General features: G+C 39.8%; 1 protein-coding gene across 1 annotated transcript; it reads right to left on the reverse strand.

The window, feature by feature from the left end:
• Positions 1–19936: 19936 nt before the first annotated feature.
• PLK2 (polo like kinase 2) lies at positions 19937–25842 on the reverse strand. The gene is made up of 14 exons (XM_038125359.1): positions 25535–25842; positions 25004–25111; positions 24732–24848; positions 24409–24538; positions 24037–24124; positions 23679–23774; positions 23256–23454; positions 23019–23166; positions 22507–22604; positions 21755–21878; positions 21252–21492; positions 21024–21153; positions 20826–20936; positions 19937–20705 (listed from the first exon to the last, which is right to left on the reverse strand). Exons 1-14 carry the CDS (start codon positions 25745–25747, stop codon positions 20514–20516), a joined length of 1995 nt encoding a protein of 664 aa, XP_037981287.1. The 5' UTR covers positions 25748–25842; the 3' UTR covers positions 19937–20513.
• Between the last annotated feature and the right edge of the window lie 46247 nt (positions 25843–72089).

Consider the following 72089-nt stretch of genomic DNA (forward strand, 5'->3'; position numbering starts at 1 on the left):
CACATCCAATCTTTTTTTAAACACATCCAGGGATGGTGACTCCACCACCTCTCCAGGCAGACTATTCCAGTACTTTATCAACCTCTCCATAAAACACTTATTCCTAACATCCAACCTTTACTTCTCTTGGTGCAGCCCAAGACTGTGTCCTCTGGTTCTGTCAGTTGCTGCCTGGTGAAAGAGACCAACTCCCAGCTGACTACAACCACCTTTCAGGAACTTGTAGAGAGCAATAAGGTCACCCCTGAATCTCCTTTTCTCCAGGCGAAACAACCCCAGCTCCCCCAGTCATTCCTCACAGGACTTGTGTTCCAAGCTCCTCACCAGCTTTGTTGCTGTCCTCTTGATGCTTTCAAGCAACATATGCTTTCAGGCAGCATAACCCATACTAAATTAAACATCCTGACTAAACAAAAAAATACCCCACAAACAAACAAAACAAAAACCCAAATAAAAAAAAACCCAAAAGCCCCAACTTGTATCAAAAGTTTTTTGGGTTAAATCTTTTGTATGGGTTCTTTTTAAACACAGAATTTTACATCCTGAGCATCACACATGAATGATTTTCCCCTAAAAAACGTCAGGTTCTAAAGACAACTGTTCTGCTGTGGATTATCTCTCTGTAGTAAAACCTTCAGGGAAATAATTTTTTTCTTTCCTTGTGTTTCTAAATTTAATTAGAGTTTCAGTAAAATGCTAGGCAAATCTCACTTGCACAGATATGTGCACTCAAGCCACCATTAAAGAAGCTATTTCTAAAGCAACTACTCTGTTAATTTTTGTACACCTTGGGTCATTCCCAGCACTGAGACTTGAAGTTAACTGGCTGAAATTCGCCAGCTGAAATTAGCCCACTTCTGAAGTCTCTCAGTGCTCCAAATGTAATGATCACATCCCAGTTGACTAATTCCGTTGACATGTTCAGAAATTGTTTGGTACAGAGATAACTGGCTTGGGTTAAAGGGGTGCCCAAATCTAATTATTTAACAGTAGGAACAATGGAATTTCAGTGTCTAGGACTGCTGTCTATCACTTTTTAATTTAACCGTATAGAGAAGTCCAACAATCTACTAGTGAGAACACAATCCTCTGGATAGGTGTATTTACCCTGACTATCAGGGCTGAGCAGTCTGAACTGAGCTCTGTGGTGCAGCCACAGAACTGCTAACCATTTGCTTCCTAAAAGCACTCTAAGTTTCTGTTGTGTAGATAAGATATGCTCTTGTCTTGTTGCAAACACTGTACACTATCAAACAGGAAACGATAAAGACACTGTGGCATGGGTTGCCCCATGACATCCTGCAATCTGTACCCACCTTCTCTTAAAGGTAAAGGGCTAAGTGTTATGCTGTTTTATCTGACAAGAAAGACATTGGAAGTCCTTCTGCAGTAGATTATGTTAAGTACCCTTGATTCCAGACAAGATCAGGCTCTCTGCAGAGGTTTAGTCACTTATGTATTTTGCGATCATACAAAAGTGGCACAGTACAGAGCAGTTCCTGCGGGGATCGCCAAACACTTCAAATAGCTGTACTTTGTTACACAGTGGTGCATAGTTAGCATTGTGGGCACCTAGATGAACTACCTAAGTGGCCTTTTTGCCAGACTGCCGTACAACAAAGTTTGTATAAATAAGTAATCATCCCTGAGCTCTCTTTGGCCTAAATGTTAGTAATAAGCATGGGTTATTAGGTTATGCAGACTGTGCCCTGTCATAAACCATGGCCAACACCAGACCCTGGAATGAAGAGGTCTGAGAAACTCTGTTACAGACAATGAGGGAATAACTTCTCCAATAGGAAACTTCATTGCACTCTCAGGCAATTATCACTTGACTCATAGTCTAAAGAACAATCTTTATATCTACCTTAAAAAACATACCATTGGGGATTATTACATTTGTAGAAGAGCCAAGTGGCTTTTGAATTTTCTCCAAGTCTTGGCCTCAGTACATCTTTTTGGCAAATAGTTTCCCAGGCTGAATATCTTTTCCCTTTCTAATTTATGCTGCAATTTCAGTATCACTGAATTCTCTCCCCCATGGCAAGTTCCTTGATTAGGAAATAGGACCACACAGTTTACTTTCACTCAGCTATTCCTATCTCTACCATCTCCTCAGTATTGTTTTCTTGCCTAAAAATTGATGACATTTTCCAAACTCTAAAAGGAAGTTATTTTAATAATACATACTTGTTAGGATATGTCACATACTCCCTGTAGCTCTACATCAAGAAGATTTGAAATTAAGCACCATCTGTGTGGATGTCTCTAGATTTGTAATAATTTAGAAAGAATTTGAGATTTTAAGACGGGGGCTTGGGGTTTTCTTTTTTATATAAAATGAGCAATCTTGCATTGGGGTTCAAAGAGATCTGGTTTTTGGTCTTATTTTCATTGTCTGCTCAACAATAATTGAAAAATAACAATAATTAACACCTAAAATAAATAAAAGCAAAATTATCAAAGATTAGTCATAATAGAATGTTGTCTCTGTCCACATGAATATACAACACAATGTTTATTTTTGAGTGTTAATCTAAAAGGGAAAATAAATAGAATCCTTTTTAAAAAAATTACAATTATACATTCTGCCTACGGAAAAAAAAACCAACAAAACAGGATTAGCCTTGCTCTGTTGTTTTCTTCTCTGCGGGCCTGGTGACAGCAAGAACCAAGTCTGCCATCTCTGCTTGGATAGAAACTTGGAAGGATTTGCTGACACATAGAAGTAACCTCAAACAGGTCCTCCACAAGAGGTGTTTTTGTACTGTTCTATTCTTACAAGCACCACTTTGAATGGCTATTTTGGAACAATTTCTCCAGGTAGAGAAGTTTTTAAATGTCATTTTATTTCCTTTTATCTTTCAGCCTTAAGAGTATACAAGCATAAGAATCCATGAGATGCAATCACAAATATCTACTGTTCAGACAGCACATTACTAGGGAATTTAGCATGATAGGCTAAAATTTATCTTCTGGATCTAAATCTAGTTGCTGAGAAGTTCAGCTTTAGATCCTTTTCATAGCACAGCATAGTTTCTCTTCAGTAGACCAGCTTTTAAAATAAGGCATTTATGAGGATCAGAATCTTGTCTTCAGTGAACGTTGTTTATAAAGAGTTGGAAATATGCACATGATTCCTCAGCAGAGAGAAATGACAAAGGAGAGGAGGCCCCCAGCAGATAGTAAGAACCTCTTGGACAATCCTATTTAGGCCTTGTGGCTGTAGGCTGATTTAACCTATCCTGCTATAAATGTCCAAAGCATCAGATGTCACACTGAAAACACTATGCCTCAAATAACAAAGAAGGATATATTTGAGGGAAAAAAACCCCCATGTATCTAGGACAAAGTGGGAGAGAGGACGACATGGCAAAGATAAATGCACTGTCCTAATGCTGCTGCTGGAGGGGAATAAACATCTCTTTAAATTCAGGCAAAAAAAAAAGAGACTTGTGTCTCTTTCAGTTCATATCAGCATAAAATGAACAGAGCCATATAGAGAACTCAAAGATTTAGTGTATAGTGGTTTCTAATCTACCGTCAGGAAAAAATTCACGTTCAACATGCTGACAGCTCATATTACTAGTAGTCTCTTCAGCCTTTTTTTTTTTTTTTTTTTTTTTTTTTTTTTTTTTTTTTGGGACATGTATTTGAAACTTTTTGAAAATAGGAAAACTTTCTGTCATGTTTCATTCATGTTTTTGCAGGCAGAAAGTACAGAAAAGTTCAAACCACCAGTAAAAATTTCACTGTGATAAAAATACATCAAACTGGAAGGAACTAGACATTTTCACAGAGTTGTAGTTTTCTATATTTAAAAGAGTTTGGGTGCTTTTCATTGTTTAAGTGCAGATGAAGTGCTGATTTGAAATCTAAAATTGTGGAAAGTTTGGTATAGAGATTGAGAATGTTTGGAGATTATACGACCCATGACAACATTATGGTTGTTTTAAAATGGGTATTTACATTAATGGCCACTGGTTTTACATTGCTTTACCTATTTCTCTCTGCAATGCTTTGGCATGCAGAATATGCATGGACCTGAGGTTACATTGAATCAACATGCCATATATGTGTAGGGATTGGTAAGATTTCATTCCAGATTATTATATATTTCAGAAAAGTTCTACAGATCTCAGAGGACTACAAAAGTCACAGCTTCCACCCTCTGCATTAAGTGTTAGATCAGGAAAAGCATGAGGCCAGTGTCATTTTCTGTACAAACTTCACACACACTCTCTCCTACAGAAAGGGTAGCAGCAGTATTACTGCTTACTAGGTGCCAAAAGCACAGACCTCAAACAGACTTATCTCTGAAATATACCAAGCACTCAATGGGATCTTGCAGACTTGCTGGGCTCTGTGCTACTGATAGCCATAACAGGCAGTTTACACTACTCTGTTTACAGTTACAAGAAAGGCCATAACACACAATATTAGTTTTATGGACTAATTGTTAAACTGTTAAGATGACCACCATCAACATTTGCTGTAGGCTACTAGGCAACATCGTCATCAAAATTCATGTGGAAAACACATGCAGTGCTATAGATCACTTAGCACGGCCTCCAAAATTTCTGTGAGGCACAGGAAGCACTGATGAAAACAGCATTTGACTTTATATGTGAAGGGTAAGGTAAGAAGAACTGCACAGCTGTGGAAGATATTTTGCTGTACCAAGTAGTATTGAAGGAGCTTTGACCTCATCAGCTAAAGTGTGTATCTGCATGTAGATAACTGAAAAAAAAAATGACAATGTTTACAACTTCTCTTTCTCTATAAATGAATACTTTTTTGCTTGCCTTCAACCAGGCTTTCCCATCTTTGTCAATATTTCATTTTTTAGCAAAATGGGTAAGTCTTTATCAAGAGGCAGCAGACTGCCAAGAGTGCAATACATAAACAGAAGCATCTCTGGCCTATAGAAATCGCTACAAATTAGTGATAGTTTCAAAATTCTTCATGTATTGGCTTTTAATCCTGGCAAGAGGAGAAAATGGGTCATCCTTTTCACACTGTTCTTCAGAGAGTAAAATCTGGTCAAATAAGAGGAGTTTGATAGTTTCAGTTGACAATTTCTACCCTTTTCCCAAACTGTCAAATCAATCAGCTGAAAAATACAGTGCTAAGGGTAGAAGAGAATAATGTTATCAGGGGAAAAAATATAGCAATATATTTTCAGACAGGTCAATAAAACAAGGGAAAAAGTCACTGAATATTGTTGAATAGAAGTTAAAGAAAATATGTTCATTTCCATTTGGTTCTTGAAATCTATACCAGAGGCACCATGTGTTTTATGAGTAAATTGCATATGAATTGAAGTGTTTCTTACAAAAGGAATTTTTCAAAGACAATTGTTAAACATCATTTTAAAAAATGCAACACAAAACATTAAATAAACTATTTAACTGCCCAACTCTTATCTAGAACAGCTATTTCAACTTGAGGCATATGACACAAAGAAATTTCTTACCTCAATTTGTGTCATTGCTTTAGTAACAAAAAGAAGAAATCTGAAGAATAGACTAGGGACTGCTAATCTTGAGGAACTGGAAAAGCAGCCAGGTGAAAAAATCTGCCAGCCTTGGTCACAGACACAGCACTTTATTTTTCCTGCCCCTTTAGAACATTCTGAAATTATCTGAAATTAAAAGCCTAAATTATTCCAAAATTTTAAAATAGAGAGATTGACTTTTTGCTGTTGCTGGTTTTCCTGCATTCTCTGAAGTAATCAGAAGTCAGCTTAATCAGCGACATTAAAGAAAGTAGCTCCTGAGCTGCTCTTTGTGGTCTCATGCCACAGCATCCAGCGGACTGGAAATGGCAGCATAGAACTGAAGCATAACAGCTCCCAGCCCAAGATTATAGCCTAGATGACAACTCTACCTGCAAGATGCTTCCTTTGCTACCAACTCATAGATGAGTTGGATTAGAGTGGCCTCAGATGTCCAATGGCTTCTATACAGTAACTTTACTGGGTTTTTTCATATATTGTTCTGTGTTGTAAAGGAACTGACATCCCAGTGTAGCTAGACAAGAACTGTGACTAGTGCACTAGAAAGATCAAGGATCTGCTGGATGCCAGGCCTGACTTCAGTCTAAATATGCAGTGTCCAGACTGTTGTTAAATAAAAGAATGCATGCACTCTGCATTAGATATTCATATTGTGCTAGCCCAGAACACAGCAATAAGATGTTTAATTACTTTTGGGGAGAACAAAAAGAATCTGTTAGCATATTTATCATTACACTTTAAATAAGATTGAATACTCATTAAACATGCATGGAGAAATGTGAATGAAATTAAATTCTCACAGGCAATTCTCAAATACAGGCCTTCACCACTTCAACCAAAGCCTTTTGCCACAGTCTTCTGTTGAGATTAAATGTACATGTAAATTGATAGTTTTCCCCTGCCTCTGCAAAATAGCAATTATATTTGCAGAGCAGTTAGTATTTACTTCTCCTTCTGCTCCTGCTGCCACCTTTTTCATCCCTACAAATCAGATTACATAAATAGGCTACCTTCTTTTTCCAGTCCAGCTCTCTACAGTCTTTGCTAATAGTTTACTTTCAATACCAGTTACTTAAAGCACAAGATATTTAATAAAATCATTAATTTTTCCATTTTGTGATTTTTAATCCATTCAGATTAGGATAGGTTGACTCAAGGGCTCATGTTCCTTCTGTGTACTCATCTATAAAGTTCTGTGTTAATAGGAACAAAAAAAAATATTTTAAATATTGCAATTAGAAGTTAAATCTTTTCTAGCATCATGTATCAACAAAATAAAACCAGTTGCTGTTTTATTTGTAAAATCTATGTTGCTAGAATTTATGTATATAGCTTCATTGGTAGATGGGATACTTACAACACAAATACAGATCAGTTCAGTTTAGTTTTCTTTTGTTTTGAGTTGTCAGGGCAGTCTGCACAACAAATGCAACAGGCAGTTTCAACCCCCAGCTTATGCAAAAACAAGAAGTTTCCTTGCTAAATATTCCTTACTGTGCTAAATTCCCATTGAAACTCTACAGTTTATACCTACTAGGAGTAGCATACCCTTTGAATCTGCTGTGTTCATCACTGGGAGTTTGGCTAGAGAAAAATTACTAAAATCTTAGATTTTTTTCACAATTTTAGCTAACTTCATCAAGAATGTTGAAGAAGCAATCCTAGCCCTGAAACAATCACAGTGTCAGGTATGACAGATAGAAATTATGTTCCTTTTGCTCAGTTTGCACCACTTAAGTCAGAATATTGGTCATTTTGTCTCTATAAATTTTAACAAATATAATGTCTATAAATTACAGGAAATTACAAACAGCCTTGCATTTCATAACATGCAATATTCATTTAGTTCACAACTCTTTCTACAGAAAGGTGCATGGGAAGACAGTGGTAAATGGGACAGAGAAGGTGGAAAAGTACTGTATTGGTGTTGCTGTTGTAAAGAATTACTTTACTGTGACACATCTCATTTTTCATGTTGATGTCAGTTTGGCACAGGAAAACTGTCAAATGTGGAAATCTGACCTAAAAAGCAAAGACAAAATATTAAGTCGTTTACCTTTACTTAATGAATAGCTGTATTTTAGTATTAAAAAAAAATCCAATGTTTAAGGAACAAGATTATAAATATATTCCCAGCATTACTATTGGAGAATGTTAATTTGTACATCAGGGTAATTCCAAAAGGCCCAGACTGCTAAAAATCAGAAGCATGTACTGGACAGAACATGAAAATCATCTGTATCTTCACAGACAATATGATGTTACAGTAGATTTGACCTCAGAAATATTGTTTTATTAGTACAATGGTTTTTAGAAAACTCACACCAATTTTTATTAAAATTCTTTGAAATTCCTCATTCTATTATTTCTAAGTATCAAGAAAAATAAATATCAGCTTGCTTGCCATAGCAGGAAGCTGAAAAGTCAGTAGCAAGAAGGTAAATTAATTAATATTCTGATAATATAGTGAATGTTTATTTCAAGATTGAGCCACTAAAATGTACAAATTAGACACAATTTTTAAAATTGCTTCAAATAGTCAGATGAGCAAAAAAGGTCCAAAGCAGTCTGAGGTGAAAACTTTGAAATAGATTGAAGCATTTAAATACTGAACAGTGTTCAACCCTTAGTTGTTTACCACAAGAGCAGCCCACAGTTCCATGGTAAGCAAGAGGACAAGGCACTCCTAAAAACCTGTTCTAATCAGGCATAGAAGCTTTTCAAAGTCACCAACATGAAATATTGAGGACAAGTGTTAAACTTCCTACTCCTAAAGGACTTGGACAAATTTCCCCAATCTGCAAAGAAGTGTTTCTGGTTTCTTGAACATAAAGAGATCTGAAACTTCACTTCAAGGTAGCTGCCTACAGCAGCCTTTCTCCCAAAACTCTGCCAGTAGCTTCCCTCTCTCTGCCAGTAATGCAGCAACCAAGAAAAGCTGGATTGTTGGCTATCAATTCAACAGCAGATACATATCAAAGTTACATCTACTACAAGTTTCTCTACTGGCTTCAGATGCTGACTTTGTATCTACTGAGGGAGGATGACTTTCCTTCTTCTTCTAAGAAAAATTTTGTTCTTCTCTTGCAGAAGGGACTGTCAAGTACTAGTATGGATTGGATAAGTAGAAGCACTTCACAATAATATGTAGCTCAGTGTAGCAAGGTCCACTAGAATGGACTGTGTATAATTCTCCACACCTAATAACTCTGGAGCTGTCCATAACTAGAGAAGTTTGGCAGGGCATGACGGAGAATAGAGAAGACTATTTCCTGTCTGTAAAGGGGTAACATGCTTGTTATATTATCTGACTAGCAGAAAGAGAAAGAAACCATGCTGGCCAGCTTCCAGGAATGTCTATGCTGGTCTCATGGATGCTTTCACAATTCAGCATGGAATAATGCTGTGCATAGCATTTAAATACCAAAATTAGCAGAGAAAGATTTTTTAACTCATGGTCTAAATCTGCACTGATCCAATTCTACATTAAGTACTAGCAAACCAGAGAAGTGAATAAGACTGTGTAGTAGGCAAACAAACCAATTGACTTCTGAGGAACCCCATCAAGAAGATGAATAAGAAGACAAAGGATGTGCATTGAGATCAGGGAGGTAAGAAACAGTTGAAATGACATCAGATAAAGAAACACGGAAGAAGTAGGTTGACAGCCATGCTTCTTAGGGCATTCTACAGAGTAACAGGACATCCTGTATTTAATGACCAGGTCTTTCTTAGAATAATAATGACAATTAAAAGACCCCAAAAAACAGATTAAAGGAAAAACACAAAAAAGCCCTCACGCAAAAAACCTCCCAAAACCACAGAGGGATTTCTCATATGTCACAGTAACTGCCTATTTTTCCCCAATGTTTAGTACTGACATTTACCTAATTGATACTGAGAGATAGAGAGTTAACTATATTTTCTGTACAATTAATCAGAGTCAGATTACAGTAATGTATGTTTGTTCTTAGTGGGCTCACACTTGAACACATGCAAATGCTTTGCAGCCCTGGCATAAAAAGACAATTATTTTTTTAATTTTAAACCAGATTTTTTCAAATTGTCTGAATAATATAACATTGCTTCAGCAGAAAATAAGAAGGAAGTGGAGCCAAGTTCAAATAGACTAACTTCCACGAAACTTGTGTTTTGGTATCAGAAAGACCAAAATATCCCAGGGGGCTTTGAAGAGAGAGTCAGAAGACCTATCACAGGAACCAGCACAGAAAGGAAAGAAGATTTATCAGGAATTTGCACCTGAGTGTGAATTTGTATTATCAGACAAAACTTCACACTGGGAATTTAGACAACTATTGTCTTCATGAGTTGAGAAGCCCTCTACATCACTTTTTCATTATGAGGAAAAACAAAAGGAAGGAGAGCCCAAAATTAGGAGGATTAGTAAAAACTAGGAGCATTCATGAAACAGGTCAAGTACAAGCAGCTATCATCACTCTCCATAGCTCAAAAAAGGCAAGTCTCATGTGCCTCACAGGAGATGGCAAGTTTTATGGTAACTCTCTCAAATTTTCAAAAGCCAGCCTTTGAATCTTTGCTCCAGAACTCACCCACAGCGTATTCAAGCTATGCTATTGGCATGGAAGTGGGAAAGCACATTCTTTGAAGTGTGCTCCCAGGTGATATGCATGAAAGAAAATTCACACTTCAGAGAATATATTTAGAGCTTTCCATTTGTTGCAAATTTAAACACTGCATGAAAACACTGTATATCTGGAACAGAAGATTTCAGAGTTAGTGGCAGAGCCAGTAATTTTACATAGACAGGCACTCTAGGCATGATCACCACTGCCCATTCCAAGCAGCCCACGTACAAGTCAGATTCATCCAGAAGCCATATAGCTATGCCATAACCAAGTGGTCTTTGTCAGGGTGCACTTCGGATGACAGCTACAAGGGCCAGATACACTTGCTTTTGGCAGACTTGGAGCAAAAGGAATGTGAGCTCAGGCCCATCTGCTTCTGCCCATGAAGACATTTTCTTACATGTGATGTCTCTGGACTTGATCATGCTTTTCATTTAGGTTAAGGGTTCACTGATTTTATTGGTGTCAGAGCAGGACATATAACCACTTTGCTGTGTCTTGTTACCCAGGTGTCTGGGTGTGTTACCCTATGTTCCTTTCTTTGATAATGCCATCAGCCTCTGTAGCTTGGTCCAACAACAATCTCTGTTTCTTTCCATATCATGCGCTCTGCACAGAATGCCTGTCCTGAGTCATTCTGCAAGTTCATAAGTTCATTGTCCTTAATTCTCTTAAGTCCATTCCCAATAAATACTTCTTTCACAATACACTAATAATACTAGCAAATAGGACATACACACTAATTGGAATAAAACAACAAACAAACAAGCCCTCTTAACTGCATTATACCAAGCACCATCCCCTGGCAAGTGACCACATAATCTTATTGTTGCTGCTCCTGTCATTCCTCACCTCCCTACTACCCAACAATTATTCTGTGTCTATAATTAGTTCACACTGCTGCAACAAGAGATACCAACTCACCACTTTGGGCCCGTCGGAACACTTCCTGAAATCAGCAATGTTTTGCAGGGGACAGCAGCCACTGGTGGCAAATGTTTGGAAACCTCCTCAAGAGAAGGATTTTATGACCTTTTTCTTCAGAAAGACACTTATCTACTCCCAGAAATCATCATCACTAGTTGCATTCCTGCTGTCTCAGGCCCTTACTTAATGATATCTCTGACAACAAATACACCTTTGCTTTCTCAGCACAGTTCTCCTGGTATCAGTGGAACTGTTAAAGGTAACCCAGATGAGAATGATTTACTCATAATAAGCAACTAATGTAATAAGGTGTGTCTATTTCATTTATATTAAGTAATAATTTCACATCCCTTTATTGCTGAGAAGCATTCATCATAGACAGAGATTCCTTCTTAAAATGAAACCAGTTAGTCAAATTCAGCCAAAATGATAAAATTTCTTTACATTTCTACATTTCTTTTTGGCTTCATTCAGAAAATAAGTAAATTCTGTAATGCAATTTTCTGTGCAGTACCTTTTGGTACTGTTTGGAATATTATAAAGTTTCTTCTAAATTTAACTTATACTCATGTTAAGGATTTAATCACCCCAAGAAAATATAGGTAGAGTTATTTTACTTGTTCTGTGAGCCTGCTATAATCTTACTTTGTAAGCATTCTCGAATGCATGTGATTTAAAGGACTTAAGAGTTTTATGATTACTTTACATATGTTCACTAGTAGAAAACTTTGGATTCTCTCTAGTGTATTCAGAAAGCCTTTTATAAGCCTTATTGAAATTACAAATATGAAAATGGTCTTTTTAAGGATATAGAAGACAGAATTAATTTTAAAAAATTATCTCAAGACCTTTTAAGTGTTAGACAATGCCCTGATTACATTGTCCTCTGTTTTCTATTTTAAAAGAGTCCAAATTAGCTAAAAACATTTAAAAACCTTTACCATTGAATATAACTAGAATTGCAAAGTCCAGGCTTCAACCATAGGAAAACACAGAATAACAGGATTGGAGAGGACCCTGCATTGGAAAGGACCTACAAGGAACATTGAGTACAAGTCCTGGCCCTGCACAGCACCATCCCTGAAAGTCACACCATGTTCCCAAGAGTATTGTCCAAAGGTTATTCCTACACCATAAACTGGATACACAATGACAGGATCACTCTTTATTTTTCCAAGACTCTGGTTTCAATAAGTCCATAGCATAAACCCATTGTTCGTGGAAATAAATAGAGTTAAGGAGAAAATGCCATGTCTGTCTATAGGATCCTTCTGTGGCTTTGGTTGTTTTTTTCCTTTTTCTTGCTCAAAATCAAGGTCATCACTAATTGCAAGCTCCCTCCTCTCCAAGTTCCTACTTTGAGACCCCAAGACCTGACCTGGAGAAATGCTGAGCATTCCTCCTGAGGAGGAGAAATTGGCACCAGTAAAAACTCTGAATGCTTGAGAAACACTGGAGAAAGGGATCTTAAGCTGATAAACAGATTCCCTCTGTGTTCTGTCTTACTTTTCAAAAAATGGATGTATTAATGCTGTTTATCTGACATCCATATTCCACGTAACATCCAACGTGTTAGTATCCAGGAATAATTAGAAGTGGGAAGCCCCATAGAAGAACACCTAAATACAAAAGAGATATCCCATTGGGATCTACAGCACTTCAGGTATGAGTCTGATGGATACAACATTTAAGAGGGGGAACCAGACTGTAAATCACAGACACAATGATGCTATAGGCTCTAATTTTGGCCAAGATCCCTATTTCATCTTAAGTTTTTACCCTTTTCAGATAACATTTCCAATATCCACACACCTCCCTGAAAAGTGATTATATCACCAGCTGCTTGTCTGTTCAAAATGCTCAGGATTATCTGAGCTCAGTACAGTACGTGCAGTTTCTCTCTTCATTTTAGTTTGTCTCATTGGATAATGGAACTTCCTACTGTACTTCTACCTCTAAAGCTAAATTAAAACATAAAACTGAGACAAAAGAAGTAATCTATTAAGAAGACACTAATTTCACTTGTTGTGGACAAATTAGAAAATAGAAGTATACTTTTTCGTTATGCAGATGATGGGCAATCAAATGAAAACAGTAATGACCAAAATATAAAATTAATTTTAGTTTATTTTAGAATAGCAAAAAATAAACCATAGTAAAGTACTAGGACATGGTAAGCTCTTTCTATTGCAAGTAGTAGTCCAGAAGAGGTACAGCATACAAAAGTCACAAATCACCGTCACTGCTGGAAGTTTAGGCTCAGAAAATGAGTTGTTGGTTCTAAAAAGGCCACCCATATATCACACATCTCAGGCAACAACTGCTATATCCCTGGTGACCCACCCCAAATACCCCACATAATCCCTGACCAGACAGGAGCAACTTCATGGAAACAGGGTGTTTTAGCTGCCATGCCTGATGTTCAGTCATTAGACTTCTTCCCTGGGAAGACGTCCAGCAAGGATACCAATTAATGCAAATGGCTTGTAATTAACAGTGATGATTTTTGTAATGTGGATACCTTCTCAGTATGAACAGGAATGAGCCACCAACTCATTTCACATGAGGCAACCATCAGGAGGTAAAGATTTGCAGTTAATAAACTGTATGTGAGAACGAAACCAGTGACTCAGAAGACTAATGCATTGTCTTGCAATACTGGTCCCCAGCACTGGCACCATTAATCTAACTGGATCAGATCATTGTTAATCCTTTGTTTTACTGAGAATGTGAAAATTCTCTTAAGACTTACTTCACATTTGATTTCCTCAGAGATGTGTGTTGTGTGTAATAAGTATGCTGCCTCCTGACAGAGCACCTTCTCCATTACTTGGAGGGGAATTCACTCTCTCAGCATACCTTTTGTTCTCACCTGTCCAGCTCAACTCCTGTTTCCTCCTGCAAGTATGATGCCTGCTTTGACTGCCTTCACTTTCACACTGCTAATCTTCCCTTCGACCCGCTTTGGCACTGCTCTCTTGCCTCTCCTGGCAACAGATGTGGAAAGGCTGCTGATATGTAAGTTCAAATGTCTCCCTTTCTACTCAGCTCCATTTAATGTTGCCAGATTTTTTTGCACTTGACTCATTCCCTGTTGCGTCTTGATTCCTGTAATTGTCTTTTCTCTGGTCACAACACTCAGTATTTCACCTCTGGTCCATACCTGCTTTTATCACTGTCAGAGCACACTGGCCATCATCTCTGACATCTCACATCCCCTCAAACATCTTTCTTTGATGCAACTCATGAGATAAAACTGGAGCTTACTCCCCTGCTCCAAAAATATGAGCTCCCACTTAGTCCTCTTTTATTGACTCATAACGGATCAATTATCATGGATCAAGAATCCTCTGTGGCTTCTAATTGCTATAATTTTCTACCTTGAAGACCATTCCTTTCCCCTCCCCAGGTTAGTCCGTGTGGCAAAGGGGAGTGAAAGGGAGGCTCCTCGCTGCAGGTTCTGCTGCTGCCCAGGGCCTGCCCTGGCCCTGCCCGGGCCGGCTCCCGCAGCCGGAGCCATCCTCGGGCAGCTCCCAGCCCTGGCTCGGCCCTGGCTCGGCCTTGCTGCCTGCTGACCTGCTGCACCAACTCCAGCCAGCTGCCTTCTGCCTTGCTGCCATCACTTCCTCCATGACATGTTTGCTCCGGGGGAGAGTTCAAAGTGGGGCCTCTGCCTCCCAAAATATTTTCTCCACTGGCTGCCCCAGGCAGCCTTCCCTCATGTTTCCATCCCAGGTCTCCCTCCCCTGAATCACAGCTCTCCAGCACCTTCCCTTCCTCCTGATGTTATGAGCTCTCTCACTTTTTCCAGAACCCCACTGTAAACCCGTGTTCCCACATACTCCTTGTGCCATGACTCACCCTCCCTAGCTAACCTTCTAATTATTTGTAATTAACAATAACAAGAAGGAACTGACATTAAGTAGAGATGATCAGATGTGAGGATGAGTTTAGTGCAAATGCTTAGAGAGACAGAAACAGCATCATATACTACATAATAATTCTATAATCGTTCTGTGTACATTCCTCCTTCCATAACCACTGCCCGACATTATCGTGCTCTGAGTCCTTTTATGAGATATCTAACCTTGATTGGAAGCAGACACCATCCACTTTCATTTCCACAAGTCCTCATTATTAACAGAGGTAAGAGCATCTGAAAATCAGAATAGCTTTTAAAATTTTCTCTGTAAAGCAACATCAAACTGATGCAGCCTGTGCTAATATATACTGCAAGGCATTTCAATTAGCCTGAGCTTGTCTCAGCTGCCTTGAATTTCCCTGTACTAAAAAGTCCAGCCTTTCCTGTTCTGCCCACTTGTTGCACCTCTCATGCATCTTTTACTGCAGCTATCCATGACTTGATGCAATGGCAGACATGAGAAGCTGGCCTTGAGGATGATACGCAAATTGCTTTTTTTTCTTTCTATAGAAGATTAAACTTGCTTTCATGGTATAACCTTGCTTCCTTTCTTCCACTTTCATTGACTTTCCTCCTCTGCCACAGCCTACTTTATAATGCATTATGCCTTCCATTTCTCCCATCAGAACCAGCGGTCTTAATCCACTGGATCCAGAATCCCACTACAAAAGCCTTGTTACTTTCTTTCCTCCAGTGAAGTCTATTCCAAAATACTAAAACTACATTAAAATTTATTTTTATAATAAATAAGGGAAAAAAGTCTTATAAGCTATGAATCAGAGGCTACTTTATGAGCATAAAATGTCATATGTGTAGAATTTTCATGAGTTGTCAGAGTTTACTATTAGTTTGATTCTAATGCTTGTGTCTGTGAAACCCTTGAAGCATGACTGGGAGCAGGTGAGGTCTTCTGGAATTGGCAGAAAGATTGAAAAGGTGACTTCAAAGCTTATTTTATTCATGGTGTTAATACCATTGCTGTTGTGGTAATTTGATGTGAAATACCAGGAACTGAATCCTTCAGAAGAAAGGTCCTCGAGAATGGTGTCCTAGATGACCAGGTTCTAAAGGGTAATTGTGCTACTTTGTCTAGGAAGACCTAGTTGTGTGATAGGTTATCAGTCTCAAAGATCTCAAGTCCTGGTAAATAACTTAAATGAGCTGGTACTTATTCCTCAGAGTAGGGAATGAGGCAAAAAAATGTCAACCTCTGCCTAAGATTCTCAGTGTGTGGAGAGACACCTATGTACCCATCCACTCACTTGAGGATAGTGCTTGATTCGCCTTTATGTAACTTTTGAAACCATCAGCAGAAAATGGCCAGTCATTTTCATGATCATTCAATATGTGTAAGGAAGGCAGTGTGTGGATTAGCCTTCATTTCTGGCCTGCCACAAAAAACATCACCCTACAAACTGCCAAAGTGCTGGGTGAGTTCATTCAGGTCTTTACTCAAAATCCTTAGTGGAGGTAACTGTAAAATAACTTATTGCTCTTTTACCTCTGATGAAAAAGGGTTTAGTAACTCTTTACCTGGGCCAGTTTGGTATTAATAATGCCTCATGTCAATTTTATGTACTTTTATATGTTCATCATGAGGATTAAGGCATTCTTTCAATAGTAAGAAGGAAAGGGCTTTAAAAATGTCAATCGGCCTTACTCCTGTTCAGATCATATCTACTTTCTATCGTCAACAGAAAATGTGGGGGTTTTTTTACCCATGATTTCACAGTAGAGAAGAAAAACACAATGGTTTCAAGTGTAGCCAGTAAAACAGAATCTTTCAAATCAATTATGTTCCCATACCTAAGCTAATTTACATGGATAAATCCCTGAGGCTAGATTTTTACTTTCTGTTATCCTTATTTCCAAACACCATGAGGACCCATGATATTTGTTTCCAAATATATATATTTAAATGGAGTTCACCTTCTTAATTTGTATGTCCTAGTCTAACATTATGGCAATTCTGCCACTATTGATGTTCATAAGGCATAAAAATTACAAAACCAGACCAAATCAAAAAAAGTGATGGCCCATGCCATGGATTATTCAGGTTGATTCCTTGGGTATGCATCTGGTTGCGAGTTCATAAACACCTATAAATACCTATAATTTTTAAAAATTTGAGTTTACATTTAGAATCCATTTAATCAGGCACAAAATTACCTGTCATTGATGGTGATGGGCATTCTCTGATATGACTATTTTCAGAAGTAATGAAATAGCTTTAAAGTAACAGAATATTCTTCTAGTTTCCTAAGTAACCTGGAGAATATTGGAAACTTTATTCAAGATTGCCAAGCAGCATATACTGAAACTGTTTTCTTTTTTCTCATATGTATTATATACAGGATCTTAATGAAATGGAATAATTTCAGGAAAGGATTACAGAATGCCCTAGAATACTTGAGTTACTAGTGGCATCAGTGGGTAGTGCATTTTTCATTGCTGAAGCATGACCTGTTTGAAGAATTTTCTTGACTTGTTTGCTATCAGCAGATTAGTGCACTCAGTCATAAAAGTATGTATGTGTATTTGCAAAAATATATTTTCAAACTTCATGAAGATGTTTTGGTAAGAGTACAACAGATTTTTTTTCCTTGTCATTGTAATTGTGTCAGGCATTCATACCTGACAAACCTTTATGCTTTCACCTAATCCTTTAATCCTCACATTTCCTTTCAAATAGATATACTCCCAAACTAGATTTTATGCCGTGTTTTCTCTTGGTTTAAATGTAATAAAACAGTTGCTGGACCAGCATAAAATGCAGACCACATCTTTTGAGAGAAGGTAAGACATTTGTTATACGGAAGATATGGACAAGTGCCTTTCTAATATTTATCTTCCTGTGTGCAGAATTACAAGAGGGAGTTACATATTTAAGTAAAGAAGGCCAAGTAGTGCGCTACAGTATCTTATTTAAGAGAGGATCCACCCTGAGAAAGAATTTCAGAACCTTTGTTCCTGATGCAAGTTCTTATACCAAGAATTTTAAAATGGCTTTTCCTCTTTGGGCTGAGAGACTAGGACAAAGGTACCTTGAAAAGCATATTTCTCCTTCACCTGATCTAAACATCTTTCTTGTTTTGCAATATTAAAATAAAAAGTGAGGTAAGGATACAGAGCAGAAGCTGCATTAAGCAGAAAGATACACAAGGATTTAGCAACCACTGAGCATAAACACTGCATACAAATAGCTGATTCACTAACTTATTTTGGTGAGGTATCAGCCATCCACAAACAACTAGCATCCTGAAGCCTTTACACACATTTTTAAATATTCTACATTAAAATGTGTTTGCTTACACAAGCCTGAATTATAGCCATAAAAACATGATTTTGGTACACAAAGAAATCATAGCAGCTGAAAAAAGGTTTGCACTTTCTCTAGCACACAAAAGTTGAACAAAAAGCATTTTTTCCTTGTGAAGTATTATAGCTCTAGTAAATTTTGGTTTTGACATACATGCAAGCTGTGGGTTTACTGGTGTCCTAAATAAAAAGGGAGATTTTACTTTGTTAGGGAAAAGAACACAACAGTCAGCTGTATGTGTGCAACAGAATTAGGTAAGTCATGGCCTCTCAGGAATAAAATCAGCCATTATCACTTGAAGAAAGTAGACAGCTGGGAAGCTGAATTCTGCTCACTATACCAAGTATATATTTAACTTCACAGAACTGCCTAGAGTTACATTAATGAATCCATCTGAAGAACTCAATTGGGTCTTCCTGTCTAGACTTGAGAAGTAAATAAATATTACCTAATGCCTGGTATTCAATACAACAAACCCCAGCACAGTTATACACGCTTGTTGCAAGATGAAGCAAGCCAGCGATAAGTACTCTGCTCACTATTTCAGATTGACATCTGTACTTTGTTTAGTCTGCATTTTATTACTCTGCCTGTTCCTTACATTCAGAAGCTGCGATTGATACACTGACAGCAACTGATGTTGTTCAGAAAAGGCCTCCTTCAGTTATAAGAACAATAGGTCAAGAAAGCAATTAACTGGTTGCTGTTGCATCAGAACAGTTACTTGAAGACAGCTATATGTTTATACAGATCCAGGTGCTATGCAATATCTAAGAGAAATAAGCCCAGTCCACAAGTCAATTTCCCCCTGCCCGGAGTCATGATTTCTCCATAATTGCACCTATTTGCATGTTTTTAACTGACAAATGGCACTGTCTTCAGTTTTGGAAAGCCATTAGTCATGTAAGTGGAATTTCAGAAGCAGTAGGATTGCAGAAAGCAGCAGGCTCTGCCTATGCTGGTCTCAGAAAATTTAGTGTCAACTTCAGGCTTACTCTACCCAACTGATAACTTTAAATGGCCACAAGCATTACTAAGACAAATTATGATTTATGGTATAGAAATTATGGTATAGTCACCCTTTAATTTTTTCACCCTTTTGCTTTTAATTTACTGGGGTAATCATCTAACCAAGGTTAGAAAGACAAAATAAAGCTCAGTAAAGGCAAAGTGTCAGGTATGGTCAATTCATTCTGCTGTTGAGGTATCAGGATTTTCAGGCCCTTGATAAGAGCAATGCTTTCCCAGCAAGAAGAGAATTTACACAGGCACTTATGCTTCAGTCTCCAACATCCTACCCAGAAGAAAGAGTACTTTTCAGTCTGTGTTAAAAACAACTTTGAGATGTAATATCTTGAAGAGATCCATAGCTTTGTTTTAAGCTCTCAGGACAATAACTGTCAAGGCCTACATCATCAGTCTGTGAACTCCATCAGCACTTATTTTAGGATTGCAGATATAATTACTAATAGCCATGTTGGTTTTTGTGACTGCAAGTGGGCATAGACACAGATAAACCTGCCTACCCTTCATATCCAGACCTGCAGCAGACTTTTTAAACATAGAAAGCAAATCTGCGAGATTTTTTGTAATGCAAAGTAAAGCATGCTCAGTTACACTGGAGAAAGAGTAGAGAATGATGCTTCAGATTTCCATTCTTTATTGCCAACAGATTTATATTCAAAATGCCAAGGTCCAAAAAAAAAAAATAAATACTTCACTTTAGGCTGTAATAAATTAAAAAAAAAAAAATTAACAAGGAATGCACTTTGCCAGCCACAAGTGTGGGTATTTTTGAAAAATAAGGAAAAAAACAGTATGGCCATAGTTCACAGTTAAGCAACCAGAAGCTGCTTGTTACAATTATCCCCAACAACGGAGCTCTCCCTTCCCTCCCTTTCCAGATGTGTATTCACAGTTTAATTCCATCAGAGATGCTCTCTTACAGAGCAAACAGACACACTCTGCTCCGAGTTCAAGTCAAATTATATCTTTAACACACATGAAGCAAGGAAAACTATGATCCGAAGAACTCCTTGTCACAACATTTTACTCCAACAAGTAGGTTTAGGCTTCTAATAGATGTGTGCCCAGCACACTTGGACAGTCCAGTTTTCGTACCACCACACATCCATCATCAACATACTAGTTGCTCCACCATCTCCACTGTAGATTCACAGTGAACAAGAGAGTCCATTTGGTTTAACAGAGTCAATTCCTTCAGTTACATCGCTGCAGCAGCATGTTCAGAGCATATTCCATTCTGTGTTTTAGTTCCAGTGAACATCCCGAAACCAGAAGAGTTGTCAGATGAAACGTTGTGGATATCCTGTCTTCATTTATGTAGGTAAGGAGATATTCCTCACTCTGATTGCAAATTATGACTTTTGTGTGATCATGGTAGAAGTTCACCTGTAAAAGAGGAGACAAACATCAACTTACTTCTTTCTCCTCTCAATTTCTGAGATTTACCTGGTTTTATTACAATAAAGTATTTTAAGACATTTTCTCTTGTGATGCTACCGCACTTACTTGAAACGTGCCATCATTGAAGAGCATCATTAATGCTTTATCAGACTTGAGCCACTGTAAGAGGTAAAGCCTGGGCCTGCGTACATCTGTTAGGCTGGGCAAGTCTCCTCCCTAGGAAAGGGAACAGACTGTATTAAGCACTCCGTTTACATTTAGTGTATTTTTACAGCTCAGGAACCCTGAAGGTGCTGAACTTACATCCATAAGGTTCTCCTCCATATAGTGAGAGAAATACTTCAGTACAGTTACTTGGCTAATGAACTGTTCAGGGGCCTCTGTGGCTGAGAAGACAGAGCATTGGCCTAGCTCAGCATAGTAATGCACTGTCCTGAAAGAGGAAAAAAAAATAAGGTGGTTAGTGATGAGAAACAAATATTTAATGTTTAAACTGCTTTAGTGAGTTGTTTGCTTTGTAACAATTCTTACTTTTTGTCTGGCAGAAGGCTCATATGTGCTCCATTGTTGAAGAGGACACCAACAGTGTGATCTGAGAGCTGGTACCCAAAGCCATACTTGTTGGAGTAGTCCACCCATTTTGTAACCCACTGGAAGGATGCTGTTAGCTGTTCTTTGGGATTGCTATCTGCTTCTGGCATATTCTCCAGACATCCCTTCAATACTCTTGCAACTGTATCAGCAACATTTCCCATAGTACTGTCTTCCAAACCTGCAAAGAAAGGATTATTAGACTGACAAGAGCACATGGAGAGAAGATTTTCATTCTAAACTTTTGAGTTACATTAGATTTTAAGAAATACATAGATTTTAAGAAATCTAGCCTAATGACTTTCTAGTTGAAATGTTTCAAAATTGTTGGCTTTTGCAACATCGAAAATAAGAGTATAAAAGCAATGTTTGCTTCAAGCTTTTAAGATATGAGGAAAATAAAGTTGGATTCAGACTCAGACATCACATTTTGCTGCCCTTACATTCACTGCTACTGCTGCAGCTTCCCAAAGTTCCTCTGACTATCATCCGAATGGAGTCTCCAATCTGCTTAGTTTCTGGCAATGCTCCCGGCTTGACCACTGTTGTGATAAGAGGCTGAATCTCCTAGAAGAGATGTGAGACATGTAAACATCAAACATAAGTCAAGGCTTATACACAAGTTCTGCATGGCTCTCCTGTTTCTCAACAAATGATAAATTCTAGGGAAACCGGTATTCATGTACAAAGATTACAAAGGAGCTGCTGCTAGACTTAGCTCAGAGCAGCACTCCAGGTCTTTCCATTCTTTAGATCTTCAATTTACATCTCACAGGCTATTATTCAGTTTTCTGCTCTCCTGCCCTAGCAAGAGAGCAGCTGTGTGCAGGTCTGAACACCAAATAGTAAAAGACAGACTTCAGCAATTTATTCTTTTAAGAAGCCCTAGTTAATCATGAACCGAAGCCCTGTATTTGGAATATTGAGAAATAACACCAGGCAGACAAGTTAACGCATATGCAACAAAGGAGTCTAGGCAGATACTATAATTACTCAAAAGCCAAAATTTATAGTCTCCCTACAAATGCTACTATACCTTTGTGATGCTTGTTTAAGCCCTCTTAAAACAGCTCTGCTAATCATTTAAGCTTGATTATGCTGTGTACAGCTCCAGTTCTGATATCCAAGTCAAATATAATTTAATTATAGCTACTCCACCCAACTGTTACTAGACTTGAACTGCACTTGCATATACCTCATCTGTCTTGTGTTTGGGGGCCTGCTGGGTTATTGATGTCTTCTTCAAATCATGCCTGAGCTTGTAGATTTCTTCATCTTCTTTAGCTAGCCTGTCTGCAACACAGGAAAAAAAAAAATTTAACTCTGAATCTGGAACTGCTATTGAATTATAGAAAGCATAACAAATTAGCTGAAGAACACACATTATGTCTCTCTAGCAGCTTCTTCTAAACCTGCCATAGTCTCCCAGAGAAATGATGCCATTATACACAAATCATTCTAAGAGACTAAATTTCAATAGACTTTATAAACTAACACACAACCAACACAGACATGGATGCTATAAGAAGCATTTATGTATGTAAACTGGCATAGGTGGGCAGGCTAACATCTATACTTATTAAGAAAAAAAGTCAAAACCAACCCAGGAAAGTTCTAAGACACATAAATGTTCTGTTGCTCACAGATGTACACTAATATGAAACAGATGCAAGAGATAAGTAGACTGCATCTAGACTTCAAACTTACTATGCGTGTCCAAGTATCTGGCCTTATCCTTTTTTCCCCCAAAGAGAGCAGCAGCTGCTTTTTTGAAGAAATTTTTAGCAGGACTTGACAAATGGAAATCAGGGACAGTGTGACAACAGCTTGCAGAAAGTCTATCAGGTGTAAAGCCCTGTGGAAATATAACACAATTTTTAGACCATGGAGTGCATTTTTATGCAGATTTTGTTTTTTACAACACTAATAGCAGACAGTACAAACCTGTAAGAAGAATTCATGTCGAATTATTTCATCTAAACTGGGCCGATCTTCAGGGTTTTTTGACAACATACTAGCTATTAAGTGTTTTGCAGGTGCCAAGAGAGATGAAGGCAGGCTGTATCTTGCTTCCCTTATACATCTGTATGTTTCTTTAAGATTTGTAGTCTCAAATGGAGGTCTTCCCAACAGCATTGTATACCTGTTTAAAGGCAAAGGAAAACTGTTTTATTTTACACACCCACCTTACTTGTGTCTACAGCTACAAAAAAAGGCTTTGTCTATCTCCCAACATGAAGAATTTCTGCATTGAGCTACACATGTATAAAAGGCTGTAAATGGATACAGCAGTGTGTCCCCTTTGAACTCTCAAAAGCCTAAGCCAGTGATAGATATAATACATTTCAACGGCAGGAAAGCACTTACATTACACAGCCTAAGGCCCATATATCAGATTCACAGCCATGCCCTTGTTTGTTGAGGACTTCTGGAGAGAGGTAATTTGGTGTGCCACATATTGTTCTGAAAAATCAAAGACACCATAGAGCTGGTTAATATTTCAAATAGAAAGAGAAAGGAGCTATTTTTCATAGGACAGGTTTTCCTCTCAAGTTCAGACATCTAAAGAGGAGCTGTAGGAACTTTACTAGCATAGATGTTTTTTCATTTTATCTTTATGATACTGGAGGGACAATAACTAGCTTTTGCTATGGAACATGACTTGTCATTTTCATATGAATTTAGTTTCATTTACTACTAGACTATACATTTTTGATGCTCCTACCTCCTCCTGTGCTCCAGTGGTTCCAGCCTAGCTGCCAAGCCAAAGTCACCTAGCTTCAGTTCCATGTTCTCATTGATAAAGAAGTTACCTGGCAGACAAAGAAATTCCAGTTAGTCCATCTCTGGCAAGGTAGGAAGGCATTTGCCACAGGTGCTGAGTCATACTTTGTTCAGAGCCAGAAGCTAGGCAAGATTTTTTTTTTTTTTCAAATTAGGAATGCTTAATGTTATCCTTTAAGCACCATGACTTTCCACTGTAAAGATAGACTAAGCTGATTCTACTAAACAAACTATCACTATACAAGGATAAAGTGGTACAACGCTGACAGGGCTGGAGGAGTATGTTTAGAAATTGGCAATCCAGAGAACTTACCTAGTTTAAGATCCCTGTGTAAGATTTCCTGTTCATGAAGATACTTTAGCCCTGACACAATTTGCCTGAGGTAGTATCGTACTTCTGGTTCTGTCAATACCTTCCTGGCTTTTAAGATGTGAGCCATTGACTGCAGAGGAAAGACAAAGGCAGAAATGTCACTGATAATTCATGCAGAAGATTCACGTTAAGCAAAAGTAAATGAGTATACAAATGAGAAACAAAAACTAAAGCCACAAAAAACAAGTTTTACACATCACACATTTAAATTAGTTGCAGACTCCAGGTAAGTAAATACCGTATTTCTCCCAGTTGATGCTCACCCTTCTACTGCAGTATTCCAGAAGAATGTAAATATTCTCTCTGTCTTCAAAGTAATGGTAAAACTGCACAACATGTCTGTGATTAAGCATTCTGTGCAGCTCAATCTCTTTATCAATCTATACAGATAAGATAGTGAGAAAGAAGAAAGGTGTTGTTAGCCTTACTTGGTTGAGCAAACAGCTCTATCAGAACCATTTCAGGAAAAGGGGTAGGCTATCCAGCACACAAAGAGTTTGAGGGGGGAAAAAAATAATCATTCATGCATACATACCTTCTCCCTTTGATGAGGTTTTGCTACTCTGCTGTGAGGAATGATTTTTGCAGCATAAACTTTATTTGTTGTCAAATCTGTCATCTCGTAACACTTGGCAAATCCGCCCTAGAGAGACATAGGAGAAAAAAGGCAATTAGAGCAGGTATAAATGCAGTTCTGCACTTAGTCATTCACCAGCTCATGTATTAGTCAAGAAGCGCCACTTCCTTAGCAAAGGGCAATTTTCTAAGGACAGGTCCTGGGTTCATCGTCTGTTGGAAGGCTCGTGCTCCCTACTCCCCGCATGCAACACACAAATCTTCGCCCGAGCCGAAGGCACGATTCCGGGGCAGTAAGAGCGCCCGGACGCATAGCGCCTGGCCCGGGCGGTGCTGGGCAGGTCGTGGGCGGCAGCACTGCGCGCTCCACTCGCCGGGGGAAAGCAGCCCCGCAGGGACAGCGCCCGCCGGCCGCCCCGCCGAGAAGAGCGGCGAGCTAAGCACACCGGCCGTCGGCTCGGGAGGGCACAGGGCTCGCCGCGGCCATTACCTTTCCGAGCACCTTGCCGCGGCAGTAACGCTTCCCCGTCGTGGGGTCGGTAATAATCCGGGAGACCTCGGCTGCGGGGTGGCCGTGCTGGTGCGGCGGCTCCTCCGCCTTCTTCCTGCGCGACTCGCCGCCGGCAGCTCTGCCCGCCGCCGCCTCGCAGCCCTTGGCACCGCCGCCGCCCGGAGGGTGGGCGATAGTCCGTAGGAGTTCCATCACCGCACCCCGCCGGCTCCGTCCTACCCGCCCTCCTCGATCCCGCTCCACCGGCCCTACTCTTCCCACCCAATCTGCCTCACTACGCCGAGCAGCGCCTGGGCTCGTCCTTTATGAAGCGGGTGGCGGCTCCGCCCCAAGGCTGCGGGGCGGTCCCCGCCTGACTCCGCTCCGCCCGCCCGGCTCGGCACGGCCCCGCCCCGCCCAGTCAGGCCCCGAGGAGAGCTGAGCGGCACCGGGCTGACCTGTTCTGCCCTCTCTTGCCTAGCTGCGGGGCGAGCAGGCTCTTGTCCCCTGACAGCGGGGGAAACTGGCCTGGCTGCTACCGTCCCGTGTGGGAGCTCGACAAAGAGAGCTTCAGCGTAAGAAATGTTTTCCTCGGTCAAGGATTGCTGTGTGCGGGGCAGTGGGGGTTGGTGGTGGACGATCCAAGCTGTAGGAGCAGCCCCGTAACGCGTGCCTGTTGCTGCACGTGAGAAGGAGTTTTGTCCTGCCTATGCCAAAGCAGCTCCACCGCAGCAGGGAGACAGACAGGGCCAGCATGGAGCTGAGGCCCGTGGGCTTGCTCAGATTGTACAAATCACTGACATGAATGCCCCACTGCTGAGGGACTACCATGTCCCTCCCTTTGTAAGGAGAGCTCATTCCTAGGGACACCCCCCCCCCCCCAGCTGTCTGACATCAGTCAGCTCTAAAATCTCTTCATAAGCAGCAAATAAATCAAATCAGAAGGCATCTGAAGGCAATGGTAGTATAGGGCCTCTGTACAGACAATTGCTGGGAGAAAAATACTGAAATGTGTAACAGTTTTGCATTTCTCCTTTCTGAAGATGCAAAAATGCCAACATTCATCCTTTTGTTTGTGTGTTACACATTTCTGAAGTAATATTTTCTTGTTGGCAGACAAAATACTTCTACCTGCTTTCATTGCTGGTAAAAAATCAAAGACTAGTTGATTTCATAGGAATGACTCTCATAGCATGTAACTGTAAGTTATTTCAGTGTCAGTCCCTCAAAATTCACATTTCACATCTTAAAATGACAGAATAGCCTAGAGTGTCAACAACAGGATGTATGCCTTAACAGAACACACAAAGTCCCCCCCGCCAAAACTGGCAAGAGTGTAGAACAACATTTGTTTATTTGTTTCTCTCCATAGGTGTTGCTTTAGGAAGGTAACAGTGCTGAAGTGTTAAATATACTGGATTGTGTCCACTCTTTGTCTGCAGTTTTTTGTTGGGCATTTGCTACTGCATTCAGATGCCTTCCTAACTCACTCTGAAAAACCTAGTCAAATCACATTAGTATTACTAGTGATTAACCATAGGGGTGGAGGTAAAAAGAAAAAAGAAGGAAAAATTGGGATACATAGACACTGTTCAGTCCTGTGCCCCCTTAGCCCTTGGTCTTACAGACATTGACTTCCTAGACAAATATTTTTGTCAAATCACCCTCACATAACCTTACCTCTCTCCAAATTAGTACCCGTTTTCGCAAAATAAATTACAAATACACGTGGTTTCTCTTTGCTTTGTCAAGTGTCAGTACATTACTTTGGTCTGCTGCCCTGGAAGGCTTTTGGGGAAAGGGGAAAGAGGGAGAACAGAAGTGCACGTTTCCCCTCTTCTGGAAAGAAGTGGTACTGCACATGGTGAAAAGCGAACGTAAGAAAAACAAGCTTTGTCTGGTAAAGGTTTAGGGAAGATAGTTAAGCTTTACTTTGAAAGGCAACAAGCACGTGGTTAAAGTACACAAAGTGTTCTGATAAGCAGGACTGACACTTGTAGTTTTCACCTACTTTGCTGAAACAAAGTATTTAGGTTGTGTTACCCTGAGTTGCAAAAGGCCATGAGGCTGCTGGGCTGTCCCATGCAGAAGTTACTCCAAGACTGATTTTCTCACTTTCTCATAGGGAGTATTTACCTAACACTCAACTCAAGGTGCCAAGTTGACCGTACTGTTTATTGTGAGGTTTTACAAAGCAAACTTGCTTTCTTCTAAAGGTGAGCTCGTGGATAAAATAACATTGTAGTTAATGGTTTGTATATTTATATTTTTAAAATATTTTTATATTTTGCAAAGGAAAGCTGTTCTAACCTGTGCTCTGTAATCTCTCATTTTTTCTTCCAAATTACATTAGCAAAATGCTCAGATGTACCTGCAGTCTGCACAAGAAGCTTTTTTGAAAACTGGCTAAGATAGCAGCAGCTCTGTAGCCAAATCAGTATACAGCGTTACAGTTTCCCTGCCAAGAAACAGGGCAAACCTAGCCCAAAGTCAGACTTCAGGCATTCCTTCTGTCTGTAGAAAAAAAGCAATCATATGTTCCTACAGCTCCATTTTGACACAGGTATAGAGCTGTTCATAAAAGCCGAGGGTCTTTTATGACCCTCTTTATATATATGACCCTCTTATCTCTTATATAAAATCTATATTACTGAGGGTCTGGGAAGACTGAGTGTACATAAATCCCTGGTTCAGATGTGGAATGGGAATTCGACAGTCAGAAGCTGTCTGATCACTGGCTTGTGAGAAGAAGGTCTTGTCAGGAACTGCTTATTCTTACCCTAACATTATGAAAGTGAGGTGTTCAGAGACTTAAATTTCCAGAAAGAAGAACATTAAGTCCTGGATTTCCAACTTCATGAATATTACGGAGCTTCGTCACTGTATTCATGAGCATGATTTTGCCAGGGAAACCAAAGCTTTATATGAAATCAGGACCAACACCATATACATGGCTTCCAGACTGACTCTCAACTGAACTTTCTGAATATTTGGTGCCACTAATACTATTTCCCTACAAAGTATGCCAATCTAAAGCTAATTCAGTGTGCTCCTACACAATTCATACTGGACTCGGGTGGCAGTCCACACCTATTTGGCAGGCAGCCCTGACCTTTCTCCTGGCTGGCCTCATAATTTGATTCCTGCTATCAGGTTAGCTGATAGCTCTCCTGCTTCAGGTTAGCTTTTATTTAGCTGGTCATGGAGTGCCCTCAGCTGTTGAAGAGAGGTTATGGCAGTCTGTCCTAAAAGAAGTGTATTCTACCTAAAGATGGAACAAACAAATTAGTTCAATGAATAGCGTGTTCACTGGATTACGTATCAACATATATAAGCAGCTTACTTCTAGAACGTCACCCTATAGAAAATGTTTTATTAAAATTTGGGCTTTTACACAATGTTCTTCATGATCCTTTGCGACTTGAGTCTATCGCTAATCTTACTTCACTTAATCTTTCTTGATTGACTAAGTCTCACTTCTCTTCTTGGTTTATTATTGTCTTGTTTTAGGACAAATTTGGGAGGAAACTTCTGAATGGGTATTTTTTAGAAAGCAAATTCAAAGGGCCCCTCCCTTCTACTGGTTCAGAAAATATTTCTTTAGTGAAAAATTGTGGGAAAAATTGTTTATTTAACTAGCAAAGTACTTACAAACATAAAAAATTAATAATATTAAACAATGGAACATTTTGTTGTTCTGAAGAGATGGCAAATTCAGAAAGTCCTTGTTGTGGGGTGTACCTTGGCTTGCTCAGTCTCTTATCAGTCCCTCTTATGCTGGACAATGCCACCTCCTGGTTCCCAATGGGCCACAGGTGCAAGCTCCCGGTGTTTTTCTGGGTGATCAGTCCAGAGCAGGGCTGAACAGCTCCAAGAAAATGAAAAGCCACAGTCTGGGGAACTTTTCTGCCTCAGCCAGCTAAAACCTAACTAAAAACAAAGGAGAGCTTCCCCCGCTGTCCGTGCTGCAGACAGCGCAGGCTGTGAGGAGGATGCAGGGAGCAAGTACAGTCCCTGAGAACAAACTCTGTGCTTCTTCTGCCCCCTCAGCTCTCAGAAACAGTCTGAAAGGTGCAGAACTTATTACCTAGCATAAACAGAACAGACGACTGGAGACACAAGCATCATAAAGTCACCCTAGGACAATTACCTAACTTATTCTTTTAATTTTAAGTTCCACACCAGCCTTTCCTCACCACCCCATATGGGTCTGTATGTTCCCAGTTTTTGTTTTTCCACACTTTTCCTGCTGTCCAGGACACTCGTTTTTGTGTTTCCAGTAAAGTATTCATTTCTAAGGTTTCTAGCATAGGCGTCTGTTGGAGTCTCCCCCTGGTCAGGGTGACCCCAAAAGGTGGAAAAGTCTCTGCTCCAACCTGTGCTTTCAAAGAAAGACTCAGTAGTCCTCAATTGTCCGGTCTCATGGTTGTTTATTGTAAGTTATCTTAGAGATTTTCTTCTGGGCTGCTGCGGTCTGCTCAGCAGGTCAGCCAGAGGCACACTCTGCACACTCTCTGCACGCTCTTTCTTTCTCTCTCTCTCTCTCTGCCGGCCCCCGAGGCTGGTGCTATCTTTTATACTAAAAACTACGTGTACTGTATTTACAATTCCGTTCCAATAGATATCACCCATGTTAGACAGTCAGCTTCTATTCTAAACCAATCTAAAACTGCCAACATCACCCAAATAATGGAGGCTATGAAGAAGAAGGAAGAAGGACAAGGCATGCCCTGATTCCTCCATCTTAGAGCCTCAGACCCCCATGTACAAAATCCAAACCCTTGTGTACAAGGCTTAAAACCCCCTTGTACAGCACTCAAAAACTCTTCCTTTCACTTTGTGATTATCTCTACTATAATACCTAAACTTTTGTGTTGCTTGTAATTCTTCATACAGAGTTGGTAATTTGCTCCACGGGCTAAGATCAAAACCCCATGTGTCTTTGGCTGCATGCCAGGGTCTCAGAACCCCCTGCCAGTGGCTCGGGCTATCCAGGGCACCCAGAGGGATGTCCTGGGTTCCCACAGGCATCCTTAACAAATAAAATATAAAACACACAAAAGCTGGACTAGGTATAGAATTAAACATTTGCTCTTCAGTTTGTCACTTCCCTTGCAGAATTTTATTGTCATAGACTGTTCTTATACACAGGTATGATAGCATTTTTTCTCCTTGAATCACTTCAGAGCTAGTGCAAAACACTTGTTTCTGCTATAATTCATTTCTCTTAATTTTCCTTGTTTGAAGCTTGGCAATGTTTCCAAAGACCTAAATTCTTTTGCAGTTTCATTCAAAGTGATCTACTAATTAAAAAGCAGGCAGACTACCAAAAGCTTAAGGCAATCATATGTTTTCCCAGAAAGATCTCCCAAGAAAAGAGGAGGGTGTTTAGGGCAGCAGTCACACAGGCTGTGCTAGCTTTTCGTTCCTTCTGGGGTGGTGCCAAGGTCTGTTCCCTCCCTGCCTGCTCAATGTAAGTTCTCTCAGGCTGGCAGGAGGACAGGCTTGCAGTTGTGGTAGTTATGGGATGCCATATTTGGTCCCCAAAGACACAAAACTCTATATCATTGAATTTAATGCATGTTTACATGGTCAAGATTGATGGATGGCTCTGCAAGGTGTTCCCCCAGTGCAGTGATTGAGTATGAAAGTAATACAGTGCCCGTCAAGTGTCTGTGTCAGGTGAAGACAATGTGAAAGAGACTCATCTTCCCCTTAACCCTCACTACTCTCTCATTCTTCTCCTGTGATGCCTGGGTTGAATAATGTCACACAGCTTTATTTCAGGCACTAGCCCCTGCCCTCAGAAAGTGCAGTAACACATTCATGCAGCATCTGCTTCTACAAGTGAAGTCAGACCACAGGTTTGCACATGGTGTTATTTTTCTCATTTTGTTTTTTTCACAGCTTGGCTTGTTTTTATTGTATACACCAGACCGGAACAATTATACTAACCTCAAAGTTAAATACGGCAAAAGTAAAGACTCTAAAGCTTTTGCCTTAAAGGTTTTAAAAGAGACTACCATCAAATTATAATGAAATTATAATAATTTCCCTCAGTGAAGTTCTCTATGGCCACCATTTGCCACCTTTAAATGCACTGAGGAGAAACAAGAGTGCAAACTGCATTACTCATCTATAAGAAACTGTTAAACCTAATCACCACAGACACATGCAAATATTTCATGTAGTGTCCTGTGGGAATCACAGTCATTCTGGCTTTTTCTGCAATTTAAATGCTCCTAAGTGCTTACTTAGTTTAAGAGCACCAGACCACAAGACATTTGCGGAGACATCCTGGCACTGTGGCCACTTGGTCTGGTATCAGCATATTTTTTCAGAAGCTGCCACTGCTTCTGGTGATTTTTGGTCCCATTTAAGGTATTTGAAACTTTGTGAGTCTACAGACACCACGTGCTGATGATGGAGCTGTTATGGCCAAAATTAGCCTGCCTCCTGTATAAATGACTGCTAGGCCCCTTATGCAACCGTGTCGATCATGCAGAAGGAACAAAGATCTGTGTGATGCTTCATGCCCAATGTTAGATACACTTAGCTTCAAACCTGAGGAACAATTGGAGTAGTGTTTTGTGCCCTAAAAGGACTGTCTAGAATATTTTGTATTGGCTTTTTTTTTTCATTTAGCCCTTCTCAATGCCCAAATATCTTAGACATAAAACCTCCTTGTTAAAGGAAATAATGCCAAAGGGTAGTCAAAATCCTCTAAGCAGAACAAAGAGGTCAGTACTTCAGTCAGTATGTTTCCCTTCCTGATCTCCCTTCCCCTTTCCAATTTCAGTGCTCAAGTACTGCAAGATACAGGACAGGAGAGTTGCTTACCAATTAGGCTAAGTGCTTATTTTCTTTCTATGGATAGAATAGCAGCTTCCTGAATCCTAAGGGCAAAAGTCAGTGTTACTAGGGCTCTGATGACACAGACAACAGAGGAACAGAGTTATGAGATACATGATGTAAGAGTCTATGTCATAGGTTCTCTCTCTCTATGACAGTCTCTTCTATCCAGAACAACCACACCTGTTTTTTATGCATGAAACCAGTAACCAGACATGTACAGGCCACTTCTGACTATTATAAACACGAAGCACAGGAGAGGAGAACAGTTAGGAGATTGTAAACTTTTGTTGTCTTATTTTCTGTAATTAACTAGGATCGTAGAACAAAAAAGATACAAAAAATCGAATGTTCTGGCAAACAGGAGTACCAATCATCGTTCTTAATCCTCAACAGTTGCAATTGATATTCATACAGGGCCAGACAGTGATGCATGTCTTAATAAGGCTAGGATATAGAGAAACTCTGGGAAATTAGATTTGAAAGTCGGAGAATTGAGGGTCTACAGAAAAATTAGTTACTGCATAATTAGATATGCCCACCATTAGCACTTAGGTGCTAATTAGGTACGAGAGGAGCTCATTGCTACCAAAGCAAGACATGCCAGAAGCAATCCTGAATAGAGCAGAATAGAGTCTGCTCAGGAATAAAAGGTGGGCTGAAAGCTGCTGTTGTCAGAGGCAAGTGAAGCAAGCAACTCATCTGTGAAAGAAGGGCATCCTGTCCTCTCTTTCTCACTGGGATTTTATGAAACTAAATTAACATCATTATCTTTCATAGAGTTCTTCTATACACTGCTCTTAGATAAAAACAATAAGATTAAAAAGGCATGTAGCAATGAGGCTTAACACCATATTTTACCATCAAAGTTTTGACAAAGGCATGTATTCAGAGATTCTGTGGAGAGCTGAGAACCACACTTTTCGATAAGCTCTTTCCTACCTTACATAAGAAGCTTTTCTGTGTTCCTTACCTTGTGTTATGTATTGACATCTCCAGTTTTTCCAGGTAAAAGTACTTTCTACATTTATGTAAATATTTAAAAGTGGCTGGCACTAAATTTAGTTTATTGGAGTTACACCTGTCCTGACTGCTGACCTGAAGAGTTGAAGCATGTCATTAGTAAAGACAGTGTACCAAATCAAAATAGATCACAATATCTAGGAAAGATAGACATATAAAATCTGGTCTGCTGGCCTCTTTAAGAATAGAAATGAGAGCAGGTGATATATATGACATAATAGATAAAAGAAAAGATGAACAAAAAGCATGCCCTAAATAACTAGATGTGAAAATGAAAATCCCCACTAGATTTTTTTCAGCAACTCACTTTGATCCTTTCATTCCAGCATGCTTTTCTGATTAAAGCTATTGTTAACATCAGCCACCCAGGGAAGGTAGGTAGGGCAGTGCTGTACTTTCCTTTTCCTGAGTTTAGCTGTATGGTCCGCCAGTGACCAAAGACCTCAGACAGTTACTGGACATTTGCTTTTTATACCACAGAAGCCAGTACCTTGAATGAAGCTACTCATCAGTGGGAAAAACCCTACAGGGGAACATACTTGACAAATGCAAACAAAGCCAGAAGTATGAGAAAAAACCTGCTGGCAAAATGATAAATACACTAGCCAGAAAGGTAAATATTGCCCTCTGACTGTGGGTTATCTGTTTGGGTGTTGTCACTGCTCTGACAGACTAGACACACACTGGAGAGTGAAAAATCTGTATACTTCCCAGCACCACAGCAGATGCTTTTCTGCAAATCTGTGCTGAGAGGAGGCAGTTAGGACTGCCCAAAGGGAACACAAAAATTCAGTTCCACAGCTACAGACTGACTCAACCATTTTGTCCAACACAGGGGACATTTGGGTAAAATTTTGGTTCTATCAAATCCTTAGTTCTATTTCAAATTGACATTTTATGCTGGTTTGGCTTGTGGGTTCTCAGTCAGCCTTTAATGTCCTGTATTACTTGAAATGGGACAGGTTTTAAATTTTGAAAGCAGTTATTATTGGCAAAGATCAACCATAGCAAATTTATTGTGTAACACCCATACACTGCACTTTCATGTCTGAAGTGCATAGTAATGCCCCAGAGCAAATGCAAAATATGTAGAAAGATGACACTCAACAGAATTTACAACAGGGTAAAAACAAGAATACAAATAGTTATTGCAGCTCAGCAATGTAAAGAGCAGCTTTGGCATTTGGTGAAGGGTGAGCCTTTGGAAAGGAAGTAAAACATTGCAAATACAAGTTTAGAAACAGGATGTGATAGCTCAGCCTACAACATGGATTATTGGATTTTTGGGATGGGTCTGAGCTAATTTTAACTTTCATTTCAAGTAACGGAGATCACTTCCTTCAGTAAATGTGTAGCAGTGACCTTCACAGTGAGCTGTGAGATTTGTCCTGTCAGAGTCTGCATTTAGCTTCAAAAGTTTCTGCTTCTATTTTTGACTTTCAGAAGGGCTGGTGTGCTAAAAGAACTATCTCTCTTTGTAGATATGTCAGCTCAAGTTTATGAAAAATATTACCTCTCCCTTGTCTGGTTTATATATTTAGATTCTCATGGCAGAGATTCTGCCACTAGAAGTTTCCTGATTTTTTTCTTAGTTATCTCATTACTGTTAGTGTTAGATGACAGATTTAAGACTCATAGAATCAGCCAACTCCTGACTTAAAGAGACAGGAATAGTTTTCACTTATCTGTTGAGTAGTGACAGGGAGGCATGATCAACATTCAAAATAATACCCAACTGATAATTGAGATGTATGAAGGAAATCATCCAATACACGCATTAAATATATCTACTTTTAAAAAATCAGAATTTTGTTTTACTGCCCTTGGGCTCCTTGGTGATGGTACATCTGGTTAGATGTATGATAGTAAAGGAACATGGCTGCTTCTAGAAGAGCAGTCCTGGTTTAGAGAGGCAGAGAGCGAGCAGTCATGAGAAACGCTAGTTCCCATTCTTTCAGCAGTAAGACAAGCAATTTACACTTGTATGTGCTTTGCAAGCAAACAGGAAATGGTCATCTAAGAGGAAAACAACGTGGTGAGTGTTATTTTTTCAGTATCTTAGAGTGCGTTAAAAAGTGCGTTTGTGATTGGAACAATTGTTTTCAAACCCCATGCAGATTTACAGGCTTGAGGAGGTGTGGCTTGAGAGTTCAGCAGCAAGGGACCTAGGGATGCTGGTAACAGCAGTTGAACATGAGCCAGGGTGTGCCCAGGTGGCCAAGAAGGCCAATGGCATCCTGGCCTGGATCAGCAATGGTGTGGCCAGCAGGAGCAGGGCAGGGATTGTCCCCCTGTGCTGGGCACTGGTGAGGCCACACCTCGAGTGCTGCGTCCAGCTCTGGACCCCTCACCTCAAAAAGTTCTGGACTGTGTCAAGAGGACAACAAGGTTCATGCAGGGTCTAGAGATCATATCTTATGAGAAACACCTGAGGGAGTTGGGGGTGTTTATCCTCGAGAAGTGGAGATCCGGGGAATCCTCATTGCCCTATACAACTGCCTGGGAGGAGGCTGTTAGTAACGTGAGGTCCAGTATCTTCAACTATCCCTGCAGTGAGGGGACAAGAGGAAATGGCCTTAAACTGAGACAGGGGACATTCAGATTAGGTATTAGAAACAATATTTCCACTGTTAGGGCGGTCAGGCACTGGAACAGGTTGTCCAGGGAGATGGTGGAGTCACCATCCCTGGAGGTGCTTTAGAAGTATCTGGATCTGATGATGAGTGAAGTTTAGTGGTTTAGAGATTACCAGTAGTAGTGCTGGGTTGACAGCTGGGCTGAATGATCTTGAATGTCTCTTCCAATACTGATGACTCAGTGATTCAGAGTTATCCTGATTTCAGTAAGGCTAGTCCCCAAGCATGTCTTTGCACAAAAAGAAACAAAGCAGATGAACTACTTAACAAGTTTCTCTGATCAGGAAGTGCAAATGCCCAGTCTATATGCATTAAGAACTCACCCAATCTGTGCTCAGCTCCAAAGATCATATAAATTCTTTTGAAAACCATAACTGCAAATGTGAGCCAATTTTTTCTCTCCCACCAGTGTGATGAATATGCTTTAGGTTTTTTCCCTGGGACTAAGTGCACAGGACAGAGCTACTAGTAATTTTCTAAAAACTGTCTTGCCATTATTCATTCCAAAGAGATGTTGAGTACCTCTGTTAGCCTGCCCTCCCCTTCTGCAGCTCATCAGAAAGCATAGATACTTTCAAGGTGAGGCCACTAGAAATTTCTCTTTCTCAGCACTTGCCTCTGAGCAAGAGATCCAGCTTTCATTCTCCCTCTCTGGCTCCAAGAAACAGTAAAAGAAGGTAGGCAGCTTAAGCAAAGCTTGAGTACTTTCAGATGCCTATTTCCAAAATGGACCCCAATGTTTCTCCATGCTGTGAAGCGCAGATTCATGAACAACTTCAGTCCAGGACTGGAGGAATGCCTTATGGAATCTCAAAATAAAAAAACATTCCTATGATAGTGTGGTCGCGCTTCTTCTCCCCTACTCTGTGATGTCAGGACTCCTTGTGAGGCCTTCCCTGATTAATAGCTCCTGGACAGGTAGCTCCCCTTGAGCTCATTAGAAGCCATCTATTCCATGGAACTTCTGTTGCCTAATGAGCTCCTATTTTCCAACAGATAGTTGTGGAATGTTATTTTTGTCTGAATGGTAGCCTGAGTGGGACAATGTTACTGTTATTTGACTTCTGAGTAAAATTTTTGGGTTGGATTGCAGCCAAGGCACAGATTGACTGATGACTAAAGCAAATCGTCTCACAACCTTGTAGACACCTACAAATCTCTTGGGCCACAGAGGGCTGTAACCAGCAATCTCGTCTTTCTGGGGTGCCTCTCAGAGCTTACCAACATTCACTGTTGTTATACGCAGAGGACTGTTGCCAAAAGATGATGGTGCCTGGTCTGACACCTCCCCAGTCCTCAAAGCTCAATCCTTGCCAGTTGAAATGCACAGGTAAGAATTTCATTAAACTTGATGGGAATTTTTGACAGGAATCTGTGCACCAATAGATATATACACACATATCTCTCTGTGTCTGTGTGCATGCATGTGTGAATTAATATAAGTGCAAGATGATGAGCCTAGTATGATTATCATAATTTAAGATTTTTATCATTACTGCTATGCTTATACTAATACCTGTTGAATCTTTTCATAAATGTTAAATTAGTCAATGATTAAGTGCTACTAAATCCCTAGTTTACCCTCAGCCTTTGCATCCCTGGTCTCAGTGAAAATTGTTCTAAATTGATTCTACTCCTATTTTCCCTGTGTTCCTCATCTGTGAAGTAATACAGTGAACCTTTCCATCGAACTTTGTCACAGCTCTTAAATTTTTTAAGCCTCCTTTTGCTGACACCTTTGCCAGTGATTCTTTAAGGTACCTAGATCACTCATTCATTACTAACAGTAGTCAAAATATAATCCTTAACTCCCTGAGTTCAAATCCATTTCAAGACATGAATAAATACCATTTATTCTAACTTTTTCTCGGTTCTACCTCTATACATTCAAGTGGAACATTGCACTGAGAGGCAGAACATATTGCGCTCTCCCCTAAAGCAGGTAGTTCTCTTCCAGCTACTTGGTTGGCAGGTCTGAGGGATGAAGGTATATTCCTACTCTCAACAAGTGGCTCATTCTTATGTAATTAATAGTCCCAGTGCCCATGAGTCACATATGGCTCTAATTGTAGTGCCTCTAAAGAGTTCATCTGATGTTATCTATCTCTTCACATGAATTGTGTAACTTGCGACTGATTATTGCCAAAGCAACAAAATAGTTTACTGTCTGTTCTTAGTCAGTAATGATTATGTGGACAAAGCAATACTGAAGGAAGTTTTTACAATCATCAGTATTAAAAGGTGTAGCTTAGTGTTACAGCTGTACTTTTGGCTCATAATTGACCAGACTTATGTTTATTAATACATGAAAGATAGTAGCTGGGCTAAATTCTAGTTCTGTTTTGAAAATCTGTCTGAATATATTTGGTGCTCCAATAGATCTCATATGGTTTAACATATACCAGGAGAAAAAAATACACGCAAGATTTAGAGGACCTGACAAAATATTTGAATATTAGCATTAGGAACACATGGCACAGATGGAGAGGGACAGTGGACTAAGAGACCCCATGTCTGGAGTGTCCATGTGAAACTGGAGTAGGTGGCATTAAAAGGGATTGCCTTTTAATCTGGGCCCTAAACAATCACAGCAGTCACAACAACTATTCCTACATGTAATGACCTTAACAGCTTTTTTTCACCTGTGTTCTCAAGCACTTTGGAAAACACTAACTAACATAAACTTGCAATGTTCATTCAATGTCCCTTGTTTGTCAAAACAGAGCAGTTTCAATAGATGTTATTAAAAAGGTGTTATCTGAGAAGATAATCACAGTTTGACATGTGTAGTCCTGTTTATTGAGATGGTTATAAATGAGAATGAGGACTGGAGCATAACCATCTGCTTTTGGGTGGCCAGTTTTGGCGACCTATTGAATGCAATGTTTTGCCACAAACAAACATTTATCAAATCTCCAGTACCCTGATGTGTTTTTTGTTTTGTTTTTGGTTGGAGTTTTTTTTGTTTTGTTTTGTTTTTTTCTTTTTTAATTGTTTCTTTGTGTTTTGATCAAAAACTAGCAGGAAAAAGTTATGCCGTTTTAGAGAAAATTTTACTTATCCCAGCATGACAGACCCACTAAGATGTACATCTTCCCTTGGAGGATGAGCTCAGTGATTCCCATTTGCTAGGACCTTCTGGGAACTGCCACTCCCATCTTTCCCTCCCTGAAGCAACCAGCACAGAGGCAGTTGAGATGGCATACCTGTGAGGGAAATTTAGTGCTCCATCAGTGGTAGGCAGGGAAAATAAAACTAAAGTAAACATCCTTTTTTTTATAAGAAAGCTAAGGCAGAAGAGAGGTTATTTTTAGCAGGCAAACATTTGGACATTGACATAATAACCTGTTGTTAGGAGATATACACTAATATTTATCATACAATGTTTCTTATCAGGCTTCACATTGTTTAACCTCTGCAGTTTAAAATAACATTTTCTGGCTTGTTTACTCAGCTCTTTCCTTCACAATTTTATCTGTTATCAATTACAATTGAAAGTGATAAAAGCCCAACAGCACAAAGAATATTTTCCAGTTGTCAACCACCCTCCTGGTAACAACATTCCCCCTTTATTGCATGGCAGTTAGTGATGTCCAGCAGATTGCTGCTCCAGAGAAATAAGAAATAAAGCAGGCTTAAATATGATCAATGTCTTATCACTGAAGACTACAGCTTGCTTTGTTAAGAAAGAAGGAATATACATACCTTTCTGATGTAATTTGCAGTAAGAAAAGGTGGTTTAGATGATACTTCAGAAATACAGCATGTACAACTCAGCTAATCTCCTCTCTCTGTACCTACTCACAGAAGGGGCAAGATTGGAAAGGACTACTGCAGGTCATCTCGTCCAGCCTGCCTTCTCAAATGGGGTCCCCCAGAGAACATGGATCAGAAATGTGTCCAGATGCCTTTTGAGTATCTACAGAGAAGGAGAGTCCACAGCCCCTTGGGGAAATCTGTCCCAGTGCTCAGTCACCCTCACAGTAAAGAAGGGCTCCCTCAAGTTCAGGTGGACTACTCCTGACCACCTTCTGGTCTTCCCTGAGCTTAGAGATGGCTGCTATGAACCATTCCATCACTTTCCAGAGACTTTGGTGAGACTGACTGGCCAGTAGTACCGTGGGTCCTCTGTCCTGCCATTTTTTAAGACTGGGGTGACAATTTCTTTCTCGTAGTCGTCAGTCACATCTCCTGACTGCTATGACCTTTCAATGATGATTGAGAGTGGTCTAGCAATGATACCCTGAATGCATTCCATTAGGGCCCATGGACTTGTAGATGTCATGTTTGACTAAATGGTGTCTAAACCTATTGTTGTCAACCAAACCAGATTTCCTCCTCTTGCCCCAAACCTTCTTCCTGGTCTTCTGAGGCATGGATTACCAAGGGCTGGCCTTGGTAATGAAGACTGAAAGAAGGAATATATTCAGTATCTCAGCCTTCTCTGCAACCTCTGTTGAGAGGAACCATGCTCCATTCAACTTCCAGTCCGCACTTTCCCTGGTATTCTTATGTCACTGTTGGGTTGGTAAGGGAATCTGGAACACCAGTTATACTTTCTTCTGTGTCTGATGGCAACTACAAAGAAAGAAACAGATGGGGTGAATCTATTAATAAATGGCTCTTTGTCTGGTGTCACTGGAAAAATTTTGGGTTTTTTTAACAATGGAATGGTCTATGTAGCACCATGCATGGTGCTTTTCCTACTGAACTCACTTTATTCACTAAGAGAGGAGAGTCTTAGCTCAGCTAAAGCTCACTGGCAGAGCTTTAAATCAGGTGTGATGGGGGAGTGGGACAATATCAGACTTGTCCCTGGCAGCCTGTGAGATGATATGCAAAAGTTAGAGAGACAGGGTACTAGTGGAGTCCCTCTGTCAGTGACTCTGAAATTTGCTAGCCACACTGGAACACACTTATGGAGATGAGCCAAGGACTCCCAAGGTAACAGAAGCCAGCAAGGAAAGAGCAGGAAAACATATCAAAAGGATTAAGAGATGTTCCTCTAGGAAGGTGACATGGTTGACAGCCCAGCTGAGGTTGAGAAGCCCGGCTGAGGCGCAGTTGCCAATGCAAGCTGGAAGACACCATGTTGCTAGAAAGCTATGACCTTCTTGCCATTACTGAAACCTGGTGGGATGAGTCCCACCCTGGAGTGTGACTATCAATGAGTACAGGCTGTTCAGAAGAGATGGGAGAGGAAGGAGAGTTTCAGAGACTGAAATAGTTCGTGCTTCAAACATTGATATAAAGTTTTGCTCATTATAGCAGAACCTGTATAAAGGGTTTGAGCAAAGAGCTTGATAAATAAAGAAGCATCCCTAAAGATACCTGACTGGGACTTTGGACTGAAAGTCAAACTGCTAGAATTAGACAAAGGGAAAACCCATTCTTCAATCACCTGAAGCAAACAAGTAAACAAGGAAAAGAATGTGATCCAATCCCAACAGCAATGCTAAGAATCATCTTTGGCTTGCTTCAGGGTGGGGGAGACTGTAGCCCACAGACCCATTTGTTCCCATTTGGGAACAGGTTTGCATAGATTTCTACCCCAGCTGAGGTGGGGGGAGGAAGTTTTGGTGTGTTGTAACCTCTGCGCAGGGGCAGTGAGCCCATCCTCCCTTACACAAACTAGCTATGGAGCTCTCAATGCTGGAAAAGCCACATTCCCGGGACATTGACATGAGGGGGAGCTAAGGGGGTGCCTTAATTCATCAAAGGCCCCCCAAAGTGCCCCCCAGAGTCATTTCTGAGGTCTTGCACCACAGTACTGCATGTGATGTAACAAACCCAGAGTCTGCTGTAAGAGACAATGGCAAACTCCCCTGCCCCCCAGGGAGGTGCCTGGATTTTCCTACCTGGCCTAAGCGTATATTAACCCATCAGATTCTATGCTTTTTGGAGGGGAACCTCCACCACCAAGAAGATCAGCTGGAGAGGACTAATGGAGCATCATGGGGATTCACCAAGTGGTGATATTTTCCTTATTCTGTCTCTGTCAATCCCTTTCTCTCTCCCCCCACTCCCCACATTTTCTATTTCTTTTTTTCTTTCTCTCTCTCTCTCTCTCTCTCGTACTACAAAATAAAACCCATACTATTGTCACTGGCATATGGTCTTATTTGCACCTTAATTCAGTCAGAGGCATTTATAAGAACTTTAATAACCAGATCCTAACAGGGAGGCAAAAGGGTTGCCCTCTACATCAAGAGTGCGATTGAGTGTAGAAAATTGTGTCTGAAGAACAGCCATGAGCAGACTGAAAGCCTGTGCTAAGAATCACAGACCAAGGTAAAGAAGGGAACCTTGTGGTCAGCATTCACTATGTGCTGCCTGCCCAAGGGGAGCCTATGGATGAAGCCTGCCTGCTCCAGTGACAGGAGAATCCTGTTCACAGGCCCTTGTCCTGCTGGGGGACTTCCACTACTCCAACATCTGCTAAAAAAGAAGTGCTGCGAGCTGCAGACAATGCAGGGGACTGCTGGAATGCATGGAGCACAACTTCTTGACCCAGGTAATAGACAGCTCTACTGGAGGGGTTGCACTACTGGACCTGAGGGTCACCAGTGCCAGTGAGCGAACTGGGGACATCAAGATTGGAGGCAGCCAGGGCTGCAGGGATCATGCACTGGTGGAGTCTGCAGTCCTGAGGGATATGGGTCAAGTGAGGTGTAAAATTAGGTCCCTGAACCTTAGGAAAGCAGGTTTCCAGCTTTCCGGGGAGATAGTCAGTGGGGTCTCCTGGGAGACTGCCCTCAGATACAAGGGAGTGGAACAGAGCTGACAAGTCTTTAAGGAAATCTTCCAGGGAGTGCAAGAGCAGACAATCCCCAGGAACACATTGAGCAAGGAAAGAAAGAGACCAGCATGAGTAGGCTGAGTAGGGACCTGCTGGAGAAACTGAAAGGAAAGAAGCAAAGGCAGAGGCACCGAAGCTAGAACAAATGTCCTGGGAAAAGTATAGACAGGAGGTACAGTTGTGTAGGGATGGGGTCAGAAAGACCAAGGCAAAGCTGGAGCTGAACTTGTCAAGGAACACAAAGAATAGCAAGAAGGGTTTTTTATGGGTATGTTATTCAGAAAAGGAAGATCAAAGGAGGAGTAATGGCCCCTGTTGAACAAGGCTGTAAAACTGGTAACAAGGATGAGGAAAAGGCTGAGATACTCAGCAACATTTTTACCTTGTGCTTCAGTGATAGTCTCTCTTCCCACACTTCTCAAATGGGTGGACAGCAGGATGGGGACCTGAGGAGCAAAGTCCCTCCTACTGTAGGTAAAGATCAGGTTGGTGACCACCTGGAGAACCTGAATGTACCTAAGTCAGTGGGACCTGATGAGATGCATCCCAGAGTGCTGAGGGAAATGGCAGGTGCCAAGATACTCTCCATATCTGAAAATTCATGACAGTCCAATGGTGAAGTCCCAGGAGACTGGAAAAGGGGAAACATTGTACCCATATTTAAAAAGGGTTCCATCCAAAGCAGTGTGACCAGCAGGGCAAGGGAGGGAATTCTGTCCCTCTGCTTGGCTCTGGTGAGTCTCCACCTGCAGTGCTGCATCCAGCTCTGGGGTCCCCAGCACAGGAAGGACATGGGCCTATTGGAGCAAGTCTAGAGGAGGGCCTGAAAAAAACCAGAGAGATGGAACAACTCTCCTATGAGGAAAGACTGAGAATTGTAGTAGTTCAGCCTGGAAAAGAGAAAGCTTCAGCGTGAGCCAATTGTAGCCTTCCAGTACTTGAAGGGAACCTACAACAAAGATGGAGAATGGTATTTAACAAGGGCATGTAGTGACAGGACAAGGGGGAATGGCTTTAAACTGAAAGAGGTCAGCTTATATTGGATATTAGAAAGATATTTTTCACTGCAAGGGTGATGATGGACAGGAACAGGTTGCTGAAAGAAGATGTGGATATCCCATCCTTGGGAGTGTTCAGTAAAGGATGGATGGGACTTTCACCAGCCTGGTCTCGCGGAAGATATCCCTGCCCATAGCAGGAGAGTTGGAACTAGATGTTCTTTAAGGTCCCATCGAACCCAAACCACTCTATAATTCTATTTGAAAAAACCCTACTTGTGATCCTTGATATTCTTTGCTAGATTTAATTCCAGACTGCTCTGGGTCTTCTTCATTGCATTTCTGCATACACTGAACATATCCCTTTATTCATTCCAGGCGGCCTGTCCCTGCCTCCCCTTCATGTATATCCCATGCTTATGTCTGAGCTTTGACGGGAGCTCCTTTTTCCTCCATGTAAGCCTCCTGCCCCTCTGAGTCTCTTAAATGCAGTACATAATCTAAGTCAAAGAATTCTCTGTGCAAGCATGCGAGATTTAAATGCAAGCATGTTTGGTCAGTTGCCGCATGACACTGGCCTGAGGAGGCAGCTCAGGCAGGTGTTATTCCTGGGCTTGCTAAGTTCACCTGTGTTCTTCTGCTGATTGTCTGCTGGAACATAAAGAACTGTCATTTGCAACTGCAGCTTTTAATAAAATAAGTTTATTTATTAAGGGTTAAATAGTCTTGATCAAATACAGAGCTGATATAATGTTTAATAGCAACATAGACTTACCTGCCAGGATGCCTCCAATATAATAATTCTATATGGAGCCTATTAAGGGAATTTTATATGTTTGTCAATTAGCACAACTGATTTTTTCAATTGACAACTTAATAATTATTACATGCATGCAAAGTAGACCTATAGAGAAAGGGAGCTGGTGAACAGTTAAGTTGGAAGGTGGTGTCTGCTATAGAAAGAGGGTCAAGGGCTTGTTTTTTTGGGCAGTGTTTAGCAATGTACTGATGTGCACTCTCAAGTAGATTGGGTTACATCTATGACAAAAACTTTGAACAGAAGGATTGTAATATTTTCCTTGGGCAAGTGAACCTTGGAGAAAAAAAGAAAAATACTTCTGGTTACATCTAAATCCTAGTCCAACAATTTCTTAAGTGCCTTGTTTCTCAGAATGTACTAATACATGGGATTTTTTTTTCTTCGTTTGACGCAGAAGTGACTCATAATCTTTAAGACGAGATGGTGTTTGTGTTCACAGTATTAGTGTGTACCCTGCATGGGAATAAACATGGTAAAATAAGCTTTCTATTTGTCTTCGGTATAGACTATGTGTAATGAGGAAAGCGCAGAGACAAAAATACGTGCTGCATCAGTGACTGTTCCAGAATAGCTTGATTGTTTTTACTGTTGCAGCCCAGTACATAAGTTGATTATCTTGATAATACTAAGAAAAATCAAAGATACAATGAGATTGTTCTTACCGCATTTCAAAGGAACTGCGTATAAGACTTTCTAGCATCTAAATGAGATTGTGGGAAGTGGGAAGCAGATTTTTTTAACTACCAGCAGCACCTAGCAGGAGGGTTATATGTATCAAAACTGGTTTATCTGTTGCCTTGTTCCATAGCCTAGTTGCCAGAAGCCAAAAACTTTGTAGCAGTCTGAATGGTACCAATAGCACTTTCTGTTCACAAGGATGAGCCTAGGGGTTTGAAATCGATGAATCTCACTGCAAGGTAAATACAAATCTAGCTTTGAGCCTAAGCAATACTGGTTTTATGCTTGCATCAATATTGCCATGTTAGCTGTTGCAGAATACATGTAATGAAGGTAGCTCGGTGTGCAGCTGCAGTATGGGCTGCAGATTGAGCTCTGGGGGCCAGGAGCCTGAGGCAAGGGGTAGTGAACTGGTACTGACCCTTTGCAGAGCAAAGGGCATGGGGACTTGCAGCACTAGCCAGGTGACTGGGCACTCAGAGGCACAGCAGGAGCCTATAATCCCAGATTGTCATGTACCTAGACTGTGAGGGCATAAAAGCTTAGGGTCTCCTTTGTTCAGGGCTCCTCCTTGGAAATACCAGCTTGAGATGTTATGCTGCTGTTGCACCATAGTTAAATTACTCTAAGGATCCAGACATATGAGACTCTGATATGGGAAAGCTGGGTTGAGTGACAAAACTTTGTCTGACAGAGTGGGAGCAGGGTGTGTAGGGAGCTAAAGTGGCTCCTGTGTGGTCAGACAGAAAAGTTTCCTTAACATGGCATTAGCATTCAGAGAGTTTTCCCAGACTGGCTGGGAGTTGCAAAAACAGTGTCTCTTTTGAACACTGTGCAGCATCATGATTTATTGTCTCTGCATGATGATGTTGGATCCAAGAGTATATTTTTTACTGGTGTATTGCGGCAGGGTGAAGTTTGGGCACAGAATCATAGAGCAATTTATGGGAAAGGGACCTTTAAAGGTTGTTTAGTCCAACCCCCATGGAATGAGCAGGGGCATCTTCAAATAGATCAGGTTACTCACAGCCTAGACCAACCTAATCCTTAACACTTCCAGGCATCTAACACCTTTCTGGGCAATGTACCATTGAGGGTGTTTCACCACTCTCATAATGAAAAATGTCTTCCTGATATCCTAGTCTGAATCTATCCTCTTTAGTTCAAAACTATTACGCTCTGTTGATGCCTTGTGAAGGCTGACCTAGTACAGAGGCTAGATGGAGTTAAAGAATAAAATAGGTATTGATTAAAAGGCCTCAAAGGATACACCTTGGGCAGTACAAGAGCCCAGCCAGGGCTGCACACAAGATGAACCCAAAATGGTTACAAAATGCATGACCAGTCATGAGGTCTCTCACTTTTACAAGTTTTGCTCAATTTGCATATAGGAGTTAATTGTCCAAATATAGCTCCAGTTTATGAAGTCCCATCCTTCTTGTTTTTTCTCTCTTCACTCCACTGCTGTTTATGCTCTTGGGCCTGAAATTTGAGTCAGTTGTCCTTGGTCTCAAGCTAGGAAAGGAATTGTTTTTTCTGGCTACTCTGTGAAGAGAGCTTGCTATCTCTTCATGTGAAGCTCAGAACCACACACTAAAGCAGCACAGAATCTGAAAAATATAAAAACTAAAACCTAAGTCACCACTGTCCTACCTCAGCAGGCTTTACTAAAAAGCAAGTCTCCATCTTTCTTAGCAGACCCCTGTAAGTAATGAGAGACTTTAATAAAGTTTCCCTCAAGCCTTCTCTTTTCTAGGCTGAATAATCCTAGCACTCTCAACCTTCCCACCTAGAAGAGATGCTTCTTCTCTCTAATCATCTTTATGGCCATCTCTGGACTTACTCCAACTGGTTGATGCCCTTCCTGTGCTGTTACCCCAGAGCTGGATGCAGCACTGCATGTGGGGTCTCACCAGAGCTGAACAGAGGGGCAGAATCCCCTCCCTCTCCCTTCTGGCCATGGTGCATTGGATGCAGTCTAAGATACAGTTGACTTTCGGTCTTGTGAGCACACACTACCAAGTCATACCCAGTTTTTCGACTACCAGTGTCCTTCAAGTCCTTTTCTGCAGGGCTGCTCTCATTCCCTCCTTCCCCCAGCCTGTATTCATACCAGGGGTTGTCCTGACCCTGGTGCAGCACCTTGCACTTGACCCTTCTCAATGTAAATTGGTTCACATGGGCCTACTTCTCAACCTTGCTCGTGTCCCTCTGGGTGGCAGGAAAAGCTCACTTGAAATAAATGACTTTGTCTAAGACAGCTTTCACTCATGTGAGGGGCCTTGGTTTGCTCACTGCTTCAGAAGATATCTCCATGCTATAGACATTGATTCACTGCCTTTGCACCAGCTCCTCTTTTCAGGGAAAAAGACACATTACATTGAGGTTTCTGTTTCAATTGGAGTGCTCACATTCCTGCCTCTTACCTTCTTCAGGGCTCCTTCACTCTATTGTTGCAGGTTGTTTTTCTAAGGTGGTGGTTGTGGTGTGAATTTTCAGTGCTCTCATAACAAGGTAAAAAAGGAGATCATATTTCTCCTATATGGACAATGAAATAAAGCATGAATATTGGTGCTTCTAGGCTGCAAACACTAAATTTATGTTTTGAACTCCACGGTCTAATGTCCTGAGCAGTTTGTGTGTTGTGTTGTATTTTAAAATTAAAAAACAAAACCCAACCCTCAAAACACAAAAAAACCAACAACAAAGATAGAGATACTTTGTTAACTCTTTTTTCCTTTTGATGCAAAGGCAAGGTTGAATGTGATTTATCAAACTGTAGGAAGGAGGTGTGTAGCAAAACAAAAGCATAAATCTGTATGTCACAAGTGCCAGGCTAGCACTTTGTCTTTCTATTGCCCCTCCTGTGAATTAGACAACCTATATTTTGAATAATTAACAGAAAATGTATTTTGTTAGTTTGTGTTGTAGTTGAAGCTAGGCAAAAAAGACATAAATTCAAAATCTTTCCCTGATTTTCTGATACAAATACTCCTTGAGGAGCTGTCTCCTGTTTTAAGTAGATTTAGTAAAACCAGTCTCCAAATCGAGCTATTTCTTCCATCAAATCATGTCATTTACAATAGTTCAGGCATAGCTAGGATGTCAGATGTCACTGCTATTGTGTCAATACATTGGCATGGTTATGTTGTCTTCACAAGTTAAGAAAGCAGCACATAACCTACAGCTGATTTTTTTTTTTCCAGCAGCCCTTAAATGATTGAAATGTATTGATCACAAGCTGGGAGAGGACCCACCGCATGCAACCTTAAAGCACCTTCACTAGCTGGAAATCTTATTCAGAACTGCTCTAAATTCTCTCTTTTGCAGAACTAAACATTTGGTGGACAACCACATTTCCCACTCAGGTAGGGTGTGGTGCCTTGTTTGTATTCCACATGGTGCACAGGGATGCAGAAGGTAAATGCTCTGGGGAGTTGTCAGAGAATGCTGATTGTTAGTACAAAAGCTACCAGATGAAGGAGGCAGGCAGAAAGGGGAGCACTTGCCTTGCAGATCACTGGGTGAAAGTGGCAAACATCTGAAGCAGCAGTTAGCAGAAGAGCACAAGGAAAATAGAGGTTTTGGGGCCACATTACAGAGCAGAAGAAATGTAATCAAAGAAGGTCAATGTCTAACACTTCTAACACTCAGTTGTGGAGAGGTTTTTTTTTTTGTTGTTGTTGCTGTCATAATACAATGAATTCTCTCAATAGAATTTTACAGCTTGTGAGAGCATTCATGGTCCTGTGGATTAGTTTACACTACCATAGTGATATAGAGGAGGGTTTGACATTGATTTTTTCCATTCTGAGCACTTTCTCACAAAAACAACAGTTGTATGACTGAGGACCACTTGGACCAGTTTGAAAGTGAAATGGAAGTTTGTGAAATAATGGATCTTTTCCCAAGAGGACAGATTGGATCTCCCAAGAGAAGAATATGCAAAGACCATTAAGCATCCAGTGACAGAAAGTGGGCCCCCTACCACTTGGCCATGACAGGCTCTGGGCCACATCTGGCCAGCCTTCTCATTTCATGGTTCTCCTGAAGGAAAAATTGTAAGGAAGGTGGTCATGCCATTTCAGGCAGTTACCTAATCTTCTGGATAGAAATGGTTTGGGTAGCAGCTTTCATAACTGGCAGCATTTGTCTGATATCTTATTTCCAGCTGATCTCTGAAAAAGTCATGTATAAATAATCCACTGTTTCACACTGAATCCATATCTACATCGTGATTTGGTGTTTTCACCCCATATAGGTAAAATTCACTCAATTTGGGGCTTTTAGGGTCACATTTTATGAAGTAGGCCAATGTTTACTTCAAAAACAGGGCAGCTAAGCCTGAAGGAAAGAAAAAGGAATTGTCTAAACAAACTTTGTACGTAGTAAAGCACGCTGTCTGCATGCAATAAACAAATCAGGGGAGAGAAGAAGAAATAACCAATAAATGAATATGGAAACTTAGCTATGATGCCATTATTTTGTTAGCTATTTCAGTATTTTGCCAGACTTCTATAGTGCATAAAAATATAGGTCACAGACCAAAAGACATTGAAATCTCATGTCCATAATGCACCTACCTTCTCTGCTGCATATGGAACAGAGGTATCACAACACAGAAGTCTTTGGTTGGGAAAACCAGGCTACCTGGGTCTTAATTAGGTATGAAATCAAGGCTTTATCTTCTTATTACAGAAGTGTATGTTGCAGTGTATGTTGGTCATGCATTGTTTCATTTAGCAGGATTAGTAAGTGCCTTACTTAAAATTGCATTAATTAAAGGAATAGGTAAGTCATCTGGAAAGAGTTGCTAGAAGATTCTAAAGTCTAATCTATTTCAAAATATGGTGTTAATTGGAAAATTAAAGAGTAGAATACATGTGCTTCTGTAACCATTTCAAATGCTACAATTCTCCTGCCTGCATTTTTTTGTTAGTAATTGCAACCCTTGGTACTTGAGAAGCCTTTCAATAGCAACAGGTCTCTTAAGAGCACCATAAACTTGCCTGGGCCTCAGCTCCCTTTCAGTTCCTGTTTCTAACATTCCTCAGCACCCTAATCTTGCCAAAACACCAACCCTCCACAGGCATTTCCACAGTGCCTATCAGTTAAAAAAAAAAACACCAAAAAACTAGATCTTTTATGGTGCGTGGTGATTTAGCTGCCTCCCCATTATACAGATGCAATCATCAGTGGTATCTCTATCGTTTGTCCTATTCAAATGGCAGAAATTCACTGTTTATCAGTCCCTGCCCTTCCTCCTAAAACACCCTGGGTGCCAACACCAAATCTACTTTCTGACATTACACACTTGGGCTACATACTTAGCAGGCTGATTTCCAGCTCTCAAGAAGAAAGTTCCTTATTTTCTCTTTAAAGAAATTTGATAATTGTTGCAAATATTTATGTCTGAGCTTGCTTTGAAACAAAAAGCTTCCTCCAGGGAAAACTCATCCCAGAAGTTTTGGTGGATTTGCTGATAGAAGATGGATCCCTGATGAAGAGCTCTGTGGATTGCAATGGCTAAGTTGTTTATTCACAAGCAGCTTCCAAGTCTCTGATTACTTTGAAATCATTGGCAACTATGAAACCCAATTAAGTGTATGAAATATTCAAGTCTTTTATTTCCATTGGGAATTTTTCATTTTTACCTAAACCCAGCAATGACCCAGATTCCTCATTGGATTTACATTTGCTTTTGTTGCCTGAGAGCTGGAATAACAGCTACAACTGTGAGGTGCAGATCATGAGCCCTTTGCCCTGACTCTAGATGTTTAAAAAAATTCCAACCCTTTGTGGGAGCACTTTTATGAATAGTGGGCAGGACAACTGTGCCAATTACATTCTTTGGTTTTGCTCGGCATATGGAGAAGAGCGAATGATATTAAAATGAGTTTAGATTAATTCACCCTGAATTAAACTTTGCATATTCCCCAGACTTCCCTACATTTACATGTACAGATGGTACATGTTTGTTTGATGCTGAAAGACATAAATAAGATTTTAATCTCCTCCTCTTTGGAAATTCACAAAGAAGTACTGAACAAAAGAGTATTAGTTGCTTTTGTTGGATAGAAATTTCAATAGAGCATTTGAAGACAGCACCAATTTTGTTTTCCTCAGTTTTTGCTAAGGTTACAAAGTGACTCAGATTTAAAATTATGACAAGGACAGATCTGCTCTATTCTATGTCAAAATGTGATGAATAGTTTGACCTCTATCTTGGATCATGTACTTCAGCTCTGTGGCTCAAATTTTTCCTTCTGTGTGTGCCTTCCTTTAGGGTAAGGGAAAAATTGAGTGAGTTTGTTAAAGTTTCAAAACCTTGACAGTGATGAAGACCCACTTTAACAAGCAGAGTTTTCCAAGCTTTCAGATCATAGGTAAAGAGTACTGAGCTAAACTTCTCATTTCAGCAGGAGGTTATAATGCTAAAAAAAATAAACAAGAGAGTAAAACAGAGTTAGAAAGGAAATTTTAAAAAAAGTGTTTGACTACCAAAAGCAAAAATAAATTTATATTCTTGTCCTTTTTTATATACTAATATGAGACAAATTAAATTGACATCCACTATAGCTTCATTTCCTGGTTCCAGAAAAAGTATGTGTAGCATGGAACTCACAAAAAATGGGATTTTAGCCTAAAAATCAGGGACTAAGAGGATGGCCAATTACTGCTTATCTTTCGCAGTATCTTTCACTCCATGACAAAAACAATCCTGGTTGAACACTGTACCTTGAGGGCTATTCCCTTCCACTCTCAACTGGCGAGTCCCTGTTCGGAGGAATACAGACATCTTTTTCCATGGTTTAGGGTGTGGAATAATGTTAATATCTCCTAAGGGTGAAAATAATTTTGAAAGAGGCAAGTAGTGATGTTTTTAATGTGAGTGTGTCCAGGGTGCCATCTGTAGGACATATTTCAAACTTGTGCCTTGTGGAAGAGCTGTAGTTGGTAACTCTGAACTACAATCTCTTGCAATTAGGAAGAGAATTGGTGACACCAAGACTATTCTTTGCAGGTTATTATCCATCCTATTCAAAGACAAGTATTGCTAATGCTTCATTAGCCTTCCATTAGAGTTTTTCTTGTGGTCAGAAGTTTACTGCAGTATAAACCCATCATTCCCTACCCCATTTCCGGTGAATACAGAGAAGTATTTCTAATTTTACTGCTTTTCAAATATTTTAAGAATGTTTTATTGTCTTCCACTCTATTCTTGGTTAAATAAATCTCTTTTTTTTTTTCCTAATATAATTTCCAGAGCCCTGCCAGTGTTTGTTGTCTTGTTGTCTGGACCCCTCTGGCCAATTTAAAGATGCAACATCAATTTCCCTGGAACCAGACTATTACAGGACATGATTTTTCTTGCATTTGCAAGGAAAACCCAGAATGACTTGCTGTAAGAGTGCATTTAGCAGCCATTAACTATTTAAAATCCCAGAAATAGGTATAGAACTGTTATATGCCCTGTAGTCTGCCAATTGCTGTCATTCCTACTAAGATCCATGCTAGCAATTTAGTTTCTATGAAGAACAGTGCTAATTCAGCAGACATGCAGAAAAAAAGGACAGAAAAATGTCCATGCTGAAATGACAAAAGTGTAATAACAAACAGCTACCAAATTAGAAAATGAGAATTTATTTAAATATGTATATGTAAATATGTATATGTAAACATGTAAGTCCATTATGTCATTTTGATTGTGCTTTTTAAAAAGAAATTGTATTTATGAACAGGAAAATTTTACTGAAAACTTCAGGATTTCACATCATGGCTACCATAATACCTCATTCATCTGTAACGCATATGCTGGTTTTCAACAGGTACTGCATTCAACAGGATTCTTTCTCTTTTTAAGAAGAAAAGAGCAGTGCTGGACTGGAATGACCAAAACATTTGATCAGAAACAAGTAATAATGGTTAAACTTCCCTTGCCCTTTTGTAGTGGGTGGACCCTGGCTGGATGCCAGGCGCTCACTAAAGCCTATCACTCCCCTCTGCAGCCGAACAGGGGAGAGAAAATATAACAAAGAATTCATGATTTGAGATAAGGTCAGGGAGAGATCACTCACCAAATACTGTCACAGGCAGAGCAGGATAGAATTAGGTATATTAATTGGATTTATTACTAACAAAATTGGACCACATTAATTAGAATAAAATAAGACCTTAAAAACACCTTCCTCCCACCCCTTCCTTCCTTCCAGCTTTACTCCCACCCCGTGGTTCAGGAAGACAGGGGATGGGGGCTGTGGTTAGTTCATCACATATTGTCCCTACCTCTGCTCAGGGAGAGGACTCCTCCCCCTGCTGTACCATGGGGTCCCTCCCAGGAGACAGCTCTCCTTGAACTTCTTCCATGTGAATCCTGCCCATAGACAGCAGTTCTTCACAAACTGCTGCAATGTGGGTCATTCTTTTGCAGGGTGCAGACCTTCAGCCACAGCCTGCTCCAGTGTGGGTTCCTTGGGGTCACACATTACCCAGCTCCTACTAGGAAGTGCCATACACTTTGGGCTCCTGTCTCCATGGCTCTGCCAGGACCTGGGTCCAATACAGGCCTCTCACAGGGTCACAGCCTCCTCTCAGGCATCTGCCTGCTCCAGAGTGGGTCTCCCTCATGGGCTGCCAGTGGATCTCTGCATCTCTGGGCTGCAGGGCCACAGCTGCCTCACCATGTCTGCACCACGGACTGCAGGGGAACCTCAGCTCTGGCCCCTGGAGCACCTCCTGCCCTTCCTTCTGCACTGACTTGGGTGTTTGTGGTTCCTCTCACATGTTCTCACTCTGCTCTCCTCTGGTGGTAATTTTATCTGTGCAATAACTTTTTTTTTTTTTTTTAATTTTTAAGTACGTCATCACAGGGGCATTACCACTATTTATGATGGGCCAAGACTTGGCCAGTGGCATTTCTGTCCTGGAGCCAGCTGGCTTTGAATCAGGGGGAAAATGGGGGAAGTTTCTCCCAGAAGCCACCCCTGTAGCCCCCCCAGCCAAAACCTTGACCTACATAGCCAATACACCTTTCAACTTAAAAGCCTTTTGCAAATGAGGAAACATTTAAAACAAGGCTAACAAAGCCAGTTACTGTTTTCTTGTTGCTTATGGCTTCTTCATGAACTTTCCAGGTAACTCATTCAAAGGCTGCCCCAGATCAGCTGTCAAGGAAGAGTATCATGTGTGAAAGGTTGAGTTTATCTCAACCTTTATCAACCTTATCTCTTATCTTAATGCCAATAATAATGGCAAGAGGTGAGTTCCATTTCTACACTTTGACCTACAAGACATTTGCAGCACATTTGTTGACTTTTGTATCTTAGGATGATGAGTCCTGTAGGCTGTCTCAAAGTGCATGCCCTTTACTGCATAAAACAGTGTCTACCATCCAGTAATGACATTCTGAAGCCTTTCTCAGACAGATGGTTTATCTGTTTTGTGTCCCCTGTGCTTTCATTTTCTACCTCTCTTCTTAATATTGATCTCACATCTCAAACAATACTAACTATTTTGTTACGATTTTTTAGTCCAGAGGAAGTAATTTATTCTCTTCTGTCCTAGAAATATGGATCAGAGAATTTCACCTAGTGATGATACATTTGGCCCTAACTAACTTCTGCTTGACCTGCTGGGTTTAATGTGGAAACTCAACCAGTGTTGATGCTTGTTTTCCACCACTTGGAATTCTCTGTGTCCTGTTATCTCCTTAAATGTTTAATTGTTCTTTCTGTTAATTTTGCATTATTTTCAGTTTGAGCCTTGCTGACTTCAGCTTCAAACTTCTTACATCTTGCCTTTCTCTGCTATACTGAAATGAAGTGCTACTCTCAGCTGTCTTTTCGCAATGTCTGTAGAATGCAAGTAAAGCATTCTAACTCTGTTTCTCACAAGCTAAGTCAATTAGGAATCTGTCAACTGTTAAAAGAAAAAGCCTCATTTTTTTTGACCTTCCTGAAAAGAAAGGTCTTCTAATTCTGTGTGATTGAGGGATGTTAAAGACACAGGAAGAATATATAAGGGAGATGCATATGTCACTGTAGTGACCTTACAAGTGGCAAGACTCAGTCTCTGACCTTGGATAGTGCTCTGTCACATATGGAATAGCATCAGTATCCTATGGTTCAGCATCCTTTTACCTTTATTTATTAAGACTGCAAAAGGCTGATATACAAAGCATAAACTTAAAATGCCTGATGGTTTAATACCTTAAAAGCCTTAGTTATGAGTTGGTTTTAATAGAAGAAGAGCATCAGCCACTAGAGGCCCTTCATGTCTAGGAGACTGGCTGAGCCAAGAAACCCTAGAGTATACCTCTGGTTAGATTTAGTACACCTAGGAGGAAAATTATAAACCACCCAGCTGAGAAGCAACATACAGACTGTCAGTGTTAGGTACCTCTGAGAGGATTTGGTCTCTTTGAGTAACTCTTTTAAGTTACTCAAAAAATACTCTTGAAATTAAAGTCCCTTCACTCAGGGATATATTTTCTGTCCCTTCTCTTAATCTAATTTTCTCAGTTGCTTAAATTGAAATAAGGACCAATCTTTTATACTGGTTGTGGTGTTAATGCCAAAGGCACTTTATCCAAAAAGCAGACGGGGACCCTGGGATCCAGGTAGGAGAAGCATCAACAGGGCACATAGGCCACACTGCTGTTTGTATGTGCCCCCCCCCAGTTCAAACAGACAAAGTAAATTAAGTTAGGTCTGCCACTAAGAGGCAGAGGACTCAGAACTGCAAATATTTATTGTTAGTGCCAAGATGAAAGCGTAATAGCTCTTTCATGGCTCTTTTTATGTCTTCCTGGGAAAGAGCATTCACAGTGAATTACAATTATTTATGTTACTATTTTGCCATAGCTCCAGTAGGAATTGGGTTTTTTTTTTTGTTCTTGATGCTTTTCCAGATAATGAGTCCTATTGTCAACGTATGATGCTGGCCCAGCTCTCAACTCTAGAAAGCAGGGCTTGGGATATACTGATATATTGAGAAAAGTGGTTGGCAGAAGAAAAATGATCCTTTGCCTTGTAAAAAGTCTAATATATTCTGCAGATCTGCTTCCTGAAGGTCAGTAGTGATGCCTGGCCCATTACCTCTTTCACAGCACCACACAGGACAATTAAGTAAACCTGGCGTGTCACCTGCAGGGGTTTTTTAAATGTGTTTGCCTCTATGACAATTATTTATCACTGCTGCAGTCTTTGGTCACACAAAAATTAAAATAATAGCAATTCCAATTGAAGAATAAATGACATTTCAAACTTGTAGTTAAGTGAGAAAGGAGTTCTTTTAAACAACTCACGCCTTGCTCAGGATCAAAATAACTCTTTGAAATGGCCTAGCAAAACTTTGAAAGGCTGGTAAGATCAGAAGAGTTCTTGAGCTACTCAGATGATCAATTTGGAGCAGAAGAGTTATGTGTTATTTGGAATGTTGTAATGTATGAACGATAAAGCCAGTTCTCATTGTGCTAACATCACCACAAAGGAAAGCAGATCTGTGTGAAAGAAGGACACTGAGTTTCAGAAGGACAAGAAACACATTGTTCAGTAACACTCTAAGATGTTGTAATGAATCAAGGATTCTGTCTAGGGTGTACAGACTGTGAGCTGTAAACAAAGTGATTAATATGGAGAGCCTCTTAGAGATTATCAGCTTTAGAGCTTTATAACAAACAAACGGTTCTGTGACCGTGATGTTCCCAGCTTTGTGTTTTTCATTAGACTAGATTCCTTATTTACACTTTTAAAAAGAGTATATTTTAAAGAGAGCCTTTTCTTGTACTTGCCTATTATTGTGATGCACCAGACAGTGGCTGATTAGAAAGGAAGACAAAATGTTTACTACTATTGCAGAGTAATAGGAAGAAAACAGAAGCCACAAAATGAACTACGACTTGCTGAAACATACTCACTGACTGAACAGAAAGCGGAGTGTCAGTGAAAATGCATAACTGTGGCAGAAAAGAAAAGCAGAGAAGACGCTTTTGATACTTTAAAACTTCCTAATTGCACAGGAAAAAAGTCATGGTGGAGGATATCTAGCAGTGTTTTGATTTCACTGCAATGTACATCTATGCAGTGAAGCTTTACCCTAATCTTTCTTTTCACTTCCCTTTATTATGCTTCTCTTTATATCTATGAATTTTCAAAAGGGAAGGGAAAACATTTGTGAAATAGTTGGGCTGCTCTCCAGTTTTTCTCACAGATTACCATGGCAGGGCATAGTTGGAAAGAGTTGAAGGACTACCAGCACTCCTGCCTCAGCCTTGGCAGTCAGCACAAAGCCCTTGGCCACTCAGTGTAGGAGTGCATCAGCTTTAATGATCAGATGTGGCAAACTTGTGTGTGAAACTTGTCGTGAGCTGAGAAGTGTTGGTGCTTGGAGGGCAGTCAGCAGATCCCCAGAGAATTCCTGAGGTTCATACCTTAATGAAGGTGGGGGCTCTTTTTTTTTTTTTTTTCTGTGCTTTATCAGTCTGTGACCTTTTGAGGGACATTTTCCTGGAAAATCAAGTCAATGTGGCCTGCTAAAAATTCAGGCCCTTAGGTGATGGACTAGACTATTCATTTTTTCTGTACCATTATAAAATCCATCAGTGCCTTGTCTCTGCTGTGATTTTCCACTGCAGGCAGACATGGTGCTGTGAAAGAAAGCCAGAGATAATTTTCTCCATCCCTTTCCATCTAGGTGCTTTCCCTTGCTCTGAGTGTTTCTATGCATGTCCAACCTATAGAAAAATGAGCGCACCTTGTGGGTGTTTTGAAGTCTTGGGCAAATTTCCTTTTTTCCTTTGGACTCTTCTTCAACACAAGTTGAGGTGAGGCATGTTAATATTGGGCAGAAGAACTTGGAAAAATGCATATCTTGGCCTCACAAGATCTCCTAGAAGAGAGGTGACAATATCTCGTATAACACTTGCACAAAATAATTGTCACATGGTCCCCATTGTGGAGAAGAGGAAAGGACCAAGATTCACTTTCTGTAAATAAGTCTTTTTGGAGATCCGGTATCTCAATGGATTATATTTTTCCAAATCAGTTTGTACAAATGTATATATTTACGAATATTTGCAACACCAAATTGCATGGAATGAGTACCAGAAAACATTATTAATAATACATATCATGTGCTCCAAAATGGCAAAATTAAGGCTGTCTATACAATATCATTCAATCTCTTTGTGAAGCTGTATTTATGACAACTTTCTGTTTCAGACTGCATGTGTATTTTCCATTCTCTTTGTATAGGATAGCTGTAGGCAGCACTCAGTTAATGACCTACCAAGCAGTAATTATAGCCCACAAATCAGTCTGCCCTGAAGACAATATAGTGAATTTTCTCCTTGCTTTTCAATAGTTCTTGTCAAATTACATGAACCTGAGAAATTTACCCAAAATTAAAAAAATAAAAAAACAAAATCCTGACAGAATTTAGCCATTCCATTCCCATTTTATAGCTGGTAGGACAAAAGCGCAGATAAAAGAACACCTTTTTTTTTTTTTTTTTTGGTATATTTGAGTTCAGATCTCTTAGATGTAACCTAAAAAAAAGTAGCACTATTCAATTCTTGTGACCTAGATGGTTTCCTCCAGAGTCAGTGCTGCTGCTGAGCAGATTCTGTATTCATGAACTTATCAGATAACATTCAGTTTTTCAGTTTTGACAACATCATGGTGTTACTGGGGAACACCAGATTTTTAATAAATTTCAACAGGGAAGTGTAACATCATTTTGAGATACTTTCTGCCCACAGAAAGTGTAAAATTTAGCAGAATCTCATGAAAATTAGAAGCTGCTGACAACTGTCCTAAAATGTGGGTGTTTGGCAGTACCAGAGTAACTGTCAGTCCCATTTCCTGTGAGCGCAGAACTTGCTGTGAGGCAGGGAGGGTAGCATAACTTCTCTTAATATTATTTTTCTGGTTTTTTTCTTTTTTAATGGTTATTCTAAGTAAAATATATATTAGAAAAGGAGAAAAAATCAAGAGTGTGATCAAAACATTGATTACCCTTCTATCATAATCTTGCTTGACCATTTCTGGGTAAGCCGCACTTTAAAGAACTTGCTGTGAAATCCATGATTGTTAGGAAAGAAAGAATAGAAAGGTTTTTATTTACAAGCTCCCAGTCTTTATCTCTTCAAATTACTGCAGCTGCTAGAACTCAACTTTGATTACTCGTGTCAGACTCTTCCATTTATGTTGACATCTGATCTTTAAGGTATTTCTTTTAAAAGCAATTTTCCTTAATATCCTTTCCCCAAGGGCTCAGATATTGTGCCTTCTCTTTGTTGATAAAGCTATCATTTAATTGAACAGCTTTTAAGCAACGTGTTTAATGAACAGTTAAAAAAGCACACCAAACCCCAAACCATTGTGCAAAGTCCCTAATGATCAGCAATAGTTGTTAAGTAAATGAAGGTGTGTTTGTTGCCAGGATGCAAGCGGGAAAACAAAACCAGGCAGTGCTATGAAAAATTGTAGTGAGTTAGATGGATTTAAATCTTTTATGATTAAATGAATATAATAATCTTTTTAGCCTATCTTTTAATTGTCTAAGTCTTTTGGCTTGCTAAAATGATAGATTCTGAAGTGTTCATGGTTTTCTATTGAAAACAAATTCCTTGTCTTATATTAAAAAATTCTTGATCAGTGTAAGGAAAAAAAAAGGATTATCCTTACAGAATAGAGCTGATCATCTTTACCTTCCAAATTTTTTATGTTTAAGATCACTTCAGCATTGTTTAATGGATGTTTAAGTTTAAACTGCCTTAGGGGAGTTAAAATCTGCTGCTAATTAAGCTTTTTTTAAAGAGACTCTCTTTTTCCAAGAATTGTTGAGATACACTTCAGGTTGAAAAACATGCACTTAGTGTTTTCCTGGTAAGTACATTTTGAACTAGAATGTGATACATGTCCTGTCACATAATGGTTGTATTGAACAATTTTGGCTGAGTGTTTCCGAGAAAATGGTGTACATAGTATTTTGCCTGATCCTCTGTAATTGACTTCCTGGATTTTCTTGCAGTAAGAAATTATTCAAAAGTTTCACTATCTTACACACTTTTGGATAATGTGGCTAATGCAGGCACAGGACTGGAAGCCTGAGAGGCTTACCAAGGGCACAGAATCAAAGACTCAGTTCTGAAGCTCAGCCAGGAAGAAACTGAAGTTGTGCCAGGGTCTGTGGTCAGAGGAGAGTCAAGGGAAGAAAGTAATAAGTATGGAGAGCCGAGAACTGTTTATGTAGAAGGTCAAGTTGCAAGGGCAAGAATCAGTGTTTAAATTAAGAAAGTAAATCAATAACTGAAAAAGAATAAAGATAGCATGAACTAGGCGAGATTGGCATTTTAAAGTTACTGAATTAATTGTGATGAGGAAATAAGGATGAAAAAAAAGCTTAATAAAAGGTGTAAGTACCTTACCTTAAGGCAGAAAAGACAGTAGGAAGATGAGTTTGTCAAAATTAACAGAACTAAAAAAATAGCTGCCATCAGTGTGTGAAGAATTAGTGTATTAAGAACATATGAGAAATGTTTCAACCATGAGAAATTAAAGGAGTGACAGCAGTCAGTGCAATCTGGATTGGACTAGTGATTTGATTCAGTGCTTCACAAAAACTTAACAGAAAACTTAATTGAAAACACCTCAAAAGAGAGCAGTGTTAAATGAAAAGAAATTGTCTTCATGTCTGATGGTGACGGCAGGGGGAGCTGCTTGGATGAGAGTGTATGAGAATATGTGGGTATGTGAAACATACTCTCTTCTAAAAGGCTGTTATGCCAAGTCAAGCTTCACTTTGTGTTAGTGATTGACCCAGGAGATGGAGTAATCTTTTAACAAGTATTGTACTGGCAAAACTCCCTGTGCACATTTAACTTCAGTAAGAAATTAATAAGCCCAGAAAATATTTACTAAAACATTTGTGAAAAATCAATTTCCTAACTAAGATTCGCCAGAACGGTAATTACTCACAAAGGAGAAATGAGACACCATATCAACTGCAAGAGGAGAAATAGAAGAAAGGTATTAGGTTGCTGCTAAACTAGTCAGTTAAAACATATGAAGAAAAGTGGAAACCCAGCCAGTATAGCCTTGCATGATATGTTAATGTATTTTCTCAGTTTGGAGTTTAATGCCATTGATTTTCCATTGACATCAGATTTCTGTGTTGAGATTCCTTTCTTGATCTCATTTAACAACAGCAGCAAAGCTACTGGAAAGGAGAGCTGAGAAATACTGTCTAATTGGTCACAGGGCATAGATCTGCTCAAAAACCTAAGAACTCTTGACTCTTGAGAAAGTGATGTGAAACATCTATGAATAAGAACTTCAGGTGAAATATTAACATGTCAAAGAGTTCAAAGATGCAAGAGGAACAGATGCCCACTGCCTCTGATTTCCACCTGGCTGCATAGTGTTGAGTGGAGGAAGAGTTTCTACTTAGGCCTTTTCATCACCAAACGTGGAATAAACTGTACTAGAAAAGTTAGAAAGCTGCCTCAGTGTGTATTTAAAATGTGATGTGGTGTCACAGTACTAATATTGATCTTTTCATATACTCACAACCAAGAACACTGAATAAGAAATAGAAAAATATTCTAAAATAAATAATGGGGATTATTCTGAAGAAGAGAGCAACATGAGTATTTGGAAATAACATATGGCAACAGAAGGGTTTAAATAGCACTATTGATGATCTTAATTGTCATAAACCTGAGTATTTTGAGGGTATATTTTCAAGATGAAAACATTTGTTGAGTAGCTAAAATGCAGTGACTGCTAGCAGATACATTAAAATTGTGTTGGATATTAGGCTTTGGTATAGCAAGTGTTTAATTTGAAACAATGTAAGCAAGTTGGATACTGAGATTAAATAAAATATAATGGGAGGCTGTGTGAAGTTATTTTTCCTTTCTGTGCATTTGGGGACTTCTATGCAGAAAATAACTCATAAAGCCACAGAGTAAGTCAGATATGAATCCCTTGTGAAAGAGATCTCTGTGGTCTCAAAGGGAAAACAATATGAACACCATGAATTCTGTAAAATTATTCTGCAATGCTGATTAGAAGTAAAAGAGAACAAGACCTGAGTCCATTTAAAAATACGCTGTTCAGCAGCAAAAACATGCAGAGCTCATGGAAATTAGTGGAAAAAACTATTGGCTTTTACAGACATGAAATTAGTTCAGCTGCCTACCTGAAGTAATTCTTGAACTAGTTCAAAAGCAGAATGCCATATGCTTTTTTATGCTCCTTGTTAAGAGAATAATCTCTGCATAAGAAGCAAACCAAGGGCACTGAGGCATAAGTCAAGGGGCCAATTATGCCTAAGGCATCTTCACAGCCACTGATGCTGATGATTAAGATTCTGACAAATCTTGTCCAAAAAGTATTTCTAGCCTGGGAGAGTCTCTGACCAAAGAAGGATCAAGTAGCTTGAGGAAGCAATGCAAATGATTTTTAATGTCCAAAAAAGCTTAGCAGAAAAAGTGGAAAGTCATTGCTTCATTTAAGTGAATGACACTAGTCTAGGAGCTAGAGGGGCTCATGCACAGAGCTCTAAACTAGCTTGGAAGGGGGAAAGGGAGAAAACCAGGCTTGCCAGTGATGGTGTGCCAAATCTTGAGGAAATGAGCACTAATGGGAACCCTCAATTTGCTTCACTGTGTTTTGGCTACAAAGTATCACATGTGGAAGGGTTTCTACACTAATGTGTGCAGGAGACAACAAAGAAGAGGAACTTGAGGCTTTGGCTCACTCCCAGGGATTTGGCAAAGGTGAAACCTGGTGGGATGAGTCCTGTGACTGAAGTATCCTGTTGGATAGTTACAGGCTCTTCAGGGGGGATAGTCAAGGCAGAAAAGGAATGGAGGTAGCACTGTATATAATGGAAGGGGTAGAATGTATGGAGGTCACAGCTGGCAATAGCACTGTTGAAAACCTCTGGGTAGGAACCAAAGTCCAAATAAATAATCTGGATGTCATTGAGGGAGTCTACTATAGACCTCTTGGCCAGGACAATAGAACTGATGAATTACTCTATGAGGAAATAAGAGATGCTTCCATGTTAGAGGCCCTTGTCCTTTTGGATCAATGCGAGGGAATTCAACTTGCCAGAAATCAACTAGGAGTGTTACACGACCTGAGCCAAAAGGTTCCAAAAAAACTGGATGATAACTTAATTTATGGAACTAGTCCTAAAGGAATTGACTCAGAAAGACGCTGTCCTTGATCTGCTGCTTGTCAGCAGGGGTAGCTGGGCACTGAAACAGGCCCTCTCTCCCAGGATAGTGGTCACAGCAGCAGCCTGACAAGAGCTCAAGAAGCATTTGGACAATGCTTTCAGTCACATGGTGTGACTCTCTTGTGACCTGTGCGGGGCTGGGACTTGGAATTGATGATCCTTGTGAGTCCCTTCCCACTCAGTATATTCTGTTATTCTGTGATTCTAGGTGACATCCACTAGCTCTCTGGGCAACCTGTTCCACTGGTCCACCACTAGATAGCCAAGCCAATATAGTGTGGCCTACATAAACTAAGCATTCATTCAGCTTATACAGGCAGGATTCCTTGGGTGAAAAAGTGTAAACAAAGCAAACTGCCAAACTGGGGTCTAAAAAATAGTGTTATACAGCATTTGAACACCAAGTTCAGGATCCTAGAAAAAAGAAATTGGAGAAAGTCATCATTGAAGGATAATAAGATTAAAATACTCGTGGATTTTTTCCCTCCTGTTATCTCAGTTTCTGGAGGAAAAATCTTCAGCAGAGAACATTTTGTAGCACCAAATTATATTTGTTAGCACAAGCCAAGACTTTACTTACCTGCTTAATATTTTCTTGTTCACTGCTGCAACTAATTTCCCATTGGCAGCTATGAGAGAGTCTGTTAAAGGAGATACAGCATTAGAGGTTGAGTTGCAGCCATACAAGGCACACAATAGACAAATATATTTGCTGGACATAATTACATATGAGAAGTCAATTCTGATTGCATGGGGTGTATGATAGGTGGATATATTAATGACCTGGCTTACTAATTTGCTGACAATTAAGGTCATGAATATAAAGAAAAATATTTCATTGTGATCAAGAATACTAATATTAAGCTCCATTTGCATTTCCTGCTGGGTGAGAACATTTAAAGAAGCAGCACACATGATCCAGCACTGTTAAATTCAATTTTTTTTATACATGAGATCTATGCTATTGACACTGTTTCCTCAGATAAAGTCATTGAGAAGGGACTTCTCAGCCTCTCCAGCATCCATTTGAAAGTATACACAAATGTTTTCTGTTAGCAAATGCAGAAAGAGATAGTAGAGGAAAAGGCATAAGAAGAGTCTGTGAGCAATCTGAAAGAGTTGTATCATGATATTAACCAGCTCAGATGTGGCATCACCCTTTACCAGAGCCCTGGGAAGAAGTGGGCAGGAAGGGAATGTGGACGATAAAGACTGTGTTTTAAAGTATCCTAAAGAAACTAAATTTTCCTGCAGTCACTCCATGAGGCTTAAATAAGTCCAGTCTCTCTTTCCTCAAAACAACTAGGTTTTATGTGACAAAAATATACTGCTATCACTCACGTGTTTATCATACTGTAATGGCTTGGCTCTGACTCAAAATGAGCACCCCTTTTCCTTAGTCACCTAATTATAACCTTAGTCAAAGTAATTACAGGAGAAAGGTAATTTTTTATATAGTTATATGTATGTAAATAACAAATTATTTGTGTACTCAGTTGTCCTGTCTTCAGGTAAAGTCAGTTTAAATGATACATAGTTAATAGTATTGTCTTTGTTTTATCAAAAATTTTAGAAAAAAAATTGTGTGATGCCTACATATATATTTTGAAAGATATTGCTGGCTTTATGCTAGTAGCAATCAATAATTTACTAATCTAGCATAAGTATTAATTTTTTTACCTTAAAACAGACTTCTTTTATAGTTTTTTCTTGTGTGTGCAAGGGAAAATTTTTAATACTCTCTATAGCTTAATCTTCTTGTCTTCAAGCAGTTGAGATTGTAGTAGATATATAGTACAACTATATTATTATCATATAGGAAAATGAACTATAAATAGTTAAATGTTGTGAATCCTCTTTTCTACTTTTGAATTTAGTGCAGATACACAACATTCTGCAGTATAAATATGGCACAGATACTGGTATTGTATAATGGAACTGCCAACTCTGACTTCTGTCACTTAAACTTATAACTGCAGTAGTCAGATATGAAATAAAAATACAAATTAAAACCACTACTCAAAACTGTTCAAAACAAAATATATGTGGTCTATATGCAATTCTGATTAGCACAGAGAAAAATCTTCCGTACTGAATACACTTTTAGAGCTTAATTCTCAGTGCTTTTACCGAGGAATCACTGAAGGTGATTATCAGAGAGAGATGTCTTGGAAGATTCATGAGATACCCTAGAGATCATGACTGGAGTTCACCATTTAGGAAATATTCGTATGGACTGCATGTTAAAACCCTGGAGTGCAGAGCCAGGGACTTTAGGAAAGTGGACTACTTCAGGCAGATGAAGTAGTCTGAAGTAGCTTTGCAGGAGCAAAGAAAAGCATATGCTGGGTATTCTTTCATGGAAAAGTGTTATGAAGCATGTGGTACTAGTGTAAGTACTTGGATTTGAACCTGAGTTGGTTTTACTTATGATGTGTGGCACTTAGAAACTATGTTTGTTGTCAGCTTCAACTGATACTGTTTTGTTCCAGAAAGCATTTAAGATTCTTCTAAGGAATAATTATGCAGTCATGAAAAGTTTTTAAGAGCTCTTCTCTCTCCTGGAAATATGTGTAAAGTGCTCACCAGTCTCTGGGAGGGAAAGTTTCTTTCCTTTTTTCCTTATTATTCCCCCACCCCTCATCCGCATACACAAAGGCAAACAAAATAAACTTCTGCCTGAAGTCATTGCAGAAAATCAGTTTCCCCTGATTGTGCACTTTTACATGAATTTCCAGTGCCTCAGTTGCTCATGATGCCAAAGCATGTGCTTCTCAGTCTCATTGTTATTGAGAGTCTGGGCACTGCACCACTGTGCTTTCCTGAGCTGTGGAGGCAGGTCGGACGGGTTTCTTGCAATTCTTCCTTATGACCGACCCCTCTTTTGGTAGATATTGTTGCTGCAAATCTAATAGACTATATAGCAACTTTGTACTGAAGAGTAGGAGCAGGTTCCATCTCTGTGATAAATCTTGACTCTAAAACCAAAAAAGCCACCTCCTTGAATGCTTTTTGGAATGGCTGACTCAAGAGCTCCTACATATGTGCAGTGTATTGACTGATACACCTGCTTTTCCTGTATAAAAGGAGCTCCTAATGGCTCTAATCTTCACTTCCTGTTGCATTGCTTTTTGAAAGCAGCATTATGTTTGTTCCCTGGGCAAAACCTACTGTTCATGCAGTGAAACTATTCCCATTTGAGAAGCACATTCTGCAAAAGTCATGAAGTACACATGTGTCCTGGGGTGACTTTATGATGCTTGTATCCCAGTTCATCTGTTTAGCCCAGAATTAAGTTCTGCACCTTTCAGACTGTTTCTGAGAGCTGAGGGGGCAGAAGAAGCACAGAGTTTGTTCTCAGGGACTGCACTTGCTCCCTGCATCCTCCTCACAGACTGCGCTCTTGGCAGCATGGACAGATGGCGGGACAGAGCTCTTCTTTGCTTGAGTTAGTTTTTAGCTAGCTGAGGCAGAGAAGTTCCCCTGACTGTGGCTTTTCTCTTTCTTGAACCTATTTAAACCTGCTTTGAACACCCAGAAGAGCACTGGCAGCTTGCACCTGGGGCCCACTGGAGTGGGCCAGGTCCTCAGCATTTCCAGTGCTGGAGGACCTGAGCTACAGCCCACCAAGGGGACTTTCTGAATTTGTCATCTCTTTGGATTGGCAAGAGGTTTTATTGTTTAATTTTTTTTTCTTTTTTTTTTTTTTTCCTTTTTTTTTTTTTTTTTGTGGTGAATTCTTTGCCTGTTAAGTAAACAGTTTGCTCCCTCTTTCCTCCAAGGAAATATTTTTCCTGAACCACCTGGGGGAGGGGCCACATGAATCTGCTTTCTAGGGGGACCCTTTTGGAGGTTTTCTCCCAAATTCACCCTAACCACGACATCATGACAGAATTTACATAGATATAGGTCTTAGGCAGAATACTAGGTTCAGTCTTCCCATTATTTCCAGTAGAAATGAAATCAATATGTTTAAAAATACATGGAAAAAAAAATATGCTTAGTTACACTCCAAGTGTTTTGATACTAGACTTTTAAAATTAAATATAAAATACATGGCTTTTTTGTCATATTTCTTTAAGTAAAAAATAAAGACCATCTGGGTCTAACAGATGACTTCTTCCTCCAGCTCTGTTCAGAGGAACTCTTTACACTGTCTTCTCACAAGCCATTAGAGCTCAGAGGAATGGTGCCAAAAGACCAGTGCATGAAAGCATGTGTTTGTCCCATAAATGCATTTTTCCTTCCTCTTGATATAATTCTTTCCTGCATGTCCATAACCAGAGTGTTTGTTGCTATTTTTGCTTGACTGAACTTGTTGTATATTTAAGTAGTTGTCATAGGGCTGGAATGATCTGATACAAAATGAATGATGAATACAAAAAAGTTGATTTTACCACATTCCTTATGTTTCTTGCTTTACAAGATTTATGGATGAGTAATTATGAAGGTAATCCTAGTGGCAAATTAGATTATCATTTACAAACCTGCATTTCATATTCTTGAAACTAGAGCCATATGACCTCGTTTTTTTTTTTCTAACTAGATGAGAATATACTGTACTAAAATCTGAGGAAGCACGTACTGCCTAAACTAAATCCTTCTTTTTGAGTGTACCTAAATCAACAACTTAAGGAGTGGTTCTTAATTTAGAAGAAATTGTAAACACAAACTATCAGGCCCTGCTGGAAGCTAACCAGAATAGCTCAGTGGTAATTTTTGAACTGTGTATGCCATAGAGACATTTGTTTTCCTTCTGCCATGCAGAGGAAGTAGCTAGACTTTCATAACTGTTAAAAATAGAATATTCTCTAGAACATTGCATTTTTTTAAGTAATAATTTTACTTGTAGTTATTTGAACAGGCAAAATACTGTCTGAAAAGCTATACCAGTGAGTGCTAGAGAATCCAAAGCAAGATTAAAATTTATATTGCCAGCACAGCATTAATTGTCATTCCTCTGCATTTTGTTACAGTTACCAGAAATATGGGCAGAAACTTCTCAGAGAATAGAGTTCCATCTGAATAATTAATTTCTCTTCTTCATCATATATAGACATATGCTTCTTTAGGAGTAATTGTCCACTTATTTTTTTCTGTTATTACTTGTAAGTATTTCACTTTTGTTGGATCCTAAAATGCACAATTTTCAAATAATACAATCTAATTAATACTGTAATTTTTTTATTCCAACTTTCAGGTATTTTTTCTGTTCCTAACATTCCTATCAGAGCAGCAACTATGATGAGATAACACTATTATTTTTTCAGAAAAGAAACAGGGACCAAAGGATTTTCTTAAGCCAATGAGTCAGCCTGAAAGGCAGAATCCAAACCTACTTTCAAGCAAATTTGTGACCAAGATTACACTTCCGTAAAAAGCAGCTTGGCGTTTTGATTGCACTTGTGAGAATGTATGCAGGTTAGGTTTCAATTAGGAGGTTAAAAAGGAGAAACATGGAAGCTGACTGTAGTGAGAGTTTCTCTGAGTTGTGGCCGTGTAAGGGATCCTTCCCTGAGGATTGTCTGTTACTCCTCCTTGCTAGGAAATGCTACTGCAGAGGAACAGCTAATGACATTATTTGTGACCCAGCATTGACTCTGGTTGGAAACTGGCCTGTGAAGTGTCTTTAAATGACACAATGGTTTCTGCAGTGAACATCCAATGTGCGCTCTGTGGCCAGCTGCCAGAATTTTGCTCAGTTCCTTATGCAAAAATCATGATGACAGAACTGGGTTCATTTGCAAACCATCCTGTCTTTATCTACCTGCCTTTATGCTCTCATTTTCTGCACAATTTGCAAGCTCCAGAGCACTTGGGACAGACTATGCAAACAGACTGATTAATTCCCTTCCTGATTAATTCCTCTGCACCGTCAGCCCTGCATACCAAAGGAGCATGCCCATAGGAGCGCAAAGCACAGTGAGCTAAACCAAAATACTATGGCTGAACTTTCCCTTATGGTTGTACTCAGGTTTTTTTCATTTTGGTGAGATGTTTAAAATTTTGCCATAAGTAAAAGCAAGAGAAGGAAACAGACATCCAAAATATGAACATACCAAATAGATTAAGAGGCAGTTGCAGATATTTGAGATATTTGTGATGATTTCTCTGAAACAATGAAAATATTCCCCTTAAATGGAAATAATTGTGACCTAATGCTGGAGGCTACTGCCAGCTCCCTAGCATGAAAATATACTGCATGTATAACAGGATGACAGGGAACTGTGGAAGCATTTAACTCTGAAATAAGGAGTAAAATGCAGATAGATAGACAATATACCATTAATCATGTATGGAATCTACCAACCACTCAACATCTCTACTCTGGTGAACAAATTACTACCTGCTTTTGAAGACTCAAGAATAATCATGAAGTTGATCTGACATTAAAGGCCGAGTTGGAGCGCCTTCCTTGGTCTTGAGTTTCAGCCTAAGTTTTCAGATCTGAGAGAGGGTGTATGCCTCTAACTGAAAGCTAATGAGATCTACAGGGGATCAGCATCTCACAAAATTACATCCTCACACTTGACCTCCAGGGGCTTATTCTTAACATCCCTGATGAAATAGGACTGATGTCTGAGTAGGTCTGATGATTGGTGTTTTAAGTACCTATGCAGAATAGAAAATCAAGCAATAATTCTTTTTCTTACCGAGTCATGCATAGCTAAGGGACCCAAAAATATCTATTAGGTTGTTTCCTGCCACAACAGCCTCTTCTAACACAGCTGCAGAGTATTCATGGGAAGTACTTGATAAAATCACTGTGATATCATGAGCAGCAACTGTGTTTTTGTGTTGAAATGTGTATCAGAGGAGAAAAAGCAAGAAAATTTAAATTAATTAGAGCTAGATATGAATATACTTATTTCCTTTCATTTTTATATTTCTGGTGGAAAAATATACGAGCTGACTGCATGTGTATTTTTCAACTGTTTCTTCTTTTCACCTTTTTTATTTAAATTAAGTCTATAGTTACTATAGTAAAAAAAAATCTAGGGAAGTGTAGACGAATTAATGAACTGAAGCTATTTATGTATTTTCCATTAATTACTGGGAGGTTTATGCTGACATCATACTGAGGGAAGACAGACAAGTCAGTTGTAAAATGAATGAACACAGCATCCACACATCTCATTGACTGTGTGTATATCTGATAAAACTGGTCAGATTCTTTCTTTAAACAATCAAGAAAGAATCAAGAGTAGGAAAAAAAAATCAGACTGCTTGGTTTGAAAGCCTAAACAGCACTGTTTATAGCTTCTAATTCCCTTGACCATTCTGCAAAACCTTAAACATATTAATTCATTACAGAGCATTTGCTACTATGCTGTTTCAATGATCCTTTTGGCAGCGCAGAAATTGTTTGACAGGACAAACTGTGTGAAAATTCCTACCAGAGCAGTAGTCCCAGAACCCCTCTCTCTAGGATGTCTGATTGATCTGAGCTGTGGTCAGCACTGAGCCATCAATGTCGTCCAATGACCATTCAGATTGGTGATGTGGTATATCACAGACCTGACAAAACTTGGCGGTGTTTAAGAATTTCTCTGCTTTATACAAATTGATGTATGATCTTTTCTGCTATCAGAGCTTCCTCTTGTCTAGGCCAAATCTTGTGAATAATGGTATAGAAATTCATGCACAATACAAGAACCATTCTTCTGACATACAGAAAATTTATGTTGATGACCTTTCACCACGAATAGAAGGCCTGTTGCAAAAGCATTACATGAGCAATACATCTGGCATGTAATTTAAGTGCATTTTAAAAATTTGACTATGCATGCACTGCTAGAAAATATCTCTACAGGTATATGCACAACTCCAAGCATGGGCTTTAGTTCCAAAATTTCTATAATCTTTAACCACAATCTGCTCATCATGATGAATACATCACTTTGAACTCCTCTTGAATGGTTTGCAGACTCCAAGGGTTAAGTCCCTTTTTCATGAAACAACTAAGCAGATTCTTTTAAGATTTTTGAAGTTAGTAACAAAATCTGCGCCAGAGGACATATTACCGCCACCTTCAGCTCCAGGTGGCATTATCTCCCTAGCCTGGACAGGTCACTGGACAGGAAGATGTATAATAGTGTGCGTGCTCACATTAGGTGGTGGTGAGTCAAGAGTTAGATGTTTCTGTTCCTCAGCCCAGGGACCCAGAGCATAGGGAGATGCCTTTAAAGGGAGAAGTGTGAAGTGCCTGTTTGACCTCCACAGACCTGAGTGAACCTTACTGCAGACAAGACCATGGTGCTCTGCAATAGAAAGTGAAAATCACAATTTCTCCCTTTTCTACACAGCAATGAAACCATTGCATGTAGACTGTAGGATGCATGAAACATGATGGTGTATACGGTGCTGTGACCCAGTAGCCGTGACAACAACAGTGCAAAGACAGATTAACCCAATGCTCTTTTCTATCAACAGCAAAACTGTGATTTATGCTGGTCCTTTATCCACAAAATGAAAAGATGCATTTCAGTTCTATGTT

This window comes from Motacilla alba, chromosome Z (assembly GCF_015832195.1).
Source record: "Motacilla alba alba isolate MOTALB_02 chromosome Z, Motacilla_alba_V1.0_pri, whole genome shotgun sequence".
NCBI classification, from domain to species: Eukaryota; Metazoa; Chordata; class Aves; order Passeriformes; family Motacillidae; genus Motacilla; species Motacilla alba.

Coding starts and splice junctions, on each gene's coding strand:
- PLK2 (XM_038125359.1), bottom strand. CDS start 25,747: ATGGAACTCCTACGGACTATCGCCCACCCTCCGGGCGGCGGCGGTGCC. Junction 25,112..25,534: donor GCGGCAAGGTGCTCGGAAAG/GTAATGGCCGCG, acceptor ATGTCTCTCTAG/GGCGGATTTGCCAAGTGTTA. Junction 24,125..24,408: donor ACACAGGGATCTTAAACTAG/GTAAGTTCTCTG, acceptor TTTGTCTGCCAG/GTAACTTCTTTATCAATGAG.